At 40.8% G+C, this 70,068-nt stretch overlaps 8 protein-coding genes across 12 annotated transcripts in view; all 8 read left to right on the top strand.

Annotated features, from left to right (window-relative positions):
- hoxc11a (homeobox C11a) overlaps positions 1 to 131 on the top strand; it is a 2,399-nt gene extending 2,268 nt beyond the window's left edge. Inside the window, 1 exon segment of the mRNA XM_072367155.1 lies at positions 1 to 131. This exon segment is cut by the window's left edge and continues 102 nt beyond it. Within this exon segment, the coding sequence (XP_072223256.1) occupies positions 1 to 131 (131 nt within the window).
- A 7,874-nt stretch (positions 132 to 8,005) lies between these two features.
- Positions 8,006 to 10,955, top strand: hoxc10a (homeobox C10a). 2 transcript variants are annotated; one of them, XM_072367302.1, is made up of 2 exons: positions 8,006 to 8,690; positions 10,678 to 10,955. In XM_072367302.1, the coding sequence occupies exons 1-2, from the start codon at positions 8,006 to 8,008 to the stop codon at positions 10,953 to 10,955; spliced, it is 963 nt and encodes a 320-aa protein (XP_072223403.1). The 2 variants fall into 2 exon arrangements, with proteins under 2 accessions (XP_072223403.1, XP_072223402.1); XM_072367301.1 differs by having other exon boundaries at positions 8,006 to 8,720.
- An 8,074-nt stretch (positions 10,956 to 19,029) lies between these two features.
- Positions 19,030 to 20,942, top strand: hoxc9a (homeobox C9a). The gene is made up of 2 exons (XM_072367014.1): positions 19,030 to 19,582; positions 20,615 to 20,942. The coding sequence occupies exons 1-2, from the start codon at positions 19,039 to 19,041 to the stop codon at positions 20,857 to 20,859; spliced, it is 789 nt and encodes a 262-aa protein (XP_072223115.1). The 5' UTR covers positions 19,030 to 19,038; the 3' UTR covers positions 20,860 to 20,942.
- A 3,743-nt stretch (positions 20,943 to 24,685) lies between these two features.
- hoxc8a (homeobox C8a) lies at positions 24,686 to 28,380 on the top strand. Its single transcript, XM_072366937.1, has 2 exons — positions 24,686 to 25,451; positions 26,800 to 28,380. The coding sequence occupies exons 1-2, from the start codon at positions 25,016 to 25,018 to the stop codon at positions 27,114 to 27,116; spliced, it is 753 nt and encodes a 250-aa protein (XP_072223038.1). The 5' UTR covers positions 24,686 to 25,015; the 3' UTR covers positions 27,117 to 28,380.
- An 8,212-nt stretch (positions 28,381 to 36,592) lies between these two features.
- Positions 36,593 to 39,085, top strand: hoxc6a (homeobox C6a). 2 transcript variants are annotated; one of them, XM_072366862.1, is made up of 2 exons: positions 36,593 to 37,533; positions 38,000 to 39,085. In XM_072366862.1, the coding sequence occupies exons 1-2, from the start codon at positions 37,137 to 37,139 to the stop codon at positions 38,305 to 38,307; spliced, it is 705 nt and encodes a 234-aa protein (XP_072222963.1). In that variant the 5' UTR covers positions 36,593 to 37,136; the 3' UTR covers positions 38,308 to 39,085. The 2 variants fall into 2 exon arrangements, with proteins under 2 accessions (XP_072222963.1, XP_072222962.1); XM_072366861.1 differs by having other exon boundaries at positions 37,997 to 39,085.
- Positions 39,086 to 39,897: 812 nt separating this feature from the next.
- Positions 39,898 to 42,742, top strand: hoxc5a (homeobox C5a). The gene is made up of 2 exons (XM_072366958.1): positions 39,898 to 40,564; positions 41,734 to 42,742. Exons 1-2 carry the CDS (start codon positions 40,087 to 40,089, stop codon positions 41,940 to 41,942), a joined length of 687 nt encoding a protein of 228 aa, XP_072223059.1. The 5' UTR covers positions 39,898 to 40,086; the 3' UTR covers positions 41,943 to 42,742.
- Positions 42,743 to 48,384: 5,642 nt separating this feature from the next.
- LOC140272184 (homeobox protein Hox-C4a) lies at positions 48,385 to 60,858 on the top strand. 2 transcript variants are annotated; one of them, XM_072367545.1, is made up of 3 exons: positions 48,385 to 51,476; positions 51,986 to 52,337; positions 60,773 to 60,858. In XM_072367545.1, exons 1-3 carry the CDS (start codon positions 51,041 to 51,043, stop codon positions 60,774 to 60,776), a joined length of 792 nt encoding a protein of 263 aa, XP_072223646.1. In that variant the 5' UTR covers positions 48,385 to 51,040; the 3' UTR covers positions 60,777 to 60,858. The 2 variants fall into 2 exon arrangements, with proteins under 2 accessions (XP_072223646.1, XP_072223645.1); XM_072367544.1 differs by lacking the exon at positions 60,773 to 60,858 and having other exon boundaries at positions 51,986 to 52,956.
- Positions 60,834 to 63,758, top strand: LOC140272183 (homeobox protein Hox-D4-like). 2 transcript variants are annotated; one of them, XM_072367542.1, is made up of 3 exons: positions 60,834 to 60,917; positions 61,066 to 61,423; positions 62,579 to 63,758. In XM_072367542.1, exons 2-3 carry the CDS (start codon positions 61,087 to 61,089, stop codon positions 63,100 to 63,102), a joined length of 861 nt encoding a protein of 286 aa, XP_072223643.1. In that variant the 5' UTR covers positions 60,834 to 60,917; positions 61,066 to 61,086; the 3' UTR covers positions 63,103 to 63,758. The 2 variants fall into 2 exon arrangements, with proteins under 2 accessions (XP_072223643.1, XP_072223644.1); XM_072367543.1 differs by lacking the exon at positions 60,834 to 60,917 and having other exon boundaries at positions 61,025 to 61,423.
- Positions 63,759 to 70,068: the final 6,310 nt, after the last annotated feature.

The raw sequence follows: 70,068 nt of genomic DNA, 5'->3' as shown, positions 1-70,068 counted from the left end.
GGCTTCAGCTTTCCCGAATGTTAAACCTCACCGATCGTCAGGTTAAAATTTGGTTTCAGAATAGAAGAATGAAAGAGAAGAAGCTGAGCAGAGATCGCCTCCAGTACTTCTCTGGAAATCCTCTTTTGTGAGCAGGAGCAGAGGGTGTCACAGTCCTGGACAGTGGCATCAAGGTCTCCTCTTATCTTAATGAGTTGTTACCGTGGGCATAACCATTTTCTAAAGGAGCCCATTTTATCAACAGTGCAATGTTTAAAGTGGACAGTGGAAGAAATAGGCCTGCATGGGATAAAGTCGCCATTTTCTTATTGCCCTAAGGGCGGCGATCAGTTTCTAGCTGATCCACAGAAAGGCCAACATGGTTAGAATAATCATTTATATGCTGTTCTTGAACATGTCCTTCTATTTATCACAATTCTCCGTTGTGTTTATTCTACTGTTCATATAGACATCTTTGTTGAAATATCAAATGTAACAAACAAAGTTTGAATCCTTATTGCGCAGACAACTTTTAGCTCTTAATCCCCCATCCATTCCCTCTGGTCTGTGTACATAGCATATCATTATCTAATTATTTCTCGACCAGAGTATGGACATGATTTAGAAAATTTCCGAGGTGCATTTTTCGCCCTTGAGAACTGTGACGTCCAATCTGTGAAAGTGTAGCCCCTGTACAGAGTAGCCTATGCAATGTGCATTCGTGACTGTAAATAGGCGTATGTTGAACCTCTTTTTCCCTATATCCCTGCTGCTATTTTTCAGTACACTTGCCGTACAAATTTAATAGCTTTAACGCCAATTCTCGTTAAATTATTTGCTTAAAACCTTGGTGCTTTGGATTCCAGAGAGGATGAACAGATTGTCAGCCTGTGTATCATTAAACATAATACCTAAATAAACAGAAACGTATAGGCAAAACTCAACGAATTTTGTGATTTTTGTGCTTTCATTATCACAAGTGTTATTACGGATTTACTCCTGACAGGCGCAACGCTTCTTTGTCTTGATCGTGAGTCACAACCTTTTGCAAATAGCAACTGCTCATAAATGCGTGTATAACCTAAACTGTTGGCCTACATAGGCTACATAACCTGCACACTTTTAACTTGTGTTTATGACCAGAGCACGAGGATACACACATTAGCTTTGATATGGTGGCGATAGTGAAACTATAGGGACTAATGTCTGTGGGGCCCCACTTGCCAGATTTTTAACTATTTTAAGGTCACACCAGTCTAAAAGATCATGTTTAAATGTTAGCAAGCGTGTTAATGGAAGATAGAGCTCAGATCTTAGAAAAGTAGAGAAAGAGAGTGGAATGATAACCTCTTTTAGTGCCCACTAAATGGAATCGCCACTCTTGTAGTCTAGACACTGCCATAAAGACAGAGGCACTAAATGGCTATTTTTTTTCTCTTAATTGCACCGTCTGTTCGGGGGAAATGGTGTTCACTTCCGCAGTAAATAGTAAACAAGCAAGAGTAGATGTCCAGGGGGGGGGACAACGCCAAGGGTTTTCGACATGAACTCGGTCTGTGTCTGAAACATCAAAACTTGCCATATTCTGCGTCTATGATTCTAAGCAAAAAATGTTTAATATATGTGTATAATATAATATAGGTTACGTATAAACCTATATTATACTATACACCTATATTCCACATTTTTGCGTACAATATATGTATGTATATATATATGTATATATATATTTATGGTATATATACATACATACATATATATACATATATATGTATGGTATATATACATACATATATATGTATATATATGTATATATATATATGTATGTATGTATGTATGTATGTATCTATACCATAAATATATATATACATATACATATATATGTATGTATGTATATATATATATATATATATATAATATATATATTGTATATATATTACACGCATGTGTAATTCATATGTGTTGCCGTACACCCAACATATGTGCATGGTGATTGCACGTGTGCATTAAGTACAATATATAATTAAATGTAGTCTTTGAACTTCAATAATGTCAAGGCCTTCACCTTTAACCCCCCGCAATAAAGTGGAATCAAGGAGCCCGGAAATGTGCGCACCAGCGGAATGGGCCAATGAGAGTGAGTGGGAACACAAAATGGAATGTGTGCAGAGAACAACTTTGACCTCACGCATTAAACTACAGCAGGTAACTTTGCCAGCTTTAGCACGCCCAGTAAATACACTTTATTGTCCTTGTAAAATGTATACGTTTTCACGCATGAGGCGTTTTAAAACATGTTGGTATAAACAGTAGACCTAGATTTGAATTCTCTAAGAAAAGAAAACATGTTGGAGTGGATCTGTCACTGCGTGGAATTGTTATGATGTGTGGTTACGTGAGAACAAACACATTTTGTGAGAGTCTGTTAACTGTGATTCTTGATTTGACTCAGCGCAGATTGTGTGTCACAGAAGGATTTTACTTTGCATTATTTTGCATTTTTACGCATTTTCCTGAGCATTTAGTGAGGGCTGGTGGTTTAGTGGGAGTAAACATCAAGCTTTTGTTCATGTTTTTTGTTTAATGTGTTTTTTGTTTCATGTGAAGAAAAGAAGAAGAAAACTTGTTGCATCCACGTGACTTGAGTTCTTTGCATTTTCTTCGGAAAAACTGCACGCATAGAAGTCGGTCTTAATTTTCCACATCTCACAGCCTTATCAGAAAGGACACGGCCTGGTCTTACAAAAGACGATGCAAACAAACAGAGATCAAGGCTATAGCCACCCCTCTCTTGCCACACCCACCAACCTTGGCCCTGGGACGCTGACGTGGGTAATTTGTAGGTTTGCCTAACACCCAACGTCACAAACAGAGAGCACTGCAAAAGCTCCAGCAAGTGTTGTTCATCAGCCACATGGGGGCCAAGACTCTCCCGGTCTCTGTACTATTCTGTTTCTTCAACCAGATCTTGAAAACGTTTCTTGACATGGATGCCTCGGTGACATCAGATTAGTAGTAGTATTGTTCACAGAAACATCCTCTTGGGAGATTTGTTGAGTGACAGAAGGACAGCCTGCTCTGTTGGAATGCAGCTCCTGCCATGACTGCCATGGAGGAAAATGGCGGCGTGTTTTATGTAAACGCAGATGATAGGCGGGAACCAGGAAGGAGAGGATACAATTCGAAAGGAAAATTAATTGGTTAAGCTGCGAAAAAAAAAAGATTTTAAAAATGGACAATTATTTTTTTTAAAAATGCCAATTCTTTCAGGCTGAAACTGTAACTTCTGTGTGGGATGAGGGAAAATCCAAGTAATGAACAAGTGGCCAAACATCTTCTAAGTTACAGGATAGAGTTTGTATTACTTTTAGTTGTTCCAAGATTGTTTTCGTCAGCTAATAAAATAGATTATAATAAAACTAAATGAAATATAATGAGAGGTAATTATGAGGCATATAAACAAACTTAATTTCACAGAAGCTACTATCCCTGAAATCAGCTTAAGATCTAAACATACAAGTTGAATAGTTGAACTGACATACGAATAAATCTATATGTATAATCTTTAATTTCATTATTCTCATCATTTTTCCTTTCTGTTTTGTATATTTCCTGCTGTTTGTTCAGGATTAAAAGCAACTCTCTGCCACTAACTCAATATAAATTGTTATTGTGTTAACTTTTATTTGGAGGTAAATATGGGAGTATTCCCGTTTCTTCTTCCTCCGCAGATACTAATCAAAGGATTATAGGCTATTGAATGGTTTTACACTACAGTGTCTCAGCTCCTAACCTGTTCTATTGGGCAATAAAACAGCTCGTCGCTGTAAAACGAGCTCTTGCTCCTTTCGGCAACCGACTCACTCTCAAATGCATTCGCAGGGTGCTATTTATTTATTTATTTATTTATCTATTTATTGTTGCTACCAAAATTAGTCTTTCCAAAATTAATAGAGGGTTTTTTGGTTCGCCGCAGCAGCGGCGTGTGAATTTAGTGTGGTAGTCAGTGTTGATAATGTAACACTATACTGTACTTTGGTGGTAGTTATCACTATGGATTTTAATTAAGCACTTACACGAATCTGGCACCATAAATTTGCAGTTGCGTATGGAGTAGACAGCAGCATGAAAGAGGACACAAAGTACAACCTCCTCACAAACTGGAAAAGCTGCCAGGAGCAAATTAGTTGTGTCACCCCAGTGACTCCTGGTTAGTACAATAAGGAGTCCCATGCCGTGCCTCACAGCGTTCACCCTTACCTGTTTGCATCATGATAACTGCCTCCAGGTTTGCAATCAAATGGACGATAATTTAGTGGTAGGTGCCTGCTGTAGTTTGGACAAGTGTAAAGACCACGGTAACATATAGTCGTATTCAACTTTGTGTGGGTTTGTGCCAAGCATATTCGCGTGTGTTGGAGAATTTACGAAGGATTACAGCAGCATCTGCACACGTTTAAGATACTTAACTGTAATCTTTTTGAAGAGAGCATTTAAAAAAATAAAAAAAGTTTGGCTAAAGGTCAAAGTCGGAGATGCACATCTGCAAAAATAAAATCAACTGCAAGAAAAAAAAAGGTCTTATTGTGAAACAACGAGAAGCGTCTCCATGAGAGAAATGGACCTGGATAAAGAATCAGAATCTTGTTATGGAAGCAGAGGTAGGCGTGCCCAGCGAATCCTCAATTTCTTTGTATAGACTTCTTTCCTTTATTGGGTAGCCCTTTGGTCTGTACAGCAACGGAGTGTTTAACACATAATCTAACAACACCAACAACACGCGTTTGGAAAATGGGAAATGAGAAAAGTAAAATAGGTAACTCACATCGGGACTGTCACATTTATAATGTAGAACCATAAAAGCAAATGGCAATTTCAAGTCAATGTGTCATCATAGTCCACTTCCTGCACGTTGTTTGGCCCGTCCTGTGACATCACGATGACATCATCGTACGCTTATCCACCTATCTATGACATCCAGTGCACATATGCCTTCACGTTATTGCTAACCTGTCAGGTGCGTGACATTCTAACAGCTTAGCTGTTGCCCCCATTATTTCAGGTACACACTTAGAATGCCCGGTGAGATCAGTATGGTATTTAATAAAATATATATATATAAAGTATTCTTCTCGTCTCTATAAACTATTGAGTTATTAATATTTTGTGTGCATACATGTATGTATATACGTATGTATGTGTGTTTTGTGTATTTCTTTATTTGATGTGAGTTTGTGAAATGGGCTAACTGCCTCATGTGTTCACTAATCTGTCACTATGAAACAAATGCGTGAGTATTAAAGTTGAGGGTGTGAAAGTATTTTATAGAATATTAATCAATTATTGCACATTTTCTTTTCTGTTCAGCTTTATTCCAAAATTATTTATTCAGAGGTCAAAAATAACCTTTAACTTACACCCTGTCTACACCCAAGTGTCCACACAGCCACGCTTTTCGTCCTGCAACAATGATCCGTTGATAGTCCACATTTTCTTCATAATGGTGCGGAATGGTAGGAATTGTGGATAACCATAAATACACCACTCGGTTATTTTGAATATTTTTTAACGTCACAGACAAGTGGATTCTCTGTATTTTTAATCATATTTAATTAGGCTAAGCACATTCTCGAGGGCTTGCCCTTGTCTTTGAAAATGAATCTGAGCTGCACATGCAGACAGAGGGACAAACCCGCGTGCACAGCTTGCAGAAACTAAACAAGAGGACACGAACATGGCCACAGACCTGTGGTGAGGGTTCTAAATAGTCACTTTAAACCAGGTGCCTTTTAATCTCTGAGGAATTCGGAATTTGTTGGAAAGCAGCTGAGGTTACTTTTAACTAAATTTCTGCTTTAGGACAATACAATAATTAAAGACCAAAAATGTTGATTCCACTCAGCTTTGCAACCTTGTTGCATGTAGTGAAAATTACTTGGATATTCAAAGCAAACAAATCAAGACTCAATACGACCACAGACGCTGAAATCAAAGATTAGCCTTTCATCTGGGAAGCAATGTGGCACTTCATGTGACTTATTCTGAACTGAATGAGAACCAAAAATAGTCTCAGAATTGTGCAGTCTCACTGAGAATCTCGTGAAGCTTCAGCAGTAGTGTTATTGTTTGTTCCCTCAGCTGCGGGTTAATTCGGAGTGAATGAATGTCTTAAAGCGTATTGACTGCATCACCCACACCACAGGTCTTACACAACAACCCACACGAAATAAGGCTGTATCTCTTGCAGTAACTGCACACAGAACAGTAAATAAGTAGTTATTATACACTCACGTAATCCACGTATGAACATTAAATCTATCTGCTGTTGTGTGTTTCTATTGTTTTTCTTTATCTTTATATTTCTCCTGGGCTAAGGATCTTTCTTGCTGCTGTAACAATGTGAATTTCCCCATTGAGGGACAGTAAAGGGAAATCTAATCGTATCTAATGTAAACATTAACAAACAAAAGCAAGAAAAAAGAAAGAAAAGAAAGAAGGCTTTCTCTCCATGAAGTGTAAAATGTTATGAAGTTAGCATTGTTGTGCTTTTTTAAAATCAGACCTTAAATTGCATATAAATGCAGCGCATTTTGGCTGCATTTACCGTGTTCACACTACCTTTTAAAAATGTGTTTACGTTTTAGCTTCTGACACACTTTTGAAATTTAACTTTCCACCAGAGTGAGAGAAACTCTTATCCTTATGTTTACACGATTTTGTAAAAGAAAATAAAAGGTGCAAAACCCGCATTGATGATTGCTGACTTCATGGCGCTATCTTACACACCGTCTCTCCTGGCCCACCTGAGTCTGCAATCATTACAGAGACAGAAAAACGCCAGCAACACCGCGAATTTACCGATAGCACAACGCAACAAGACTTTCCGAAAAATAATCAACTATTCATCAGGCTGTTAGATACTAGCGTTCAACATGAAAATAAGAAAAAAGTTAAGCATTTAGTTTGATGTAATTTTGAATCTAATTTCCTTTTTAAATCGAGATTACAGATTGTTTTAGACTTGTAGATACATTTGTTCCTCATTTTCCTGAAGAACAAAGAATTTGGCATAAAGACGTAACATTTGACATTATTACATGGGTTAGTACAGGGTGGTTTAGAAAGAAAGATTTATGTATCCTTTTTAATTTTTCTTTTCTTTTTCTTTTTTAAGGAATTCTGGTGCATGTCTTACAGTTTAATTCGTTGATATAAAGAGAAAAGCAAATGTTTAATTAGTCGGTTAAAAAATTCAACGTCACGTTGAAGTGGCTTTGATTCTACAAAGACAAAATGCAGCTTGGAACATATAGGAAGCTTCTGTGTGGCAGTTTGATTTTGCACGTATTTGCATTCTAGGCTGTAGCCACAAGACAAGTGAGACTTTAAAAAATATTTATACAATCTCCACACTGTGATTTTCAGTTAGAAGTTACGCAACTATCTACAACTTACCTTGATAAATCTGTGGTAACGACAAAGCAAACTGATAAAAAACAGACCAAAACAACTGACACAAAATGCACTCTGTTTTGGGACGAGCCAAACATGGCTTCACCTCCACAGCAAACGTTGTCTGGGCGAAAAGAAAATCACTCGACAGGAAGCCTAAGTTTTCTGTCAAACACCTTAAGTCCGACAAACTGACATTTTTCAAAAGCCAGGCAGTAACTGTCTTTAAAAAATCCCAGGCAACAGTAGCCGTCCTTTGTTCTTCCTGTTGTGGGCCTGCTGCTCTATGCAGCAGACGGCCGCTAAGTGGCGCTCTTGCTCCACCAAAAACATCTCGGTTTTTCCAACTTGACCGCGCTGACGTCACGTTAGTCTGGAGCATCAAGGCCACTTCCACGCCGCTATTGGTCTGAAACTCACATGACATGTCTCCGAGCATCCATAATTATGTTACTGATATTTTTGCACCCCCCTCCAAAAGATGTCAGCATCCTACTGTCCTTATTCTCCTGGAGAAATCCCGTAGTTAAGCAGTGGAACGCACCAAGCGATTACTGTGTTGCCAAATGCAAATATGTCATGTCCGAATAACATAGCACCCGGTAACTTCCTGATGGATTCCTTAATGGGAGGATCATCTTCCTTCAGGGGTGAGGGTTATTCCAGCAACCCCGGAATGTACATCCACTCAGCTGCCGAATACGGATATTCAGTGATGAGAAACATTGGGAAGGTTGGACCATCCTCAATCTCCAAAAGAGACGAGGTAACTCCGGGCGGTCTCTCGCTCGGCGGCTTCCAGGATGCGCCGTACCTGTCAACACAGCTGGCTCCGTGGACCCCCGGTTCCAAAAGCGGCAGGGACGAACAACCTGTTGCCCAGTGTTTACAACCCTGCTCGTTTTCATCGGGCAGCGTCAAAGAGGAGGCGTTTTGTTGCCTCTATCAGGATGACAGCAATAAGGGGAAGCAGACAACAGAGTCAGCTACTTACATCCGGCTGGGAGACAATAGCTGCCGGCCTGGGCAAACTGCCGCCCAGTCAGGCGGTTGCTTCCAGGTGTACAACGGAGAGAGGCCGCAGCAGGACGAGCAGCAGTTCCCCCTCGGCTTCTCTCTGACCCACTTGGCGACATCTGTTGAATCAGCCGCAGAATCGACAATAAGCTGCAGCAAATCTGCGCAAGAGACAGCGAGAGAGGTTTCAAAAACAGATGAGAGTCAGAGCAGGAAGGAGGAGAAGGCCAGGAGTGACAGCTGCTCAGATCACTCGGACGGGGAATTAAAAGGTAGATTACTCCCGCGCGCCCCCTCACACACTTCCCTAGCACATGTGCACACATATACACCTAATCTACCTGCGTGAAAACACCACCCAGACGTTCACGTTCACATATAAATGCTTTGCAGATTGTCTCAATGAAAGTATTTCACGCTTGCATGAATAAGTTTTGTGTGTGTTGTGTCGGTTGTATCGCAGACTTGTGTTTGGTAACAGCCAGCATATGGACGTTTGACAGCCTGGCGTGGCAGGGGTTACGGTGCCTGGGGCATTTAACACCTTTCTATTAATGTTAGAATGTGAGATGGGCAGTTATCATTGAAATAAACACGCTCTCTCTCTCACTCTCTCTTTCTCTCTCTCTCTCTCTCGCTCTCTCACACACACACACGCACACACACACACATACATGCAAACTCACGCACGTACACAAACAAACACACGCACGTACACCATTCCAAGCACAGAAACAGACACATCCAAACACACTCACCCCTCCTCCTGTCCGTCTTTTCACGAGTCCTCTACATTGAGAAAAGAAAGCGTTTTTTTAAAAACAGCAGTATTTACGCCTGTAAATTAAGTAATTGTTTAGAAACGTTTTACTTTTACGTTTTATGTTTATTACTAGATGTTTTTCTGTGTGACGTTTGTAAAACGTCTACAGCTACGCCAGGCTAAATAGGCCACATTCTGCGTCGAGGCTACGGCTATTTATAGCAACCAACTCTTGCTTTGGCAACTCTACTTTCTTAAAAATGGAAGGAATGCCTTCATATTTGTTTCATGGTGTTCGCGTTCGTTTTTGCAAAGCTTCGTGAACTGCTTTGATTAAATGCAAAGCCACGAAAATGTGCTACTATGTCAACTGCTAAGGGAGATCTTTGATGAAAAGACGGCGAATTAAATACATTGTGTCATATTCTCGATGTTATTATTTGGAAAACCTTGATGGTATCCTCGCAATCGGTAATACTACTGGATATTTTTGTATTTATCCCTTATTCTAAATAAGTTTAAACTTTTTTTTCTGGATTTAGCTGAATGAGCCAGGGTCCATGACGACTATCTGGCCCTTTTTATTTGATCTTGTTTAATTTTATTTCACTTTATCTTTTCATTTTATTTGATTATACTCCAATTAATCCAGTCATTATTATGATATCATTCATTTAATTTATTTATATATATTCTTTTTCAGATTTAATGAGAGGATAGCCTACAGCTTAGGAGTTAAATTGCGCGCGTGTGTGTGTGCGTGTGCTTATGTTTCTGCTTGCGTATATATGTCCTGCCACTCCCATACCGAATTAAATGTTGTTGTTTTTTTAATTATTAAATGTGAGCCACATGCTGAGAGTTCACTCAAGGTTAATCAGTTCTGTAACTTGTGTGTGTGTGTGTGTGTGTGTGTTTGGTTGGTAATACAGGTGATACTCCTTGGAATATTAATAAATTAAGAAATTAATAGCACGTGCAGTAGTGCTTGTTTGATGGTGTGTTTTGAGATCTTTCTTTTTTTTTCTTATGTTATGACGCAACTGAGGCCTCTTTCTGTTTTGAGACTTAACCTCCCAAAAATTAATTTGGCCCTGCGCGCAACGGCGATAAAATTTTATGGGAGTCCGAGGAGCAACATGGACAAAAGAAGTGTTTCACACCCTAGTTTAATTTGATCTAATTATAGTTGTACATCACACCAAAGCTATTTGTAATCAGTGGAGGCTGAAGCAAAACACGCGACGCTGTTCATTTGCTAAAGTGAGAAGGAAGAGTCCGCACCTAGGTAAAGCTGCTCTTATGAAGTGCCCATTCAAATCCATTTGAAGACTACTGAATGAGATATGAGACATGGTCGTTTGCTGTCATAGGAAATGCCGCATATGATCTCTGCTAATAAATATTACTGGACGCCTGGATTTGGCCGGAGTTGCTCATTGTTGTGTTTTCTCTCGCTCCGGTAGATGATTTATCCGCGGAAAAGACAACGGGAAGCTGGTTAAAAGCTAAAAGTGGGAGGAAGAAGCGGTGTCCCTACACAAAGTACCAGACGCTGGAGCTGGAGAAGGAGTTCTTGTTCAACATGTATCTGTCTCGGGAGCGCCGCCTGGAGATCAGCCGGAGTATCAACCTGACCGACAGACAGGTCAAGATCTGGTTCCAAAACAGACGCATGAAGCTCAAGAAGCTCAACAGGGAGAGCCGAGAAAGGGAGCATGGTGCAGTTTACAACTACTCCTGAAGACATTTTTAGTCACACACACACACGCACACACACACACGCACCCCCCCCTCTCCACACACACACACATTCACACACACATTCTCACACGCATATAAATAGACGTGACAGATGCAGATACAAACAGGCATGCATGTGTGATTTTGTAATGTATCCAATATTTATCAGTTCTTCTTTTTATGCGCACACCAACGGACAAACACACACATGCACACAGCGTGCCTTCCCATTTGAGCAAAATGCTGCAACTTGCAGACAAGACTTGAGTTCTACCTGAAGCAGCATCGGAACAGTGAGGTGCTATTACCTGGTCATGGTTATAATTAATTATGAAAAGGGGAAGAAGGAGGCAATCTCAACCAGTCTATAAATTATTAGTGGCATGTGAGCAGGTTCATTTTGCTGAGCTGTTATGAATGTTTTGCCACTTGTGTGCTGCTTCTTCGTTGGTGTCTGTGGCATTCTCGTGCAGTGTAATGTGCATGCACAAGATTACATTAAACTATGTCATGGGAGATGATTCCAAAACAATAAAAAAGGAGGAGAAAATGGAGAGGTACCACCAACTTTGTCCTTCCCCTGGCATAGTGTTTAAAATGAAAGGGAGGGAGAGACACTGCGGATGGGAGAAGGAGATCATGGCAGTTTTAATAGAAGTGAGAGACCATAACGTTGATTTAAATATTATCCAGGTGACCACAGTAAGTCAAGGTCATAAAATTCTAATGTCAGGTTCGCCCTGGAAAGCGTTGGGGGTGGATTTTATGATCTGCAAATATAATGTGCTGCAGCAGTAAAGATGCGTTTAAAGGTGTGTGTGGAGGAGGGCTAATCCACACAGCAGAGACTGCAATGTGCAGGACCCAGCCGTAGCGCTGCATGCCGGGCTGGAAGGAGCAGCTGCCAGCACCCCGGGATAATGGAGCTTCATAGGGAGCAGGAAGATAAGAAAGATGGTGGATGAGAGGACTATGAGCGCTGTGGCTGAAGGAACAATAATAACAAACGTCACGACAAACACGTGGATAACAAAGAGCACCTGGAAGACGTCTGCAGAAGCCAAGTGAAGGTAGGACCATGCTTTTATTTCCTGTTTGGGGGCTATGCCACAGCTGTCAGGGGAGCCTGCTTGACAGCTCGTGTAGCAAACACTGTGCATGTCTACTCATGTCGGTATTAAATTGCTTTGCATTAAAAAGCCAATTACACTGCTAGCTGCTGTCATCTCTCTATCTCTGGAATTATAATTTTGGTTGGTTATTATCATGGCATCATGTCTCTGTAAACTCAGTGTGACTAAATATGAAGCTAAATTTGCTCATAACTGGTGAATAATTTGTGCTGTGCTGCCACAGGGTTGGAATTCAGCAGTAGCTAAATTAGACTGGTACGGTTTTTTATGCGTAAACAACATGACATTCGGCGTGTCCAACATGCCTACAAGCTTTGGATGAAAAGTATCTGGATTGCAGCTTAGTGGTGTTTCTCCTGTGTTGTTATACTCGCCTTTTCCCCTTTGTGCTGGTTAATGTTCATCCTCATGTGGCTTTTGCATGCTTTCTCTGTTCCCTGGATTTTATCTCCATTTGCGCGAAGCTGAAGCGTGGTTTAGGTAGTTTCATGTTGTTGGGGTTGTCTCCTGGCTCGGCAACAAGAAACTGCCTTGATTACGTCAGTTCGTCTTCATCAAGGGCACAATTTCCGCTGTATTACCCCCTATAGTCACCCAGGTCCCCGCAAATGGCATTGTAAATGAACTGAGCTGCAATACCTTGGACAGAGACGTTTTCTCTCTTTGCTGTTATTTTGTGGTGGGCTGTAAAAACTTCACAGGCTCTCACAAGGAGAATAGGTTGTAAACAACATGGGGTAAAGTTTTAGACTGTGTTGTATTGCATCCGCCATCAGTGGCTGTCGGCTTAGGTTTCGTGGTTACAGCTGCTTTATGATGAGACATATACATTGAGGGATTAACAGATACATAATTGGTTGATATCAACTTGTCACTTTTTGTCGTTAAATTATCTGACAGATACATCTGAGCATTCAGTGGAGAGGAGGGGGAAAAACATGTGTACAGCTGTATGTGGTCTTAACTATGTTGTTTTCGTTCTTCCGGCTTCTAACGCACAACTGTTTTAAAGGTCTTATTCCAAGATTCCATTGCATTGTTGTTGCCATCACTCTGAGGAGAAGCCGAAATGAAATGTGCCACAATATTATTATCAAGAATAATGCTGAGTGATGACGAATGTTTTACAGAAACCCCCGAACACCGACAACATTCATTCATTTAGAGTCTCAATTCTGCTTGAAAACAGTCAGATTTTTTAAAACGAAACGTCTGAACACACTATTTTCATTCATTGAAAGAAGTTAATCATACATAATACTCCTGGCTCCTGCACTTTTTTTTGTCCAACGTAATCTTATTACAAAGCTTTAGAGTTAAACTTGAATAATTTTTTTTTTTTTTAGTTTTCCCCCACCCATCTATAATTTGACTTCATTTGATCATTTAAGACGAGGTTTGCAGATAAAGTTAATCTTTTCTTTTAAACCGCAACACTCATAATTGTGTTTTAGTCTAATATGACATACATTGACACAACTAGCTTGAATTTCTTGAGTCTATAAGAAAACTAATTTGTATTTGAAACTATCATTGTCCTTCAAACTGTCATAATTTTCATAGGCAGAGACCTGAATTAAGTCGTAACTGTATACTTGTTTTGGTTAAAATAGTTAACAATACGAAAGGCCTAGCTGACGTCATTGTGAAAAGTATTACTTGATTGTGGCCAAATGAACCAAAGGTGATCAGGTAAAATAGGAATTGCACTATAAGTAGACTTATTCAAGGAAGAGTCAGATCTTGTGGTACAGTCGGCATCGTTTCTGGACGGGAGTCCAGTGTTAGTTCTGATCTCCATCTCGCCCCTCTTCTCAGACCCCTCCTTTTTGGCATCAGTACCACTAGAGGAGACAGTCTGGAATCCAAAGTCACTTTCATTCAGCTAAGTGAATGAGTGTCTCCCTTGGAATGTATCACTGACAAAGACTTTTTACTGCACTGAAACAGCCCGGAGAGCAGCACAGATTCACCCTAAAACCATATACACATAAAGTCATTTATTCCACTTTGTTGTGGCGCACAGGAACTGAAACCGTTAGACCGCCACTTCCTCGGGACAGTTCAAGATGTAGTGACCTACTGGCATGATCGGACATGAGGCAAAAATGCCCCCCACCTCCACCTCCCCGGTCTTGAGGTCTCTTGAGATATAGTTTGAATGAGAACCGCGGACTTTATTAAAAAAAAATTAAAATAAGAGGATTAAATTTAGAAGAAAACGGAGCGTGACTTCCGTCATATGGGGAGCATAATTCCGGCAGGTATCACGGAAAATCATGTAGCGTGTCATCACATTACAGGGTTTTCTCCCTCTTGTCTATTAGTTCTTATATTTTTTCTTTTAGTAGTCTTGTAAATTGACCACCCTAACCATTTTGTTTGTCGTGTCACGCCGACAATGACGGGAGAAAGGGCTTCAAATGCATAAATGACATCAAAGTGTTCATAAAGTGGGTTGTTGTTTATACACAGATTCTTTTAGAAACCTTAGATTTATTTATTTTATTTTTTATTTTTTCACGTTGCTTGCTCAATGAATCCTAGGGTGTGGCTCTTATTTCATTGGATGGGGATAATTTGCCATCTGCAAAACATAACGCTTTGAATCAAAACTTCAGCTCGGATATATAAACAGTCACCACAGAGGGCTTATTATGAATTTAGGAGAGCGTGCTCAGAAACAAAATGTCCCATTAACCAACATGATATCTCGCAGCAGCTTATTTACTGACAGTGCGTCGTAGTAGTTACAATGGAAAGCTAAGAGTATTTGATAAACTGTTGTGACTAAGAATGTTTCCAAACACGTTGCGGTGATATTTGGAATAAGAATGAATAGGATGGGTTTTCTGAAATTGTTAAGCAGCGTTTCATCTCGGATAGAAATCTCCTTAATAGCAAAAGTTAGTGCAGTGATAATTTTGGTCTTTGGGATGATCACACTCAGCTGTGCTATCTGTTCAACACATGCAGTTCATAAATAACTCGTGAGATACCCTTTTGAATTGTTCATATGCAGAGTTTTAGCACGGACAAATATGGCCCAACTCTCACATTAATAAAAGCACTTATTCGTGGAAGCTGAACTATATGCGTATGTTTATGTGTGACGAATTGATTTGGAATTTCAGCATCAAATCTGCTGAGGTGATTCGGCCTTTTATCATTCCTCGACGTATGCATTGCACGCCAAAGCAGGCACTTTTCACGTGCCTTCTTTATTGTGACGTGTTTCTCAGATACTATAGTAACATATAATAAACAGAACAGATTACGTGCCTTCACTTCGCCTTTACGCATGAGTCAGCGCACTTCTAATAATAGGAAACTGTGTCAAAATGCATAACTGAAATATTTTCTTTACAATTAATCTTCTCAGCAACACCTTATGCTGGTGGAGGATAGGAAAAACTTCAAAATCACTTAATCACTTAACACGCAGCATATAATTCGAGTTTAATCAGCCATTCAAGCTCAGTCTGCTTTATGATATATTTGTCAAACTCCAACAGATTTTTCGTGCGTTCATACTTTGCAAGTATCTGCGGATGAATTTCTGATCTTAAGTGAGTCTCTTAAGATAATTAAGATAAAAGATTATCTTAATTTGCTTTTTAAAAAGAAACTATTAAGGTGAGACGTCTTAAAAGAGAGAAATGTTGCCACGGTATTTGAAGCGTATGTGCTGAGTGTGGAAGTCATGGAAAATAAAGTCAAGCATGGTAATGATTTCATCCAAACGTGATTGTGTCTGTGCATTGCGGCAGTGCCAGTACCCATATGTATTGTGGCTCACCGTCGGTTATTTATCTTTCAGCACCCATCTAACTGCTCAGTGCTTTTCCTGGATTAGTTTTATCTAAAAACAAAGGCAACGTTGTCCACCCCAGCATACACAGACAAACCACAAGCGTAAAGGCCTATTTTCTGCACCATGCTGCAAAAGTAGCATCAGTCTCAGGCATTATCTTTTAGCCCACCATAACAGATTCCTTTAAAAAAATTAAAGCAAGCTGTATTTGTCTCTTTTTTTCATTTGAAAAGCTGAAATGCATTAAAACGGTAACACGACATTGTCACAGTGTAACCTGAAAAAGGTTTAGGAAAAGGGTGGGTCGTATGTTCCGTAGCCTGTGGGTCTTTTTATATTTAAAAATACTTTTGGAGTACAAATTAATCTATCCAAAGTGAGCTAAACCAAGTCTAAAGTCGTAAACGCTTATTGTTTAGATTTTCAATATTTAGCCCTGATTATCTTAAAGCGCCAGACCTGACATTGGCTTACGTTTGCACGAACACTTGTTGCTGTTGTTTTTAACAGCAACACACCCTTTTTTATTTTTTAGATGAAACATTACAGAAGGAATGTGTGATATGAAACTAGTCTGAGGTGTACACAACGAAGGATTTTCTTCCGCAACTTAATCTGAGATGGTCTCACTGTAAATGACAGAAACCGAAAAAAATATAAATAAATACCCCCCCCCCCCCCCCCCCCCCCAAAATAACAACACAGATTATTCATCTAACAATTTATTATTTCATTTCAATACATTTAGGTTGATGAACAGGGATGGAAATGAGCTTACCTCTCACTGACGGCACAAACACTTAGAAACACACATTCACTCCCTCACGTACACACGCACACGTATATTATGCTGACACACACGCGTAAAACTAAAACAATATAATTAATCCCTCGTGATTATTGAAGACATACACATAAGACATATGATCTATTCATATGAGATAATGTTGCGCTAATAAATGGCCAATGAGCGCCCTTTGATGACATTTTACTGCAGTGGAATAAACACACGTCAACCTTCAACCTTCAGAAAGCAACAACTTTAGAATGAGCTGAAGAAGTAAACCTGTGGGGAAACAAGTGGCGGAAAATGTAACTTGGCTCACATCTGCGCATTCACCAGCACACACACCATTTGGTGTTATCCGGGTTAAGGTCTGGCGTCTGGCCTTTTAAATTTCATGGTTGAATCTGAACTCAGCAGCCACACAAACATGACACTTCCGAGTGATTACACTCTGTTTGACTCATGAAGATATTGAAGGTTGGTTAGTTTCCAAGATTACAATTCATATCTAGTGATGTGGAATTTGATTTGAGATAAATGGTAATACCATCTAATCCTTGAATTTTGGCGATGACAAAGGCTCGCTTTTAAACCACAATGTTTGTGTTTCCCTGCAGATTCAGAGGTGCATTCGCGTTTTTTCTTATCAGTTGCAAGCTGGGATTTATGTTGGCAATTGATATTTTGGTGTCTCGTGCTTCCGAGTTTATGGAACTCAATTTGAGCCTAGTTTGAGATAATTTTAGCCCGGTGACGTGTGATTTGTTTAGGTGCACAACTGTAATTTCACTGTTGCACGCAACAACTGTCAGGCCTGCACGCTCTTATTTAGATTTCTGGTCTGAGGCATTGCAGAGATTCGAGATTAAAAAAGAAATATTGTCCTCATTTTCAAGCTACTGCTTCACAATAAAGATAAGAAAAAATAAGGTGGCATTTGGAAGGCTCAGACAAGATTTAGGCACTGGAATTACGAATGTGACCTAAAACTGCCTGATATCCACCACACAACAAAAATAAAACATCCATGCATGAACAAATTAACATTAAGCACGTGCAGCGCTTACATTTAATAATTTATCAGATGTATTATCCTCCTCATCAAGTCTATACAGATGCATTATACTTTAAGTAGCTTCATGTCTAATTGTGTTCTTAATGACGCTGGTGGCGCCTTTGGTTTCTCCTCTCTCGCCGGACATTAGCATTGTGTGATATGCAGTGCTGCTGCATCGCTGCTGCAGAGTTCAGAGTTGTTTTCACTGTATACTTTGGCGACTCTATCAAATTGCGCTGCAAAACTGCAAACTCACGCTATTGAATGCAACAGTAACCGTATCCCTTATATTTAAGCTTTCATCGGGTAAGTTATTTTACCTCGTCCTCTTGCATTCTCCCCTTTCCTGTCCTTGGCCTTTCTGATTTAAAAAGAATTACTCCGCGTTCCCACAATGCTGGTGTTTTTTTTTACATCAAGCGGGGATCTCGGATGCAGTCTTATTAACGACAAGTTTATGAACAATCAAATGGTCCTCGTTAAAATTTATTGGTGGGCATAAAAACATGAACGGTCACTAGCCGAATATAGCTCGCTTTAGTGGGCTGCTTGTCAGGGTTTGGAATCCCCTCCTCGACTATCTCACACAAATCCCATTTAGGGGAATGTTTGGTCTTCTGGCCCTCTTAAAAGAGTGGAAACTTTATTATTGCTGTATCCTGGATTTTGATCCTCATTTTCTCCACTGTCCAGCCAGCATGCAGCTAGTGTAGCATTTTTCTCTATTAGCAATAAATAGCATTACACAGGAAGTTTTAAAGTCCACTTTATAAAATGCGCTGCTGGTTTGAGAATGATCAAATGAGCTAGCGATTCAGTAAACGTTTTAATGTTGTAATAGTATCTGTTGCAATGGCATGGAGCCTCGGTAGAATTTGCTCGACAGAGATTGATTACACCATCAAATAGTTCCTTCCTTCGAGACGTAATGTGCGCAGGTCTGTGCTGCGTCCTGAGAAAGATCCACCACGAGCACAGCAGATTCGTATTATTGTTCTAAAAAGAAACACTGTTGTTGAAGTTACCTCTTTACGTCCAGCAAAATGGCCAAAAGAGCCCATTCTTTAATTCCATTTACGTGCATTGGTATCCCAGAATAAGTGGCGCATTGATCCACTGTACAATTTTTGTGGGGGTAAATATAATCACGTGTCACTGACGCAGCCAATAGCAGCAAGGGAAGCGTTGAGAAATAATTACCTGCCTTGATTGTTCTATGGCTAGATAAAAAAAAGTACACATACACTCCATATAATAAACGGATGCATGTAAAAGAGTCAGGGAAGCTTCGACATGTCGACCACGGGTCCCATAAGTAATTATTATGTGGACTCCTTGATCAACCATGAAAACGAGGATGTCCTTGCTGCAACTCGGTTTTCGGCGCCCGGTTCGCACCCAGCCGGCCCACGTCCGACGTCCCTAGTACCGGAGTGTGCTGACTATCCTTCCTGCAGCTTTGCACCAAAGCCTCCTGTCTTCTCCACCTCCTGGGCCCCTGTACACTCCCAGTCATCAGTGGTTTACCATCCATACAGTCACCAGCCTCACTTAGGCACAGACTCGAGGTATGTGCGGTCATGGCTGGAGCCGATATCGGGCGCTGTGCCTTTCCATGGCTATCCGGGGAACGGCAGGCACTATGGGCTGAAACCCGACGCCTTTCAGGAGCACAGAACCGGCGAGTGTCTCGGCTCCAGTGGACGGACCTACTCGGATTATCTGTACTGCTCATCCACTGAAATGCGAGACAAGGCGCAGCAGAATATCCCTTCTCCCGAGTCGGAGCTCCTGGCTTCAGGGAAACATAAAGAGGAGAAGCCGGAGCTAGATCCGAGTAAGTTCAAGCTCCTTCGGTCTTTTACATCCGGGAGACAGTCTTGTTTTGAAATGTGCAAAACTACTTTTGCTAAGAGGCATTTTATCGTCCAGCATAAATGAAATGATAAGCTGTTTCTTCCTCCCTTTCAACTCAGCTCTGATTCGCTTGTGCTTTGGGGGAAAGCTTTAGGAACTATAAAAGACAAATGCTGCCAGGCTAATATTGGGGCTATAAAACCAAGACGGGGTTGTAAACATGGACTCAAACCTATAGGAAGACGTTGAATTTGGAAGGATATTGCATACTGTTAAAAACATGCAAGGTGCTCGTTTAAAGTGAGCACCCTAAACCAACGTATGAATCTGTTCATCAGTAAATGCCATATGGCTCGTTTTTACGATTTATATTCTGACCTCGTGCCATTAAAGACGGCACATCAAACCTCATAAGCCGACTTTCGGTCCTATTTATATTTTCTATGTAGGCCCATCCTGTTAACGAAAGCCACATTTTAGTTCTGTTTGATCCCCTCTGGGAAAATGCACATTTCACTCACATAACAGGAAGAAGACTATGCATACAGGCACAAATGATAATTTGCTCTCCTCTCTGAATCCAAAACAAATTCACATGACTCTTTCAGCCAGCGTGAAGAATGTAGGGACATACTCGAGGACTTTCACCACGGACCTGTAAAGGCTTGAACCACGGGCCATTTTATGGGCCAATAAAGTGAATAAGCGCATTGAGTATTTTACGATGGTGTTACTCACAAGTTAAAGGGACAAGGAAGCAAATCAGCGGAGCCTTGGTCAGTTTAAGGTTGCAAATCGTCTTTTTGGTTTGTTTTACTTTTAATGTCACCTTCATGTGAACACCAAACTTGGACAAAAATGAGAATTTGTCAAGTTGTGCACCTTCTGATGCTCCTGACTCACGTCTCCGAAGGCTCAACACTTAACGTTGTCGTCAGTTGTTTTGAAAAATGTTCCTTTTTCCCTATTGCCATTCTCTCTTTGTTATTATTATTATGGTTTTTATTTGCAGATAATCCCGTGGCAAATTGGATACATGCCCGCTCCACAAGGAAGAAGCGATGCCCTTACACAAAGTACCAGACTCTCGAACTGGAAAAGGAGTTTTTGTTCAATATGTACCTTACAAGAGACCGCCGATACGAGGTCGCTAGGGTACTGAATCTGACCGAGAGGCAGGTCAAAATCTGGTTTCAGAACCGGCGAATGAAGATGAAGAAAATGAACAAAGAAAAGACCGACAGCAAAGAACAATAATGTGGACATCAGTGAGAAAACGACCATAATAACCACTAGCCACATGGACAGCACAGATGTACCAAAACACACGATGACACCCCCCCCCCCCCCCCCCTCGCCATATCACTTTGTTGGATTTTGTATTAACCTTAACTTCCAGACTGTTTGATGCTGATTATTATCTTCTAATGCACAGTTAAAGTGTCCAACATTCGAGGAAAAATAACAAAAAAGACGAAGAAGAAAACAGTTCTGGAGAGAAAAGCATTCTGTTTCCACTTTTATGTTTTTTTTTGTAAGAGAAATTAAAGAAGCGCAGTTTGGATAGTATGGCATATCCGAAAAAAGAGAATACTTGAATTCTTTTGAATTTCATAAAACCATAATTTATGATGTGAATTTCTTTTCTGTCATGATTTTATTCCTTTGTACGCTCTCGCGCAGGTGGAGTATTTTGTACAGAAACAGAGCATCTGCGAACGACTTGTCTGTCTTGTATTTTGTGATAGTTGTTGCTGTATTTGTGCATCTTTTTATTTTATTTTATCTTATTTTATTTTATTTTTTTGCTCTTTTTGACTGTAGCCTACGAGTTTAATAATAGAGTGTAGCTATAGAACTCTGCAAATATAACCATGATCACAAGTGCTTGTTTTCTGTGTTCATTTTGGGATGTCAGCTTTGCGGATTTCGCTGCACATGCGGGTTCTGAAACGACACAGTTCAAAGTGAGGAAATTTACTTACGTGATTTATCAACTGCAGGGATATTGAGTCACCGAATCAGCACGAGCTACACTGCGTGTTTAAAGAAGCACAGACCAAAGTGAGAAAACGACGACCTCTACCACTGCAAATTGGCGAAATTGAAAGTTTGAGGCTGAAAGCTCGCGAAACAATGATGTTATTATACCTATTTGTTTTGCTTTAAGATTTGATTTTTTTGCTCACCCTCCACACCTCACCTTTACAATATATATATATATATTTAAAAAACGCACAGGCAATCGTGTCTAGTTTATTTAGTTAAATGCTAGATTTGATTCAAAACGTATATTTCATTGTACAACTACAATCGCATAGTTTCCCTAAAACTCTTCCCATAAATATCCTAGAAGAGCAGTATATATGCCAGAGGTATGTGCGATATTCATTTTAAACTCCATTGCCTATATGACACGCAACACTTTAGTCTAAAGGTCTGAATGGATTTGATAGAGTGCAGTCTAGTCATTCTAGTACAGTCCGAGGCGGGCAGAAGATCTGCTGACAAAATCTGACCAGCTAACTTTTAAGTCAGAGACAGTTTCCCATGTCTCGCGTTTGTTTCCTGGGATAGGTCTAAATTGCCTTTTTGTGGTGGCAAACAATACAGACAGGATGCTGTAATTTCAAAGCCCAATCCAGCGCATTTCCGCTCAGCTTGGACAAAAATGCCAGTTTTACAACCCCTGTTGGAGTTCGGCTGTTTGTCTCAAATGCAGACGAACAAAGCAAACTCGACTAACTGGCTAGACGTCTGGGCTAAATTACTTTATGGTTTTAATGGACGGTGGTGGTGGACTCGTTCAAAGGAGAGTCGTGCACACTGTTCTGGGGACTTTTACTTGATAGGCCAGCTTCAGCCCCAGTACATCATCATCAAAGTGGTCGATTAGCCTTCAATTAGATGGGGGAAGTCGATAATAATTGTGCATAAATATGAGTGCTGCAGAACAGTTTTCTCTTTTATAAAGACAGTTACCACAACAGGAAACGACACAGCGCAGCAACAATTTCAAGTCTAAAGTAAAACAAATTAGACTGATGGCACGCGGTTATACATTTGATACTCCATAGCAGCTTCAATCCTGTTTTATTCAAAGAAAATGAATGCATGCAAGTTTTGGACAAACAGAGAGACCATCTCTGGTCACGTCGCAGATGTTTCTGATTGGTGGAATCATGCCGGTTAAGGGACAGATGCCAACACTAGATGACGCTGTTGGTCCACGTTTTGTGTGTCCGTGACTCGAAGGGCTTTTTTTTCACTGCTCTGTGGCTTGGATGAAGAATGAAGAGTAACCTATCGATGACAACGTGACAGATACGGTCATGCACCGCATTTTGTGTAATAGGCCGCAGAACAACAGTCCGGAATGCAGCGAGCTGCTTGCTGCATGGGGCACAGAACGTGTGCAAAGACACTTATTTCTTCACGTTTTATTTTTCTTCCCAATTTAGATTTTTTTTCAAAACTTTTATCTAAATTGAAAAAAATAAATAAAAACCCAAAATGAAAAATAAAAACGTTTATATTGTTTGTGATTATAAAAACTTTTTTCCTGCCCATATTTACCAAATCAAAAATGCATCATATGTCTCAAACAGATGTTTATTCAAACAAAAAGGCTGGATATTTGCATTTACATTAGAAACATGCATGCTGAATTGTGCATTAATCCATCTAAATCCGGATGAAATCTGCTGTTTCTAATTTCTTTCTTCAGTTTATCTTTTTGTGTGCGTGTGTGTGTGTGTGTGTGTGTGTGTGTCAAACAAGCAAAGAAACTCACCAAAAGAATGCTGTATTAAAGACTGTGGTCGAAAATAAAGAAATACAACACTGAAGAAACAGAATCACATTTCAACAAAACCTAAGTTTATTAACAGTTCACCAACAGTTGTAGCAGTATCACAAAATCAGAGCAATAAATAACGAAAATACATAATGAAAAAACTGGGACCACAAAATTAACGAGGACAAAATACAGCAAATAATATAATAACAACAACAACAATAATAACAATAATCATGATAATCATTAATAACGATGGCAATGATGACGATAGAGTTCATTTTTAGAATAATATATTTTCCCTGCTCATTTGAATCCTTTGTGGGCCTACTCGGTCTGTACCAGTTCAAAGTCCCCAAGAAGTGATTGGCAATCTGCATATTTATTGAGTGTGAAAGGTCTATAAATTCGCCCAGTGCTCCTTTAATATTTTACGATGATGTGTATAAAACGTCAGTAACCCCACAAAACCTCACTGGTATATTGGGAGTGAGGGAACGTACAACTATTGAGCAGGAGGGATCGTGCGCGTGTTGATTGCAGCTAAACATCCAATGTTACAGTTTATGAACCCCACCATGTGGGAGATTTACTGCTTATCCCCGTCGGTTTTACGGGGTCAGTAAGTGGCACATAGTATTCATAGGTCGTGTTTATATTTGCGTGTGACGGTGTTTTACAGCGCCTGGCACAAGTGTGTCGCCTTGGCCTTTACTGGCTTACATCGAGGAGGATGTTTTGTCTTAAACGCATTGTTTTCCCCGTAGGCCTGAGATTGGCTTCAGTTGGTGTTGATTTTGTATTTCTAATGTTGTTTCACAAAACTGTAGTGCTCACAAATGCTATGCTGACCTGCTGGAGCTCTTTAAAGGTCAACGGTGTACTAGAAACCAGTAGGCAATGAGCTTTAGAGCCGAACAGGCAAATACCAACTCATAACAGCTTTATCTGGTTATAAAAGTGGGGCTCTTTCCTACTTCAAACACGTCTTAAGGCAACCAGCTAAACTATAAATTCAGACAACTGTGGAAATGCATCACGCTACTCTTTATATTTGAACCATTTCACAGCTTCATTGGTCAGCTTGTAACAAAGCTTTTTGTGATAAACACAACATTGATCATATTTACAACCTCTTAGATTGTTGGGTTATGATTAGTGAAGCTCTCCTCAAGGTGGATATACGTAGGGCCCACGTCTGACCGGTCATGGAAAGATGAAGGGGTGGAGGGGGGTGGGGGCGCTCGTGGTGGGGGCGGTTGGGTGGGAAGCTGAAAAAAGGAAAAAGAAAGAAAAGAGCAGCGTCTGTGACTGTGCCGGTGGAGCAAGGGAGCTTTACCCTTAGCCAACGCACATCCATAGCACATGCCATGAGCCGGGTTTGAGGCTGCAAAATCTGGAAAAAAACACACTCACGACTGCGAGAGAAATCCGATGAGAGGAACGGCTCAGAGAGAGTGAGCTGCCGTAGATTGTCCAAAGGGGCAGCGTTTCTCCCAGTTCCGGTTTGTCTGCCTGTGTGCGCTGTGCGAGTTGGGACCCTAAACAAAAGGCTGCCATCATCCTAAAGGAGATATTCAACTGCGAGAGAGCCCGTCTGCTTGATGCTAACTAAACATGAGCTCCTATTTTGTTAACCCTCTTTTTTCTAAATACAAAGGCAGCGAGTCACTGGAGCCAACTTACTACGACTGCAGGTTTCCACAAAGCGTTGCCCGCAGCCACACGTTGGTTTACGGACCCGGAGCAGCCGCACCGGGCTTTCAGCACCCGTCCCATCATGTGCAGGACTTTTTCCACCACGGGACCACCGGGATCTCCAACCCCGGATACCAACAAAACCCTTGCGCTTTGGCTTGCCACGGAGACGCAACGAAATTTTATGGATACGAAGCCCTTCCGAGGCAAACGCTTTATGGTACCCAGCAAGACGCAAGCTTAGCGCAATACCCAGACTGTAAATCGTCGAGCAGCTCTAACCCCGGAGAAGGACAAGGCCACTTAAATCAAAACTCCTCTCCCAGTCTTATGTTTCCTTGGATGAGACCCCACGGTCAGAAAAATATCATTATTTCATTTTCTTTCTGTGTTCCTCTGTGGCGCGCTCATGTGTGCGCGTCAGTGTGTATCTGCCTTGAGTGTATGTGTCTGTGCATGTGTGTTAAATATCCCTGGGTATACAGGAGTATGTTTCTAAACTAAACAACAATATAAGTCAGAGAACGTGACGGGGCACATACAAAATGAGATGAAAGCTGCTGTTATCCAGCAGCACATGTCCATACAGGACTGATTTCAAAGGTGCCTTCAAACGCTGAATTGCAGATTCAACAGCTCATAACAACAGCTCCTTTAAGTCAATTGTCGTTCAGTAATGATATTTCACAAACTCTGAGCGCACTATGAGGAGGGATGAATCGGTCATAGCTCAAAATATGATGATACCATGCACACCAGCAGCATGCAAAGTGACAGGAGGGTTAGCTGAAACACAGCACACCCCGATTATCCACAATCTGGGTTTTAGGGGTAATATGACCCACAGGCCCAATGTGGCTCAGACTCAAACAGCCATAATCGTAGGGGCTTTGTGGATATTGTTATTCCATTCCTGGACCATTCTGTCCAGGCTATCAGGCTACATTAAGTCCACACAGGTGTAAGCTTCATCTTTATCTGCTCAGAGAGATATACATCATTAGCCTGTCCCCATCTGCTGGTTATCTCATCTTTCTGTTTTCATACTTTCCCTCCTTATTTTCCTCCTACGTGTGTGTGTTTGTATGACTGAAATTCTCAACCAAGCTTTTTCAGGCCCTGTCTTTAAAAAGAAATATAGTAGTAATTTCTGACAAGTTACTTAAATAGAATATTGCATGGCTTTTGTCGGTAGGGAATGGGCATCATTAAACGAGCGGAATTTAAGTATAGTTTTTTTTTCGAAATTGATGAATGTGTGTATATATATACGTGTGTGTGTGTGTGTGTGTGTATATATTTTTTCAAAATTTCAAGTAGCCTATAGTCTAACCGTTTGCAGAGGTGTGTGTAAAAGTTGCAGTGCACAGTTGATAACCTCTGTAAATGCAACAGATATAAGTGTCACTTATTTCCAGTTGGAAGACTATTTACAGTTTACGAACATAATGGGGACTCTGTTGTTTTGTGGTGAGGATATGTATAGACGGAGAAATGCCACCGTAAATAGACCTTCTATTCTAACTCAACTAACAGTCGGAACAAAATGATTTCCCCCGTTCTTTATCAGCGAATGGCGGTTTAGTTTGATTATTATTCAGACTGAGGTACAAAGGAAATGCAGAATAATTTATCAGTCATCTAAATGTTCTTATTGGAGACCGTGGTCAGACCACCTAACCTCTCGCTTTATTTCATTCAAGCCCCAGGCAGACGGAATGGGAGACAAACCTACAGTCGCTACCAAACTCTTGAACTGGAGAAGGAGTTTCTCTTCAACCCTTACCTGACCCGCAAGAGAAGGATCGAGGTGTCCCACGCCCTGAGCCTGACCGAGCGGCAGGTGAAGATCTGGTTTCAGAACAGAAGGATGAAGTGGAAAAAAGAGAATAACAAAGACAAGTTTCCGGGTCAGAGAGGAGAGGCTGAAGCCGAGGCCGAGGAAGAGGGCAACGAGGACGGTGAAGGGGAAGAGGCAGAGGAGAAAGAAGCGGAAGAGAAAGAAGAGAGCAAGGAGTGATTTTTATGGTCCTTTTTATGGTTATATGGCTGAAAAAAGGAGAAAAAAGAGAGGTCCCATAAACAGACGGAGAGACAAGGAGGCAGAGAGCGTCAACTTTATGACCATCCTTCCATTTTGTCAAGAGGGAACAGGAATCCCACCAATATTGCTGTCATAAATAGACAAAATTCTCCCTTCCCTCGATTGTCCTAACATGATGCCTATTGCCATTTGGAGAAGCTACACACGCTTGTAGACAGTTTTCTTTGATAGAACTCTCACCCTTGCACAAAAAGGGTAAATTAAACCGCATGTTATGGAAAATGGCTTAGCTGTTTTTTTTTTATTATTATTTTGTTTTGTTGTTGGTCTTTTTTTTAAGTAATATACTTTCTCTATAAAAAAGCATAGACGAATACGATCAAAAGATGACCAACTCCGACCTGTGTTGTAAATAGATTCAAGCCTATATTTGAGGAACATCCTCTCAGAGAAGCCTCTCGGAAACTGCTAAACAAATGTAGGCCTGTAACTTGGTGTTCAAACATCTTCACAGCAGTTACATTGGCTAACAGTCCGTGTATAAACCACACGTTTAAGTATTAGGATTGTTACTGTTACTGTTTTTCTTGTTTTCATGTGAATGGCCCAGACAGAGATCCTTTAGCTCCTCAGACATCTTTTTTCTAGGATTACCAGGGAAATGCAACCGTTTGAAATCCTTTGATGCTACCTAAACCTGGGGAAATTGCAATAGAGATTTCTGAATATAGAGATTTCACATGGTTTTAATTTTTAAAGTGTTCTATATCAACCTTCTATTATTAAGTTATGTGTGTAGCATTTACCCAGTATTCAATAAACACTTGTAGAAGACAATTTGTGAGTCTTGGGAAGACGATAAGCTCAAAGCCAAGCAAGCAATTTTGAGATTGTACCACGGCACTACCTAAACTCAGAGCTTTGTCCCTGCGGAGTTTCTACCCCACACAAGTGTGGCATCGCTCTGATTTGATTGCAAGCTATTTCCCCAACAACTAAAACTGCCTATAACGCACATTTACTGCGTATGATAATACCTGCTACAATTACAACCAATTTAAAGTAAGGGAACTTTTATTTTAATGTGCTGGTGATATAGCGTAGTTGTTTTGCACTGAATATAATCTTTATGTACGTCTTGTTATATATTGATGTTAACAATATGCTCGTTTCCTGTTGTTTCTCCTGTGAAAGACGGAATTTGTGTGTCCCCGCCATTGTTGATGTAAAATCACAAATAAACAAGATGGCTCACATTCATTTCGGTTTTTTATTGATACAAACGCCCATTGAACACATTGTCTTCAGCCTTCCTTGCCATACTTACAAACAGGGTGCATATTTAAGTGAAGGAAAACATCTAGTCTTGCACATGGAGTTAAATTATTGTATTTTCAGATATTGGCGAAACGTTCATAACTCAAAATTACCAACGGTTCCAACACCGGAGCACCTCCAGTGGCGATTTGCTCAAATGAGTAAAACAAGTTACTTAGAAAATGGCTAAACAAGCAAAAATTGCTGATGCTTCGATCATTTTTTTTTTATTTTCGACCCTTTCGCGTCCTCTACAGTCGCTGACGGCGGCAGGAGACCAGAGACTGCTGCACACTCGGCCTCATTCAAACTTTCCAACTCATAACACGCAAAAAGGGAAAGAAAGGAAAACGTCAGACGTGCATTTGCAAATGATTTCTTTACCTTTTAAGGAAAAGCTGCGAATACTTTTCACAGCAGGCCTACCCTCCACAGCACAAGTCATATTTGATTCATCCTCTTAATAAGAAACTTCCTCTCTTCTGGGAGGACGCGAGGCTTTTCTTAATGAATCTTGGGATGAGTAATGGCTCTTTGAGATGAGACGAACAAACATCTGACGCGTCGTGTTCATAATCAGACTAAGTAATTGCAAAGCAGGAGGGAGAGGTGGGAGCCAGGGTAGGTATACAAAAGTGTAGTTTGAAATTTGGTGTCCAGACAAACCTCCGGAACACATCAGAACGTTGAAAGCGAATGGGAGGCCAAGTGCAGGTAACTGTCGACGTTTCCTCCTCCTCAGTCCAGCCACTGCTGCTGCTGCTGCTTTTCGTGGGGACGGTGTGGGTGAAACAGAGCAGGGTACACTCCGGGCAGCAATGATGTGGAGCAAACACTGCAACTTGTCTCAAACAGCACAGCGGTGTAGGTCGCTTGAGGTGTTATTACTCTGCGTAAAGCTGCAGTACCTGTTCGACCATATTAGCCAAAAAGACATCTGCTCCCTGTTTTTCAAAACATATTCATCTTCATTCTGTTGACTTATAAATTCACTGAAATGGGATTTGTTTTTAAATTCTTTTTCCTTCTGGTCCTGCCGCCGAGAGCAATCAAGTCACACGACATCAGTAGTTCGTAATGGCAGGCATCTAAATTATTTACACTCAAAGCCCTGATGTGGAGAGTGCTTGTCCGCTTCTTACTCAGTTCTAAACTATTTGAATAAACTGAAGTTATCCGTTACATAAGAGAAACGGTGGATGCAAATGCTTCAGCGTGGAGACTCCAGTGAACATTAGAATTTCTCACAAGATGTTTGTGTGTGTTTGCTTGTCTTTTTCAATGGGATGCTTGGTTTTGGTGATTATGAAAAATCTTTAGTAATTTTCACATAATGATTTGTATTTTATTCTTTTATTTCTTCATTGAAAAAGAACTTAAACATTGGACCATAAGATTAAACAGGGACACGTGCATGCTTTATCAGTATACCAGCATAGACCAGTTGAATACGAATACGGAACAACTACAAAAAAGCTCTTAGATATCGTTTTTTGTGTGTCAAAGCCCCGACTGATTTGCACTATCTGCAGCCTGATTTCTAGATTAAGATTTTTTTCTTTAATCTCAGTTCATTTTTAGATAAAACAAACAAACAAACAAAAAAACCAAATAGGTGAAGTCTTACATATCTCTAGTTTGTTTATTCCCACGTGGTGTCTTATTTTCTCTCTTGGATTCTTTCTTTGCAGGCTTGTAGTCTTTAGAAAATCCCGGATGCGTCCTTAAGTCACGTCTATACTGCACCCAGGATTGCCTCTTTGTACATGTGTGTATTTTTTACCAGAAGGTTGACATTGCCAATAAAGTTTAGTGTAGCTGCAGTAAACTTTATTGGGGTGTAAAGACACGGCTCTCATGGGCCTGCATCCTTTGGCTCCTTGTGCCGCCGCTCACTGTGGAGATCTCGGCCTGCGAGGATGCACCGCTCATCCAAGTATGTAACACAATTTTCCTTTTGTTATGAGTGGAAACATGCGATCATATTCGTCAACCTGACTTCATGATTTGAGATTGTTCAGAAGAGATGTTTTTCTGGTTGAATTTGCGTGCTTCGTAATGGGGCTCATATTAAAGTATTAGTATGGTCCAAATCTTGAATCCTATTGTTCCACGCACTCGCACGTACATCAATTTTTGGTCAAATGCAGCAAATTATTTCATAAACCCTGCTGTTGCTGCATATCCTCCCGTTTCCATGATGTAAAACTTATTGTCCTTATTTTCCAAAGGCGTATTTTTCTGTGTGTGGCTCGCTGCTCTGATTGGAAGTTTGCTTGAGGTTTACAGTGCATGTAGCTGCTTTTCATAAAATGTTACAACTCTGATATTTTGTGTTCTATCTCCAAGCTTACTTGTTTTGAAGTAAAAAAAAAGAACAGACAAAAAAGATGGAGACTGTCATAATTGTACTTTACTTTCCTCGCATATGGAGCATCTCGTTGATGCTGAATGTGAGGAGGGGCTGAACCTGACATCTTACTGTCATGCGAAGCAGAGGAGAAGCAATAATTTGGCTTTGATTGAGTGTAGTATAAGATTTTTTTTGTATCCTTAAGTGTAGTATCAGATATCTTTTGTATCCTTTCCTAGCAGATCTCCCTTTGTTGCGCACATACTTTTATTTCCCCTTTCCTCTTTGGCTTGGGTAGATAATGGCATACAGCTCGTCTGCCCGGGGAATTGTCATATTTGGACGCAAGCCTGATTTGTGACATACTGGAAATTTCAGCATTGCGCTTCATGTTGTGTGTGGCCGTTTTTTATTTTTGTCCCATCGAAAAAAAAGGAAGTATACGATGGGTGCAAACATTCCTGGTTGTTAAAGGGAGAAATTTACAGCTGAGTAATAAAAGTTTACGACTGAATCCTTTCTGCGATTGGCTGCAGCCGGCCACGTGGCACACGCTCTATGAACATGAACTTTATGCTGTTGTCTATTCTCTCTGCCGTCCCTTGTATCGGCAGCAGACTAAGCCGGGGCGAAGAAACGTCTTTTCTTCTTAACTCTAATGTATAGAAAATACAGCACAGCCACTTCGGTGCATGGCTGGGTGTGATATTCACCCGATCTTCGACTTCCTGACAGAGGGATCTTCTGGACAGTCGCCGCCTCTACCAGCCGCTGCCTGCGTTTATCGCCCCCCCTCCTCCGGAGGCAATAAAACCTCGACTGGGAAAGCAAAAAGAGCAAGCAAGCCAACAAGAAAAGACTTTTCTCGGCAGACAGACACTGTGCCTCCACGGGCTCCTTATCGACGGAGTGTGACTACAAGCAGCTGTAAGCGGGAGATGCGCGCTGTGTTGATACCCCCCCCCCTCTCGGCGTCGTGACCCCTCAGCGGCTGTTTTGGACTGCAGTTTGTTGTGACGCTCAGGTAAGATTACACACTTTCAGTATTGCTGTGTTCTTTTGGTCCTATTGCTGAGCCGTAATGATGAATGATGTCAGCGCGTGAGATCACACAAGCTGAAGGTGTCTGTTGTGTGTAGTTGACCTGACCTGTAGCCTGGGAGGGTGCTGATGCTCGGAGCAGTTGTCATTAATTCCTCACTGTTTGGAGCACCTGCGTATTCACTGTCCGGCTTGGCCTGAATTAAGGGAGCTTTCTAGATGTGTTGTGCCAATCTGCTGTAATAAATTGCATTCTGATAGTAAACTTTCTCATCACTCAAGGCCCTTGTGACCAGGCACTGAAGAATTGCATTCAGAGCAGGCTGGTGTGCTCTAATTATGTGTCACGTGAGCCATGAGTCTGAGTAGCATCTTGGAACAATATCACGCTTTTTAATGTCACATAAACATGCACACATATCCTCAAAGTATTTAGGACACACTGGTGACTCCCGGCAGTGCCCCCTAGCGACCTGAGGTGTCGCATGTGGAAGTGGGCGGGTGTTGAGTCTTGTTGTTTATGGCTGCTGGTTTTCGGCGGCGGTTCACTGCGGATGTCAGCTGACTCCTGCCAGCGTGTAACTGCTCGAGCTGACACCGAGGAGTGTATCCGAGTGTCTTATTTGTTGTCCTCCTTTTGTAACTGAAAATTCAGGCCCTTTTTCTTGTTCTGCTTAGATGTAGTAATGAATGACATGCAGTATTTTGTATGAGATGACCATCCGCGACATAACCACTGACGACGTCATAAGAAGTTAACACGAAATTTTATTTGTACCATTAATAATTATAATAATTATAATGATAATAAACATGATAATAATACAAAAACCATGACAAATAGTCCCCATGATCATTAAAAACAGCAGCAATAACATCAAACATTTAAAATGAATGGGAATGGCGTTATAAACTGGGGCATCACAACTACGTCATAAATGAAAGGTGCATCAAACACAACTCAGTTTCTTGGACTGTTTTTTTTCAGATTTGATCAGAGGGGGAGAAAGAAAAAGAAAATATTTTCAACATAACAATTTACACAATAGTCAGAACCAGACCTACAAGTGTGTGCTTGTGAGAGACATAATGTGCAAGAAAAACTGGAGAATATATCAAATACAGAAATAGCCCAGCACTGCTAGGTAATATTCAAACAACGTGTAACTACTACAGAAGAGTCTAAAAGCATCTTAAATACACTGTGTGTGTGTGTGTGTGTGTGTGTGTGTGTGGTGGGGGTGGAGGGGTGAGCGAGTGAGTTGGGGGGGAGCAGACTGCAGTAATATCTGATCATTTAAAGTTCAGCTTGAAGAAAAGTCCCCTCTGAGTTTTCTTGTCTGTTCACAGACAAAATATTGTTCTGTGTGATAAATTGCTTTCATGTGTTTCTGTCTGCTGCTGCAGTTCCGCGTTTCAATCTTCTAAAATACAATAACTGGCAAAGTATCCTTGCGGAAGCCTATAAAGTCGTATAACCTACTGTTACACACGTTGTTTGCTTTTCCCTTATGAAACATTGCTGCTGCAATGGATCGTGTCCGCTTTTGCCTGCAGAGAGAAAGAGACAGACATACAGACAGTCCATTTAATAGATGCCATTTAGGTTGTTAGGTAAATCTTAGTTTGCAATAAGAGGGGAAAACCGCAGCCTATTGTTTAGCCTTGTAGAGTTTTTAAAACCAGAGATAGGCTCACATAAAACTTCATGAAGTCATGAATATGTCCGCATCACCACATTTAGAACCTCACTTACAAACCTCGACAGGACAAAAAATTTTGCCTTCTAATGGTCATAATTTATGAAGTGTGGATCAACATGCGCTCATTGGGCAACAGCTTCCTGAGTGCTTAACGAGCATAAAGCCGAACACTTCCGGACATTAATTGGGCCAGCCAGCGATGGCAAAGTGCTTATAGAGGGGCTTTACATTGTTAGTATGTGAATTACTCCTTATTAGGAGTGGGGGAGAGGAAAAAGCATCAGGGGCTGACCAGACTTTGCTTCTTTCGCTGTGTTTTTAATCATGGCTGATAATGTAGAAATTTTAAAAGTCCCGTATAACTAATACTGAGTTATGTCGTGACGTTGGATGGCAGCTGCTCTCTGTAAGCGAGTAGAAAATAAGCTGTGGGTTCAAAGACGTGGATGGGCCTTGTTGTGCTGCAAGGGAGCACGCTGTTCAAGTTAGGCCTGGGCAGCGAATGAACTCATTTTAGCGTAATTTTAAAACCAACACTACTAATACTACTACTTATAATAATAGTAATAATAACAGTAATAATAATAGTAATGTTATTTAATGATAATCGTCTACAATTTACGCATTAATGTACATCACTTGCTAACTACAAATTAAGCCACATGAATTGGTCACTAATGCTAAGTGTTGTTTCCCTCTGTTTATACAGACCGTCATTTCAAATACAACACTTTCGTCCGGGATTTTCTCTCTTACACTCATTCATCATCGGTCAAAATGTCCTTTTCTTAAAATCGTGGAAACGTGAACCAAACGGCTTCCTCTCTTCGTGCATCAAAAGCCGTGCATGTGATTTGCCTCACGGGCCGCAATAAAACACTAAAACTCTGGGGAAAGAATGACCTTTCTGATTCTGCACACTGACACAACCTCTGCTGCATTCCAATCCACACATTGGCTTCACTGTTCAGCCTTTATTTACAGCCTCAACTTTATGGACGAGCGTGTTTTTCCTGTTTGTAAGAGAGTGTGTGTGTGTGTGTGAGAGAGAGAGAGAGAGCAACAAAACAAAAGGAGGGAAGAAAAAAAGCTGTGTTTGGAAAGCAAAAATAATTCCTATCTCTTTTATTTGTACAGTGGCCATTAAAAGTTGTGTTGATATCAAACGCTTTTACAGAGATTTTATAAATTGCGCGAAAGGCAACGGAAATGGTCAAACTACCCGATGGCGTTCACAAGTCCAATACGCATCCTGTTTCTGACACAGTAAGCATGACAAATTAAGAAAGTCACACTGCTGAGAGCCGTTTTTTCCCACATTTTGCCTTTTATAGTGTTTAAATGCAAATCAGGCAGCAGGCGGAGGTCACATTTTGTGTCCAACATGGGATGTTTAGTTGCCACGCGTTATTTTCTCCGACGTTGAAAGATGAAACATTGTGTAAATCCCCCCAAAAAATGTCTTTTTGTGTATGTTTTTTTGCCCCCATCATCAACTGATTCACAACTTCATATCGAAAAGAAAAATAAAATACCCCCCCCCCCCTCCCCACTAGGACAACTACGTTTGTCCATTACAGTCTCCAACTTTTTCGCTTTTTTGTTGCCTGATGCGGATGTCACATATGGCCACAAACAGGCGACGAAAAACTTTTATTGCACCAGCTACTTCCTTCTCTTTGTTCTTGTCTCTTTTTATGGGCTTTCCAAGATCCCAAACAACAGACCAAACAGTGTTGCACCGTTAGGATTCTGTTAAAGAAATCACTGAGCTGAACCAATAGGCTGCTGTAGCCAGAGCGACTGCGTTTGAGCAGACATTTTCAATAGCATTATTGATTATTTTATTGGTATCTATTATGGTTGGTTGCAAAACGGACAGATAATGCGAAATTGCCCTTTGAAGTGCATGTATAGAGTTTTATTTTTCATTCCGTTTAAAAGCCTCTAAATTGGGGAAATGGGATATTTGTAAGATAAAATGCAGTGTCCTAAACTTTTTTTCCCCCATGAAGTAATTCAGAAAAGCGGACAGGCTGCGGTCCATGATATAATATTTTACGATTTAGGAAGCAGCCCATGTTGCCTTGTTAGAAGTTTAAGGTGTGCCAGATTTATACAGAACACCTCCAAAGTGATTTTCAAACCCACAATTTGCTGCAGAGGTAATTATCGGTTCCTGTTTCCTCTGGGAATGTCGAGGTATCAGATCAGAGCAAAACAGAAACGAAGCGAACATCCCGCTGTGTTTGACTCTTCGGTGTGAAAAATTTATCTGAAAGCGTGCACTTTATTACTGGGAGTTTAAGAGACTGTACCTGACAAGTAGCCGCTCATTGTGAACACCGGACACAGCTGGCCTGTGGATGAATTTGTCTGACGTCTTGCTGGACAATAAAATCGCAAAAGTGATTCTTTTTTTTCTTTTCTTTTTAAGATGATGTGAGAAGTCATTCTCCCAGTCGCAGTTCAGTTCTTAAGGCTGTACCTGCACGCGGTTTCCCTCCCTTCTTTAGCTTTGCCTCCTCATGCTGTGCAGCGCTTTCATTTCTGAACCTGGGAGATTTCTGCCTGAGTTGCAAAGCTTTGCTGCAGAGATAGTTGTTTGTGAGCTGGGGAACGTCACTTGTTTTATTGCCCTCACAGAAGAGAGACCATAAACGCATTCGTACCACCTACACCCTCCCCCAGTTCACTGCTAAAGCGTGGAAAGTACTCACTTGCCAGATAATTCATACACAAAGGACACATTAAGAGTTAGTTGGGAACTCTCATTTGGCTGAGATAAACATTCAATGCCTCATATTCGTTTGAATCCTAATAGAAATGCAACTACTAAGAGCAGCTGCTGTAGCCTCTATCTCTGCTGTGGTGTTGTGAAATAAAATCTGACTTAACAACACGCGCGCACACACACACACACACACACACACACACTCATACACATCTAGTTAGTATTTCAGTTGAGAGCTCTGTATTGTATCTCAAAATAGCCTTTAATTTTGTTCCTGAATTACACTCTGTAAGACACACATGAACATGTTTTCGTGTACTTTCATCTAGATTTCCTGCTTCCCTTCTATGTAATCACTGCACTGAACGCCGTTGGCCACATTCTACGCTGTGGTTTCCTTTTAAAAACGACATACTCTTAAACTTCAAGCCAAAAACTTCTTATCCAGCCAAGCTGGATAGTGTGCCTCTCCAAGTCTACGTTGTGTTTATCGGCATTTAGCACTAATGTTCAAGCTCTGAGCTAAAAGCTACAGATTCGTCTCAACTCCTGCGTCTCAATTGGTTGAGAATGGTCAGCTGACATTGTCATATTGTCTCTCACCGAGCCAAGCCTCAGCTATAACACTCGGGTTTGTGCGTCTTAACCGGAGATTGGAAATTAATAATATTCAATCCTCAAAGTAGCCCACTTCCAGTTAGAGAGGCAAAAAGTCAAGGAAAAAACTGAAGATCTTGGAGAAACGTGTGGTTGGTTGACACAGACGGGAAGAAGATTTACTGAGAAGGAGATTGAAAAGAGACCGATAAAGAAGTGGGGAGAGTTGGAGAGAGGGTTACAAGCAAGGTATGAATTCTTATTTCGCAAACCCGTCGCTCTCCTGCCATTTATCCGGTGGTCAAGATGTTTTGCCTAACGTCCCCCTGAACTCCACTACCTATGACACAGTCAGACATTTTTCGTCCTACGGCGCTGCTGTGACCCAGAATCGGATATATGCACCTTTCTACTCCCCTCAAGATAATGTCGTTTTTGGCTCTGGCAGAACACAGTATGAGTACGGATCAAATGTGTTTCTTCAAGACAAGGACGTGTTGCCCAGCTGCAGACAAACAAACATGGGACTCAACACACAAAGCCACATTGCTCAAGAGTACAGTCTGGATCAAGGAAGAGCAGGAGCCCAGGAGCAGAAAAGTAACATCCCGATCTACCCGTGGATGCAGCGAATGAACTCACACAGCGGTGAGTTTTACTACGACAAATAAATTAAGGAAATGGGCCAGTTTTACGATTTGTCTTACCAAGAGAGTAAGTTACTTTTTATGGCCTCATAAAACATTACTGTATCCTCTCGACTTGTAGATGGGCTCTAACATGTGCAAACAAACACCTTTCATTTTAAGAATGATATAGTGGTCATGATCGGTAACATGAGACAGAAAGGATGTGTTAGGATGTTTTCATATTTTGCATATTAAGGCAAAGATGCTCTTGGAGATAAGATTGTGTATATTAATTGCATTTCCCCTTGTCCTTTCGCTGTAGATTTAGATTCTCGCTCTTAAAATGTGGCACAATTTGTGATCAGCTATCTTATTAAGTACCGCCTCAAGTATAACCAGACCACAGGCAGAGGCATGTTTGCATGTAAAGCGTGACTTGGCTTTGTAAGTGATTAAATTAGTGCCTTTACTTTATATTCCAGCAGGAGTGGGCTACGGGACGGACAGACGCAGAGGACGTCAAATATACTCTCGTTACCAAACACTAGAGCTGGAGAAGGAATTTCACTTCAACCGCTACCTGACCAGGCGCAGACGCATCGAAATCGCAAACGCGCTTTGTTTAACAGAGCGGCAGATCAAAATTTGGTTTCAGAACCGACGCATGAAATGGAAGAAAGAGAGCAACCTGACCTCCACGGTGTCTGGAAGTGAACAGACAGGAGCCACACAAGAAGAGGAACGCGGTGGAGCAATTGAAGAAGGGAAGGATGAGGACAAGAAGAAAGAATAGTTTGAAGAGGGAGGGGGAAATCACCTGATTACCATTCAAATCCAACGTAACTACCTAAAAATCTATATGGACTTGAGAGCGACTTCACTGCATGATGGCTGCCCTGCTGCTCTTTATCTCATATTGACCACGGGAGTATGTGGAGCCTTAGAAAATCCGAATTATTTCAGCCACAGTTTGGTCTCTGTGTCAGTTGGAGCATTGAGGTTTTTTTTTATTATTATTAATGTTATTATTATCATTATTATTATTATTGCTATGTCTCACCCTGTATTGTGAAAATAAAAAGAAGTATTATTTTCTGCGTTATTTCCCATGCCAGGAAATCTGTGTATTTACCACCCACACCCCATCCATCACTGTGAACTCTTTGATCACCACACGTAATACAGTGTTGGTTTGACTTAGCTCATTATTGTACATGCACATTCCACGGCATTACGCAAGAAAAAAACGGACCGGGCGGACACTCACTTGACCACAGTGTAAACTAGTACTTGAATTGTCCGCGGAAAAGGGCCCTGAAAGTTGCACGGAGAGTGTCCAATCCACGCGCAAACACAACTGAAATACCTGTATATAATAAAAGCAACAGTATACTATGGCAATCCCGTGAATACCTGTGCATTTGCGCTTTGTTAGGAGCTGCAGTATGTAAAAATTGCGCCTAACGCCTTGTTTCGACCATTTCACACAATAGGCCTTTCATGTGAGATATTTGTACACTAGTAATTCTCCACTTTTGTTTGAGAGTTAAAAAAGTTCATGTTTTGTCATAACTGTGTATCATGAAATAAAATCTTTGTAAAACTTTTGCCCTGGTTATGTCTGTCTTGTTGGGGGCGTTTGCATTTGGCGACATGATTCAGACGTCTTTGAAAAGGCAGGGTTTTCACTGGAGCACCAAAGAGTGTATGACCGTGAAAGTCTGCCGTTACTTTTTCACTTCATCACGAGTTATTTTCCTTTTTTGTGTAATATTGAGTAGGCTGCACGGGCAAGCGGAAACAGATCGGCTTGGAGAGGCATTTTAAGCAAAATTCTGCCTCTTTAGAATTATCTTTAGAACCCTTTCTTATTTTGGTTGGTATCACGGGAGAACGGGAATGAGCATTTGGACAGTATGAACACCATAACATTCCGATATTCCCTCCAGCTGCTTTACGGTAATACAAAGTCACGACAACCACAGCGACGTTCGTGTTTCAAGAAATGCATGCCTAAAATATTAACCTAGTATTATAATAATAATGATAATAATGATTATTATCGTTATTATTGTTAACATTATTATTATTAGGAGTACACTACTGGACCCGAAGTGGGTCAGTGGCAGAGAGCTCTGGCCGCTCCTGACCGTCCTTTCTCCATTCCAGACGCCAGATGACGCTCTTGTCTTACTGTCCTGCCCTTTTTGCGCTAAACACCCCTGCCTGGTCCCCAACAACCAACAGCTCAAAGTTTACCGGACACGTTTCTCCTATTCATCAATATCCCCATTGAGCATCAAGCCAATTTATGACTGGCCAACATGCGCACGTGATCGCATACAAATACCCCATATTTGGGCAGCGCGCGCCGGATCAAGAATTAAAAAAAAGATACCAAAGCCTTCTCCACCTATAAATCCTGGATTATTTTTTTAAGGCAGACAGCTCTGAATTTTCCAAAAGCGGCTACAAAGAAAAGCAATGATCAACAAAAACAAGGAAAACCCCGCAACTCCCATCCCGCTGTCCTGTGTAGTTTAAAAAAAGAAAGTGTCGGTGCTAATTTGAAATGAGCTCCTATGTTGACAGCTCCGATCTCAGGCAAACAAGCGAGACAACTTCTCCTAACACTATGTTTAGTTTCGATCTTTCTGGGCGCAGGTCCAGCCGCTATGAGGGTGCTAATGTGAACGGGATTTACTCTTGTCCCGTCCCCACGACCTCTGTCGACCGGGAGGAGATGAAAACTAGCCTGCGTGGCAACACGGATACTCCTCTCCCGTCAGGACCACAGATAACCATGATCTCCAGTAGCTCGTCCGTAGACGCAAGCGGGCTTAGCTACGGCAGCAGCACGCTGCTGGGACTCGGGGTTGACAGAGACCCGGACAGAAGCGCCAAATCCGGCGGCAACAAGAGCCAGGAAATCGGCAAAAACGCGGACAACACGCAATCAGTGAAACGAAACACAAATGTGAACCAGCGTCAGGACAGTGAGCAGCGGCCACAGATTTATCCATGGATGACAAAACTGCACATGAGCCACGGTAAAGTTTGCCTCTTTTCTAAAGTGCGGCTAAGATGCTTTCCCTTATACACTCTTAACGTAGCAACTCTTCTTTTCGCTCGTTCCACTGTCCCTCTTGAGTTTTATAGGCCAAACGCAGGAAATAATAAAAACTCGTGGTCATAAATTTTATGACAAAGGCATCCATTGCTCGTAAACCTGCTCTGTTACGGTGAAGAGGTGATCTGTGGTGTGATTTATGGTCGTATGATTGGATAAGAGACCAAAACTATGATAAAACTACGAAATAATATCACAAATCCAAATGAGAGTATTAGTTGCTGCCCTTTTTTTTGTTCATGTTTCACACAAGGAGGAAGAGAAAGAAAAAGCTTTAGCCCTAAATTGAACTCTGGGAAACACCAATGCCCTGACCCAATCATGAACTTTTCACCTCGAAAAGATTTGAATAGGCATACTCTTTCCCCGTGCCCTTAAACCACTGTCTCACTATTTGGACTACAAGGCAAACACTTTTGCTGGAAAAAAAATAATAAAGCCACTAAACCTGTTTTTAGTTCCTACATCATGTAAATATCCAGGAGCACACTGGGATGTTACATATATGAAAGTCCAGCAGCGCAGGCCTATGGCTTTACTTGGCCCTGTGTCAGTCTATAAATAGATAAATATCTGGAAAACATCACTTTCCGTTTATTAATTCCGCTTATTTGGACTGTACATATCCGTTTCTGCTCCCACGACATTGTACTGCTCTACACTGTTGTGGCGCGGTATCAGACTGAGGCAGTGTCTAAAAGGAGGCCCACATTTTACAATTATCTGATTTTACGTATTGAAATTAAAGAAGATTTATTAACCAATAATATTGTTCTTTATGTCTGAAGCGATGAAGAGGGCCCTCTTAGTTTACGCTTAGTATATTTATAGTATCTGGCCAATCATCCTTATCAGCACATCATAATTTTTTTATTGCAGAAATCCACAGTATTATCAGGCTAGATTAAGTAGTGTGAAAATATTTGATCTTTAAACGCTGGGCTGGGAGGGGGGCTAAGTGGGTAGATCTTTGCTTGCAGTTTATGAATAACCGAGATTTATCTAATGCAATAATATCTTAATCTATTATTAATATTTATTGACAATTACATTGCTATTGAAAACTAACTTATTTTAATACCACTTTAGAATCGGAGGGTAAGCGGTCCAGGACCAGTTACACCCGCTACCAGACTCTGGAGCTGGAGAAAGAGTTTCACTTCAACCGGTACCTGAGCCGCCGCAGGCGCATAGAGATCGCCCACAATCTGTGTCTAAACGAGAGGCAGATCAAAATCTGGTTCCAGAACAGACGAATGAAGTGGAAGAAGGACTCAAAGATCAAAGTGAAGGAGTAAAAGGGCACCCATGCAGCACGTTTTCAGCCCCTCGCTGACTGCACAGTGTTGGAGTGCCGCCTGACCTTCGGATGAACCGCTAGGAGCAATGACATCATGACACCGCTCTGCGTGCTTCATCACCAATTATGTGTCACTTGCTGCAGTTTGGGACCTAATGTATTGAATATCACTCACTTTGATCAATCGGTTTACATTTCTAAATTAATTTGCCGCCCATGCGATGATAACCTCACTTTACTGCGCGAAGGGAACAGGAGGTTGAGGGGAGCCCTCACGCTGCCAGGCTTTGGTCTGCATTGCACTTAAAAGCTGCACAATATTAATAATCTGTGCTCATGGTTGGGGTAAGTGTAGTGGTGGCTGGACGGTGACCTGCATCCTTCCTATGTCATAATGTTGTTCAAATATAAGGTCAGTAACTCAAGAAAAAACTAAATAAATCTCAACTTGTCATATAAGCAAAGTGTTCAAAACGACATTCCCTCTCGTTTTTTTTCTTTTAAAAGCAGTGTGTTGCAGTCAGGGTGTTGTTGAACGTGTGATGTGTTCAGTGAGCACTGTCTTTGGATTCCTGTGAAGGCATCATCCCTGTCTTCTGTCATATTCCTATGAATCTGAAACATGTGTACTTCAGTGTTTATCTGTGATAATAATGTAATGTGCAATGAAGCGATCTCTTTCCCCCTTTGTCAACTAAAGGTGCCTGGAAAAGTCAAGGCCTGGACTAACTAATAGATGGCCTGTTTGTGGATTGTAACCAATAAAATCATTAAAATTGAGGAAATATCCCACTGCCAGTGTGCCCACTTCTATAATACCCCCTCACATCAAGGTTATAAGGTATTAGAGAAAATAATACAGTTGACTTAAAATGACTGCTTCTCATTTTTAAGCTGTGTATCCTCTGAATAAATTGCACGTCCTTTAAGTGTAGAATTCTTTTGTTTGACGACGTCTCTTTAGTCTTCCCCAGAATTTTTCAGGCTGACAAACGCGCTCTGAAGTTTAAAGCCCTCATAAAACTTTATTGCCCCTCTTGCACCACACCACAGGCACACTCCGTTTCCTGTTTTGTCAGGGAAGGAAGGGACACACTAGCCTGTGATAACAACACAACATGAACGCTAAACTTTGCTTTCCTGTCGCCGCAGACTGACGCGTCATCAGTGAAAAGGCCATATGGCCACTTTATGATATCAGCTTGCTCTTTAATACCAATGTAGTTAAAGCAGCACTACTGAGTATTATAGAGGACATAAAATCAAGCCACTTGCTGGGTGCCTGAATTCAACTGTAGCGTTAGTGGAAGTATATGACGCAGAATAGCCCGAGGTTACGAGGCAATTCTTCTCTCTACCACTACTTAAAGAAAATTAAAAAAAAAAAATCAACTCACCTCTCAAACTAAAAGCTTCCTACTGAGCTTCCTGGATTTAAGACAACCGGCCAGCTAAGCGTCCACTTTCTCTGCGCTCTGTTGGGCCTAACCTATATGTGGACGATGTATTCAGTCCCTTTTTGTATGTCTTTCTTTTAGGATATTTTAAAGTTTACAAGGTTACATATGCCAATTGCCCCAAGCAGGGCCTGTGAATGGTGCATGGGGAGCACGTGGTGTCATTTAAGTGGGTTTTATGGCCTGGAAGAGCTGACAAACCTTCGATATATACACATCATATATAATCTTAACTGTCCGGAATCGCAGCTGCTGGCTTCCCCTTATCGGAGGAAGAAAGGGCTTTGTGGCAGTGAGGATGCAGTACCTTTCTCCGGACTGTGGAGTGGAGCGGTGCGGAGGTCTACGAGCTGCGGCTGTAAGTTGCTTTTAACTTTGACTAAGAGGCCCGCGTCTGTGGCGTTATTTCAGCCTGAAAAATGTCGCTTTTGTTTAATGTTAGTTTGACTTTGAATGCATGGACGTTCAGCCGTCTAACTCCGAAATAAACGGTGTTAACTGACCATGAATATAAATGCAGTTGTCATGTTATTGAAATAGATGGCAAATGTTCGTTTTAATATGTTTTAAAGGATATCTACATGTTCACTTCACCACCAACAACAAAAAAAAGGATCACATAGAAATGTGGATCATAGCCATTTTATTGACATGACGCTTTAAACCAGCATCGCTCCGGAGTTATTTAGTTGATCTCTTGCATTTTCGTCTTTAAAGAACAAAATAATGATAATATTATTAACAATAGCAAATTATTTTTAAATTCTGCAGCAAATTCGACCCACTTGGTCAGACGGCTTGATTCAACAGTTTGCTCTGCATGTCAGTAGTGTCAGTGCACCAAAACCCCTTTTTTTAAAAAAACAAAACAAAAAGTGACTGAGGAAAATTAAAAGTGAGATAGAACTATCAAAAATCATCTGGAGTCCTTCCTCACCACCCAACTCACCCTTTCCCTCCCCCTCTTTCACACACTCTCTGCGACTCTCTTGCTTGCATGCGATTTGTGAAAGGAAATATTTTTGGTTATTTTGGAGTCTCTGTGGCAAATAAATTAGTTATTGTCCCTACTTTGATGTTGCTATGTTGTGTAACACATTGCACGTATTTACTGTGAGAGCTGGACAAAAGAAAAGATTAAATTATATGGCTTTATTGTTTCACCTTGAAGCCGCTGTGCTGTTTCTGCTGGTGAGCTGGCATCGTGTTGTTGGAAGGTCATGTCTCCAACAATAAGTTTTGCAGTGTAATTTTGTAACGATCCAAAGTCAAACCCAAACAGTCTGGGTGTGAACTTTAGATCAAAACGTACTTTTAACGTTCCCATATAGTACACAAATATCTCTTATTTTTTGGCTTGTTAACTCATCCCATAGAGAGCTATTACGGAAGTGATCAGTTTGGAGACTGGTGGGACAATGTACACTTTCCTTGCCTCTGTTGAACACATTATTTAATTACCCGTATGTATTTAATTACCACAGCATGGAATAGCACTCTGTTCTTATTCAATGTGTGGAATTTCACATTTTGTTATCAAGTTTCGTGAGTTTTATGGCAGCTAACAGGCGCCTGGTGCAGCAGGGATGCACCTGCAAACAGTAATGCAGAATTGGGAACCAATAAAGGGGATATTTGCCGTTAACAGAAATAAAAAGACTTATCTTGATTTTAAACTCTCATCCAAATTAGATTGTTTCCTGTGACACGAACAAGTCGCCTGTCACTTGCTGGGTTTCGTCTTATTGAGTTGCCCTCTGTGCGCAGCATGTTTTTGTCAGGATAGAGTTGCAGGTTTGCTTTCAGGTGTTCAGGATCAATCGTGCACTTTCAATAGGGGGCACTGTGTAACACGCTCCTGTGTGAGTGATGCACTGTGGGGGTATCATGTCCAAGCCATGGTATCTTGCAGAGGTCATTTCTTCCAGAGATTTGATTCTGTTTTAACCCCCCTCCCTACTCAAAATTTCCTTTTTAATTCTAAATTATTCTACTTCCAGTGCCAAGAAATAATCAGTCATTCCCAGAATAAAAAGTTTTTTTTCTTTTTATTTGGTCAAAAACAAATTGATGGTTTCTAATAGAAATACATTTTGAAATCAGTCACTGCATCGAAATAATTTCATTCTTGTGGCTTCCAGCCAATGCAAAGATTGACTGAAATATATAGTTTAATCCTAAAACAGCTCCTGCTCAAGGTAATCCAATAACTCCATCGTAAAAGTGAAACGGCGTAAACATCCGTTTTCACTGTGCTCTTGTATTCCTTTCTTTGACCTGTGGAGCTGACATCGTCATCATTCAATCCGCAGAGGTCATTTCCGGGTGAGCACAGACCTCTCTTTGTCCAAATAAGAACCATAAAGCTCCATTACTTAGTTTCGGAACATGGCAAAAATGTATTTGCAATGCGAAGACAAAGTCGTGATTTTTTTTTTTTTTATTGACCGAGCGCCATAATTCATCGGCGCTGAAGTCCAGGGATATCTATTCATAGCACATTTGCCCAAGGAAATGCCAAAAAAAAAACTTGTAAATTTAGTTTCGCTGTCTGAAAACGACCCGTCCTAAATGTCTGTCCCCGGTCACTGTTCTGCAGGAGCTCGTACATGTCAGAGATTTTTCTAGCACAGCCTCCCTTCAGGAGATGAGAGAGGACGTTGGAAACAGAAGTATCATTAGGATAAGACTTACAACAAAACAAAAAAAAATGATATGGCATCATTGCAACATGATTTCTTTCTGCTCATTTCTCGTGTTTGTTTCTTTTCTTAACAATTTTGACTTTAAAAGTAGACAAAAATAAGCTGTGTTTTCAAAATTGCCTAAATTTTTTAGCCATAGATACTTTATTTTTTACATTTATTTTCAAGACTATCTATTTCAAGACTTTTTTGTGACATTTTAAATTGAGCAAATAACTCAATATTGTACACAAAGTCCAAGCTGATTTATTTGTATATTTCGCCTCCAAACGCGACTTTGCAAATGGGACCCTCACTAAATTAATTGAATTAATCTAATATATGTGTTCAGGAACATCGTCCCACTCATATCCACCTGACTTCAGTCAGGAGTGAACCTTGTGGTGGAGCCTGTAATTTGGCTGAAGGCAAACAGCTGTCTCTTCTGACATCTGGCCTTTGTTTATTCATTTTGTTAGCGCTTTACTTGTTTCGGTATCAAGTATTAGATTGATTAAGAGCTTCTTAGACTGGATCTAATTGATATTCAGAAAAGAAGAACCGAGGTTTCGGAAATTAGCTGCATTTGACTGTGCAGTATAATGAACCACAACACTGCAGCAAAGCCAGGCAGCGGTTTATGTGGGGAGAATACAGTTTCTAAAACCACCTTTGCTCCCCTGGCTTTTAAAGACTATTCATATAAGATTAGCGTACAGTCTGTCTGCACTTCATTAAAACTTTTTTATTCTAACTGGACCATCCACCCTAACGTTATTACGCATGTGGAGAGTAAGTGCACAAAGGCTGTTAGGTTATGGGTTTAATTAAATGCGCATCGTAACCATTTTCATCAGGGAGCACTATCACTGCCCTGCCTACATCCAGTTCAGGTACTCGGCCACCAAATTAAAAACAGCCCCAAACGGACAGAGCGACCTCTACATATTTTAGCACAGATTTATTTTGTTTACACATGTAACCTACATGTGCGAACACGCTTGTACAGCTGTTTTGCAGTGTGTGTGTAGGGGGGGTGGGGAACTTCACAATCTCTCAAATGAACAAATGAAACATCAAATTAGTCCGCCTGAGGGTCTCATTTTTTCTACTTCAACATTATAACTAGTTATTGAACTAGGTGCACGATCTGAAAGCCATTTGTGGGAAGAAAGAATTCATTGCTGTCTCTCCATCAATAATCCTTGGCAGTGAACTATTGGAACCAGTCAAACACGAGGGGTGAAACGCGGGTCAGGCTGTCTAACTAATATTAAAATGCGTTCGCCAGAGCGCACGGGGCGAGAGGGAGTATGTGTGCGTGCAGCTCTTTCACACCGGCTGGGTGCACAGCAAACAGTACGTAAATAGATGAGTATATGGCCAAAGAAATTAATACAACAGTATTCACTTTTTGTGATCATTTCTAGGACAGCTCGATGCTCGTTGGCCGGAAGAGCTATCTTACAATAAAAACTGAAAAGATTGATAAAATATGAAAACACAAATGTTAGAAAAATACATCAAAGTGATGCGAGCGCAGACATATTCAGATTTAGACGTTTTTGGCCGTGTTTGAAGTCCCATGCGCCCCTCCACTGTGATCAATTCCATTGATTCACAATCTGAGCATGTTTTCTGTTTTTAATATCCTCGAAACAGGTCACACGTCCGATATTGCATTTTTCATTCAAGGCTTTTCTCATTAGCTTCGAGAGTGGCAGGAAGAAAGGTTACCGAGCGGTCAGTATGGTAATAGCAAGCAGAAGAAATGGTTAGGAACAATAGAAACTTATTTTTCATCTGCGCTGTCACGCCGTCCCTTTGTGTCCTGCGTGTTTGTGACTGAATATTCATACAGGAGCCACCTCAAAGACAGAGTCTGAATGTTGAGAAAAGAGACCCTCTCTGTCCTCTGTTTCTGTCTGTGTGTGCGTGTGTGTGTGTGTGTGTGTGTGTGTGTGTGTGTGCGTACGGATGTTTTTTGGGGGAAGAAGATATTTCCAATAGCAGAGAACTGGTTTATGTGTGTGGCTTCAGTAATAAAGAACACCCGCTTTGGCACACGCTTTCTTAGATATTTCTCCTCTATGCAGCAATGGACTATGTTTTAGCACCTCCCTGTAATGCATGCTACTTCGATGTCAGACATGATAACCTGCTTGTTTACCCGACAGATCCCCTTTGCAGCGTCAAACTTAAAACACATTAGTTGTCTATATGTACCCTGTAGAACCGAATTTGTGTGGAGTAAAAACAATCGCAAATACGTCTCTACAGGAATACATGGGCAACTGAAATACCACGCGCCGGCCAGTGGATTGCCCTGCATCTGCTTCTCCTCACGTCTCTCTGGCTTTTATTCTCCTCCTGCTTTTGCAAGCACAGTACAAGCACCAGCAATGATACGTGCAGCCTGCACCCGGACACAAACGATGCAATAACACTGTCACATAATGTATTCATAGTCCAAAACAGCCACGGACTGTGTAGGTAGGCCACAGAGAGTGAAGCCATGTGTGCAGCGGGCGACTACTACTGTGTCAGACCCTGTAAAACACGTTAGAAACCAGGGGTCGTTTAAAAGTGACTGATTTACGGCTTTTATTGCTCTATAAAACGCCTCTAACATCCTCGCAAGGGGTAATAGAAATGTCGTGCGCATTCTTTACAAACACTACAGCCAGAAATATGATATGCAGTTTCACGTCGTTTTTAACCTTATTATGCCATTTTTGCTGTGACAATAGATTCTTTGATATCCAATGTGCTGCTTTTCCCCAAAATATTGACGTACACATCTGAGCAGGCCCAATCTTTTTCAAGTGGCACCCTAGTATTTATTGATAAATATTCTTCTTTTTCTGATTGTTATATCATTATAATTATTATTGTCATTACTATATTTGTAAGTCACATTGGAAGTATTGACTGCTCAGATATCAGGGAGTTAACCATAGACAGAGTGACAAGCTAGCTCCCTACCAAGAGCAAGTGACAAGCATAAACTGTTCTAGGCAGGATCCGTTTACAATATAAAAGGAGATCACCAGTAATGTAACCCATGGTCAGGACTTCAGCCAGGATTAGCATGTAACATGTAGAGGCTGGATTTCCTAATGGCAGCTGGGATGAAATATATCTTTGAATCTAAAATATTTGGATAAAATTTGGATAGTTCAAATAGGTGAGGAGATGTTTAAAATACATATAAAAGATAGTGTAACCATTTTTGTATGTATATCAGTTATTTATATGGATATTAAGGAATGCTGCTCTCTTCGAAGTCTTCTTCTGTATGTTTTTTTAATGGAATATGGCTTGCAGCTCTTATGTGTTGTGTCATACTAACATGCAGTTTATTCATTTATTATTTTTTTAAGCTTACAACATGTGCAGAAAAGTTGCAGACAAGGGTTTCTCAGAATCATTCACAGCCATGAGGATAGGGGAAACAATGCAGTCAAGTGCAGTGATTTTGTCAGAGGGAGCCAAGTGCTGAAGCTTTTGATCTCTATTTACAAGTATCTCTAAGAGCTTCCCTATATGTGGGAGGACTTGCTAAATGTGTCACTAAGATGTGGCATTGCTCCAGAAGTTGGCTTTCTGGATTTTGCTTAGCCACAAAATTACATAACACTAGTACTCTGCTGTTAAGTAAACAGATCATAGCTTTCTGAGACTCCCTGGTTTGTGACGTCACGCTAATCTGATTTCAATCCTGACAGATTGTGCTGCAAAATTGTCAGATTTGTGGCATCACTGCAGCCCTGCTCTGTGATTTGTTGTAATATGTATCATTGATCTGTTTTTGCAACACTTTGCAGCTCTATAGCATTTTGCTGGTGTCATCAAAATACTCACAATGAAATCAAACTTTACATATATAAGGTTTTCACCTAGGTCTTAAGAGGCAGAAGTTATTGTCTGAGTTTTGTTTGGCTTGTCTACTTTTTTCTTTGTGTACCATAGAGTAGGGCCAACATGACACCACTGTTAACAGTTTATCACTTTCTTTAAATAACATCCAACACCTTTGGTTCACACATATTTTGACTACCCTGACAGCTTTTTGGTGACGTATGCTGAATTCAGTCAGACACATTTTCATTGTTTTTCTCGCCAAAACTTAAAATAAAAACAGATGCAAATTCTTTTGTTGTAGAACCTTATGTTATTTGCAGATTTGGAGCATATTTAATGTGGGAGGAAAAGCCTTTTTTTTCCCAGACAGCTGTCTCTTCATGTCCAGTCTTGTCCAGCTTTGTGAATGATCAAGCATGTTTTCTAAATTCAGCCACACCCCCAGAGCATCTCACCTTCCCAGTGCTCCCTGACACTTAGAGTCACAACCTATCAACCATTAGTACTCAAATGGTTTTAGGAGTACCTCTTTACAGACAAGGGAGCTCTAATTCGTAACTGTATTAATGGACGTAATCTGTTTCACAGCTGAAGTACTGTTGGTAAAGACTGTGGCTCCATTAATTAGCAGATAACCTTTATATAAGGCATGCAAACTAACAAAATGATTGGTTCGCTATTGTGGTGCCTTATCCTTGGCGAACCATTGTCCCTTTGAATAATTGAGACCAGTGGATTTTGCCTGTTTTATTTTTTCCTTGGTCAGCAGCTACTAGTTTTGTCCCCAAGATCAATTGCCTTGGTAACACAACCAGAGAGAGGGAGGGGGAGAGAGGGGGGTGGCGAAGGAGAAGGAGAGGGAGAGAGACAGAAACACAGAAAAAGAGAGAGAGAGAGCTTTGTGCCCACAATGGCGACTGTAGGTATGCTAAATACCTCTGGTTCCTTATCCGGGAACTACCTCTTACTCTGCTATTGGGCCATTGGGTCACGTGGTTAAAGTAACTTTACAGGGCTGCTCGCAAGTAGGAGGGCTTTATGGAGCAGAAAAACGACAAAGCTAGAAAAATTATTTTCCACTCCAGAAATTAATGATCATGAGCTCGTATTTGATGGAGTCTAACTACATTGATCCGAAATTTCCTCCATGCGAGGAATATTCGCAAAATAACTACATCCCTGAGCATAGTCCAGAATATTACAGCCGCGCAAGGGACACTGGCTACCAGCATCACCACCAGGAGTTATATCCTCCGCGGGCGAGCTACCAAGAGCGCCAGTATAACTGTGCAAGCATCCCTGAGCCCGACACGCCAAGGGGACATGGAGTACCCCATTCTGCGCACCTGCTGACAGGAAAAGGGCAACCTGCCTCATGTGAAACCCCACAATTGTCCATGTCCCCTGCCACCCCACCGGCCGCAACCTCCGCCTGCAACCAAGCTACCCCGGAGCATCCAAACAGCACAGCCTCCTCCAAACAGCCTGTGGTGTACCCATGGATGAAGAAAATTCACGTCAGCACTGGTAGGAAACTTGTGTGTTTATGTTCCCTGCTCTCCTCATGCTGCTCTCTCCCTTTCCCTCCCTTTATCTGTCCCTCTGACTCCCATCTCGTTGCCAGCCCCTGCTCCGATAGCAGGGAAGCCTTTGAAATGGCACAATTGAGGCGGATTTACGACTCGGCATTGGTAATTACACCCACCATAAATTTTATAGCCGAGGTATACTCAGGGCAGCCGTATCACCATGTGGCTTCTGCTGTTATGTATTGCGCGATGGAGAGAGGGGGAGAAATGAATAAGAAAAAAAGAACTGAGCTTTGTAATCTTGCATTAATAATTTAGATCATGGTTGGATGTGAGTGTCCTCTCATTACGCTGAGAAGTTCTTAACTTCCCATTTAAATTTCTCAAACAGCTAAACATTTATGTCCAATAAATCTTTGGAGCCATATCTCAGTTGAGGCCATTCTTGTTTACCCCTCCTTTCCTCCCTTCTGTGTCTCTCTTTCTCTCCACTTCTCCTTTTTCCAGTGAACTCTGCTTACAATGGGACGGAGCCAAAGCGGTCTCGGACAGCATACACCCGGCAGCAAGTCTTAGAATTGGAGAAGGAATTCCACTATAACCGATATTTAACACGGCGGAGGCGCATCGAGATCGCACACACCCTGGTTCTCTCCGAGCGACAGATTAAAATCTGGTTTCAAAACCGCAGGATGAAATGGAAAAAGGATCACAGGCTCCCGAACACCAAAGTGAGATCTTCCTCCTCCTCCGGGTCCAATACAAGCTCAGCAGCCGGCGGAGTGGCCGCTGCTTCGGCCACTAACACTGGGGCCCCCGATGAACTCACCGGAGCACAGCATGGCGAGGATATTACCAGGTTATAAAAACCACGAACCAAGAGTGGGGGTAGACAAAGAACTGGTTATTTATAGAACAATTATATATTTTGTTTTCGTAGCTATCATGTGCGGTTTCCTTTAAGTCCAAAGTTATATAAAATGCATGTTATATGGCATGGATTACTGCGAACACCGATGAATTATTTTTACGTGACACAGGGTTTAATTTATTTGAAGTTCAATTATTATGATGTTTTTTATTGAAAAATGTTTTGAATGAAGGAGGAAAAAGTAGAAAAAAATATACATTTTATCAAAATGTTATTGTGGGCCATTCTTTTGCCCTGCTGCCCAAGGTAAAATGCACAATCTATTTATTTCAAACAACACTGGAAGGATATCGCTATAATAATAATTATTTTTGGTATAAAAAAGCTGGAACACACCATTGATCTTGAACTTGTGTGTTTAGGACTACAACCATGTGTGAATTACCTCGTGTATTTCAGAAACAGGATTTTTGATCTGCAGTTTAGTTTGTGTGGTGTTGTTGTTGTGTTTAGACCGTTCAAAAGCAGATTATTGTGAAATGCAATAAACGGAGTTTAGTGTACTTGTGCTAATCATATTGGTCAATAAAACAGTGAGTGTCTACTAGTTTTACATAACGTTTGCTTGAGGTTCATTTAAGGTATGATGAGGTCTACTACTGTAGAGTGGAGGTTCTTCTTAACACTGTACATATGTGTGAATATAGAACATTTTATGAGGGAACTAAGAATCACTGTGTTTTCAGGCTGAGGTTTTCAACCCTTCAACTTCTTCTTTTTTTGCGCCCTTAAATTAGTAATGTGAACAAACATGGCGTGTGTGTGGGTGTGGAAATGAGTGTGTGTGCATGTTTGTGGTAAAGACTCATGTCTAATGGACTGAAGTTGTTTCTGAAATATGTAAAAGAAGTAGTTTACGCTGCGCATTATACGTGCAACCTCATCAGTCTGAAGGGCATTAAATTAACGCTACAGACAAGCCTCTGAGGCCCTCCAGTCCACATTGCACTGCCTGTGCTGGTGCCACAAATGAAGCCCTTTGCTTCCGTCGCCCTGACTTCAACACAAATATGCATGCGGTTCATTTAGAGTACATTTGTAATGTGTTGTGGTTTATAGTTTGTTGTAATAATATTCTTATTCATTTTGTAACACAACTAGTGGCCCTGCTTTTTCTATTCTCCACTGCACCATGCGACTGGGTTTTCATATGTGAAAAATAAAAATTGAAAAAAAAAAATAAAGTGGTGAACTGCCGATAGATCCAATGTAATGCCTCGTGTGGTGTTGGTTAAATCTCACAGTGAGGAAGGTGCTGTGGTTAACTGCCTGACCTTTGTTATCAGGTTCTGGCCGTAGGGATGTTTTCTTGTGTGCTCACTCTATGAGTTCTGCTTGTAGAAACATCCTTTTGTTCTGACTCCCCAGTGCACTTTACCTCCATGGTTTGCAGCAACTCGCGAGAATACAAAACCCCACTATTTCAAAAACCGGCGCTTAAGAAGACTGTGCAACGTCATCCTGCGCCTTTCATCGGACTGTAGGACTGTTTACAGCTGCAGACCTGCTGGACTGAGAAAGTTATCATTCAAACAGCACCTTCAACTGACAAGTCTTAAGATTTTTCTTGTTTCTCCTTTTTTCATCCCACTTTTTCTTTTTTCTTTTTTTTGAACAGATGGAGTTTAAACATGAGTTAAACCCAAAGACGCTCAAGAATTTGATAGATTATTGAAACTGTGACATGAATAGGTCTTATAAAATGCCTTGCGTAGTGGGAGGCAAAGGAACACAAAGGGAATAGATATTCTCCATCATCAATCTTTCACCGCAGAGCTTTGTATTATGTTCTGGAAAACAGCCCTGAAGATAGCCAGTTTTGATCCCATCAAATATTATCTACCATGCTGAAATGTTTACCACTCTCCACAAATGTGAAATTGCAATTCTGAAGTGCAGTTACATGTAAATGCACTTCAGAAAAGAGCAGTTTAACGGGAACAGATGTTGAAATGTGCTTTTGGGACGTGGTTTTGGAAAGGCACAAGAATAGTGGTGAGACGGCGCTGAAAAATGAATCCAGGAGCCTTTATGTTGCTGGACAGATTAGAGAAATTAATGTGCTCGCCACAGTCGCAGCATCCCTCCAGCCCTTTTCTCGGCCCTGTCGCCTCCATGTCGCGAGGCTGAAAAGGTACTTCATTGAAGTTTGGGAGCGAAATAGGAGAAGGCCGAGTTCACCTCGAGGACACATTTTCTGTCCCATTAGGCTCATTTCAGTCTGGATGGCCGACCTCTCCAACCCTGTGACCTGCCTCACTCACTATACGTGTACCTTCTGTGTGCGCGCTCACTGGTCCCCCTTGGACTAGGCTTTCTTTGTGGATTTTTCTACGTCGAGTCTAAAGGGGCCTGCAGCGGGGCATCACTGAATGTGCTGCTTCCTTTGTTAAAAGGGTGACATCAGACAGCGTTGAACCCATTGGACAGTTCTTCTCTCTGCATCCAGCAGATCTTCAGGATACCCAAATACGCGCCTTCTGAGCATCATTCGATCTTGTCCAAAATAGTTTTTAAAATACTAAAAAAAAACAAACTTATATTTAATGTTTTTAGTGCAGCAGATTTGTTGGTGCAAGCTGGCTGCTCGCAGTTGCACATTAAATTTAGAAACAGGATTAAAAAAACCAAACATTTTTTTCCCAGCGATTAGTGACAGTCCCGCAGGGCCCCTAAAAAAAGATGCAGAATAAATAGTTCAACTCTGTGCACTCACGTGACTTCTACTTAAGCGACTAACTGGTCCCATGTTGGCTCCTGTGTTCAGAAGTGAGCTGCCAATTATAGGTGTTTGTGACAGTATTGGGACACTTGGTTCATTGTGATTAGTTTATGCACCGGGACCTTGAAGATTCTGTTCAGAAAATCTTTGCAAACTTTCCAATGAGACTCCACATTTCCCTCAAACGTTTAGTTTTACGCACTTGCAAACTTCTCCCAGAGTATTTGGCTTTAGAAGGCTGACCCGTGTGCTATGACTGGTGAGGACAAATGAAAGCCAATATTTTTTCATTTAAAGTTTTACTTTTGTTTCAGCCTCAACACTCCACTTCTGTAATATGGGTCACATATTTCTTCTGTGGAAAGGACCAAAAATTCAGCGTTGATGGAAAAATATTCCACAGCTTGTCTTCCAAGATAAACAGCTGACAACGAAAGCCAAACTCGTGTCACTGTGTCATTTGATCCTTCATCTTCCCCGTCATGTCTTCGAAGCTGCAGGTGAAGCTCAGATTGCACACATCTGACAGTGACCACATGGATCGTTTGTTTGAGCTCTTGTAAATGAGGGTTTGTGTTCAGTAGAAACAAAGTTCACGGGGCGTAATTTGAATGTGACTTTCCTTTATAGCTTCGCTGGACTTTCTTTGAGTTACTGTAAAACTAAATCTGAGATTTGCATTGTAATCTCAACAAAAACCCGTCGTTTGTCGTCATAAATCAGCATTGGTTGCACATTTCTGTTTTTTTACGTCAAACCAGTGTGCAGCCATCGACGGTCACCTTTCTTGATATCTACACGGATAGTTATCCTCGTTAGATATGAGAGTTAAAAAAACGTATATAGTTTACCTTTTTCACATGATCTGAGCAAACATGTTGTTCATTTAACCGGTACAGTACAAAGCCGTGCTCTGTTTTTAGTCTTGCTTATGAATGAGGATATGATTCTTAAAGTTTGAAATTAGTATGTTGATCTGAAGCCATTTGCTTGAAGCCGAATCTGTGGGTTAACTTTGAGAGGTGGTGTCTTCTTTGAAGCTCGCCAGCTTGCATAGGATGGGGCATTTTTGTTTGTTTGAGTTTCACTGTTTAAATTCCTAAACACTCACTCAGCTCTAGCTGGTTTGTTCTCAGACTTGAATCTGTTGAAACACACATGATTTCCAGCCCACACTGCACCGCTGCAGGCTCCGTGTGATTTATGGAGCACCTCGGGCGAGGCCCCTCTCTCTCTCGCGGAAGATATAAAAACTTTACACAAGCACCCATCGAAATATTTGAACAAGTGCAAAACAGAAATGAGCAGCTGCTCTGGCGCTCACGTGAGTTATGACCTGCATTTATTGTCTACGCCAAGCTGAGCAGCGACACATGTTTGTCTACTCCTCTCAGGTGAGTATCTCATTCTTCCACTTTGGTTTGTGTGGAAAGGTGCGGAGCCGGAGCATTGTTTATGTGTGTAGTGTGTTTAAACGGCGGCCATAGCAGCTGCATAAAGGCCGAGGGTTGAAACAGGGGTCACGCTGCTATTTTCCAGGGACGGAGAGGCTGCTTCTCATTGACCAGCAGTGGGTGTGTCATAAATCCGTAAATCTCTCTCCCATCCGTTCCCTCAAGGGAGCAAATGCACCAGCTTGCAGCAGCGCGAGTACGTACGCGCGCCTATGTTGGAGGTGGAGTGGTATTCATTTCCATAAAAGTTAGATTTCAAAAACCTATCAGAAATGTAGAAAAGATTTATACTGTCAGCGCTTGGTGAACGTTTGAAGCAGGGGACGAGTAAGCCGCCTGGATAAACACTCCCAGTGTGGACTTTACATCACATAGAAATTATGGTGTGGCTGAACTCATCGGTGTATTTTATGTCATCATAACGCCTCGCTGAGAAATATTTAATTTGGCTATTTGCTGCATCGTTGAGGACCCTAAAAATGACAGTCATTTTCCTCCCTTGAATGTGTCACCAGGGGCCCAGATACTCACTAGACTGAGTTATGGTTATGTTATCAACGTTTCATCAGCAGAGGTGATGTGAATATGCAATCCTGACTCTACAGATCTACAACTCTGTAGGATGAGTAATTTGATTTTTATTTTCATTTTTTTCATTTTACAATGATTCGTTGGTGTGGCCACCAGTTGCATCTAAGCCGCAGTGATGTGTACCTGGAGCAGTCTGAGGACTACCCCTGTAGTTTTACATAGATGCTATAATAACAGATTACTTAATGTACAATAGACTATGTGGAAAATATGTGAAACCAAAAACTAAAAAAAGACAACCCCTCCCTACACTTTCAAATTGCAAAAATGTCCAAGATTGATAAACAAGTTTTGATATAAAACAACAAGAATTTTTTTTTTAAAATGGATAATCTAAGTAATGCAAAACAAGCTTAAACACACTCGATCGCAAAATCACATTTGGGCAATGTTTGTTAACTTACAATACCACCAAAGTACTTTTGACTGAGCATATGAGCTCCACAGCCAGGTCTCATTTAACACATCAAGCGCGTGCTTCTGCATTTTTTTGGCGTGTCATTTTACTCAAGGTACTTTCTAGGAATGACTTCCTGCCCCGAACAACCTTTACCACTTCACCCGTTAAGTTACACTGTAAAAATGACTCCAAAAGCTTAAAATGAGCCCAATTCACGCGCGAAATGTGCTTTAAGTGTTGTGCTGTTTAGATACACACCAGATTTATCAAAGAAAAAAAAAAAGAAATAATGAAAGAGAAGAGAAGAGAAAAAATATCACGTATGTCAAATTGCCTCAGTGCATGAATGTATGTACACCTAAACAAATATTCTAAGGGGAAAAAGATGTAGCCACGTGTCACCTTCAAGCTGCACTTTTCCAAGCTGCAGGAATTATGTTTGCCTCCACTCTCCAGCGGACAGGCCAGACTTTACGGGGGGCTGGTGCGGTACGCAGGCCTACATTAATGCTACACGTTAATGCACATGATTATACAAAAGTCGGGATTTGTTCGGGAAATTGACAACGTGTGTCTTCTCCTCCCTTATGAAGAACAGTCTGCAAACTCTGGTCCTTTCATTTCACTCTGCATTGTTTACAGCAATATAGGGCACCGGGCCCATAAATCTTCTCCTTGCTCTGCCAAGACAGCGCCATTTGTATGCACCGTTTTAACCGACAGCATCCTCTGCCCATTAACGTCTTCTCCTCAGCTCTCTCTCAGTCTCCCCTTATCTGTGCAGCTCTGTCCCCTGGACATGCATTAACTGATCCGTGCCTCCCCTGAAAAAACAACCATACTTATTTTGGTGTAAGGAATATATATGTTACATTAATGTTTACTTTATGGCAAAGGAAAATAAAAGCATAGCTGTGCTGCATTCGCCCGATTTCGATTCCTGTGTGCAGCTCTGTGGGTTATTGGTATGAAAAATAAAAGTTTATCGACAATTTCCTTGGTTGTTTGTGTCAGCAGGCGAGAGAGCGCAGAAGGTAAGGAGGAATTGTAAAAGGGTTGACACCCCGAGCGACCGGCGCGCTTTTGTGTGTGAGAGAAAAATGATTTATTGCCAGTGAGGCGGTTCAAACAGAGTTCACGGAGAATTGTGGTGGAGGCACGGAGGAGCTAAATTATGGTCTTGCTGAGCTAGTATATCATGGATTCTATCTCCAATTCAGAGAGTGTGTTCAGAGGTGTGAGGCGAGAAAAACTAAACGAATTTAATTACTTTTCACTCTATCGTGGGTTGCACCTCCCTATCTAATAATAATAATCATAATAATAATAATAATAATAATAATAATAATAATAATAATAATAATAATAATAATAATAATAATAATAATAGTAATCATAGTAATCATTGTGTATTATATTCAAACTAGACAGAGGCAGATGTCACATTTTTTGTAACTTTCACCTGATCCTGACAATGACTGCAGTGATTTTACAATTTAGCCTAAAGAGCACTGGGAGGACAACACGAGGCCACTGCTTTAGTCATATCGCCCATAATTAAAAGCTAAAATAACCAAAATATTCGAGTGTCTTAAATGGTCCAAAGTTGGGCCCCAACAACAGTCAAACTAAAATGTTCAGTAGGGACATTCGTGTGGCTTTGAAGTGGCTCAGTTATGTCATCAATTGGAACTTAAATTAAAGTAAAATTCTAAAAGACGTCACACCTTTGCTCTCTGGAGCTGCAGGTAAAACGCCGGCGACAGTGCAGCAAGGTTGAAACAGAGAAGGAGGACGGCTCCTCTCCTTCCAAGCTATGCAACCCTGAGTGCATAATCCATCACCTCTGAGACATCTAAAGAGGGCTTTCTAGACAGCTTTGTTGCAGTGAAACACCAGAAGGAACTTCGGCTATATCCGAAGCTTGCTTCAACTAAGATTGATACTGGCCCAGACTTCTCTCAACCCTCTGGAAGAGGGTGCACTTTTAAAAATGTTTGTGTTAGATTCATTATTCTACTTATTTATCCATTTTGCATATATTTGTGCATTGCTGAAATTAAGCAAACGCATTTTATGAGTTTCCCCCCATACATAATAACTCAGTTATACCACAATCAAAGTAGCTATTAGTATAAAAAAATGAATAAATAAATAAATAATAAAAAATCTCCCTGAAAATATCTATCATGGGGTTTTTAAATTAAGTTGCAAATTCCATATTTCATTTAAATGTATTGCTCATTCATAGCCAGTCCGTATTTCCACATCCCTGTGGTGTATTGTGTGCTGAGCACTGTGGTTGAAAACAGGCGCACATTGGAGCTCTGTGCTGAACATGTCCTCCTTTTGTCCATTCAGGCGTGCAGCAAGCGGGATTGAGCATCAAAACATGTCCACAATGTTGCTTCATAGAGCTAGCGACCGATACTGTACAGTGATGTCTGATTAATGCAAATGAGTGGAGTCGTCCTATAGAGAAAAAAATCTTTAATGATTGCCTCCTTTGTCTTTGTGCAGCAATGACTGTCATGCCTTTGTTTGACCACTCCCAGTGAATCCTATTAAGCTACACTTCCACTCCGAGAATTATAAGCATATGCTGTTATTTAAAGCAAAAACTCGCCGATTCATAATGCGCCCCTAAATTAGTTGAAAATTAAGTTATCAAAGATAATTCCTGTAATGTAGTTTTAAAGGCTTAAAACACCTTTACTGCAGACTGAGCATCCAGCAGCATGGAAACACAAGGACAGTCTCAATATTTGTTATTATGTTTGTCTGTGGAAAGTGGAGCAAAGCTAAAGCTATTCAAGTGATTTTCAAAAGCTCCAGCAAAATAGAAAAGTGTTCTGTAAGCAGCTCGTAACCGTATATTATACCATTGCATAGACACATGGCTTCTGTAACTCTTATTCTGCCGTCATTTTGTGATGAAAACCTACCACCAAACAGTTCAGGGTGTGCAGCTGCAAGCGTCGGCTCCTTCAATACTTGTCGAAGGATTTACAATATTATAAGAAATCCTTGCTCACTTTCTAATAAGACGCTCCTCACCACACGTGCAATCTTTGTCTGTCTGCCATTTCCCTCTCTCCGTTTAAACGCATCTCCCTCTTTCTCTAGCCCACTGATCACACATTTCTTCGCATCTTTTCATATTCCGTGCAATGATTTTTTTTTTCTAAATCCCTAGATAAAGAAAGGCAGGCTGATCATAGAAATGTCTGAAGAAATATGGCAGAAGCTTCTTCGGGCTCCCCAAGTTGCCAACGGATTACTTTGCAACTCCAGAGCTCAGTCATTGGCGGACGGCAACACGTGACCACGGCACCCTTCTGGTAAATATTATTCAAATGTTCCACATGGTTTACTTCAAGTGCTCTGTTCCGCATGCCTTTATTCATTCAGGTTAATGGTGATCTGTTATTAGACCGATAGAGGTCCTTTTCTTTACTGCTGTTGAGGGACTCTTGGTTTTTATTTTAGACAGTTTGATGAGCCGGTTCCATGGACCCCCAACAGTCTGATGCCCTCCCACTGCAGCTGCATGGCAACAGTTTTGCAATGAGATCTGGACATGTGCCAATACCAAACTTCGGATGTAGTGAAGGAGGAGGAGATGGAGGAGGCCAAGAGGCAGAACTTAAACAGCAAAACATGACCTCTTCTACTTCTCTTAGTTCCAGGTTGAACCCGCATGAGTGCCCACTGGAGCCTGCATTTCACTGTAATGCCAAGGGCAAGGTGGATATGAAAAGCAGGGGCTGCAGTCTACTCACCATCTGCCACTCAGGGGGAATTTTTCCATGGATGAAGCCACGAACAACTGCCTCTGAACAATCTGGTAACAAAACTTTTCTTCATAATCTTTTAAAGGTAAAAAAATGAGTACACGGAGAATGGTTGTGACACTGGTTTGGTGGTTGTTGCTACTTTTAGAGAAGAATTAGGACCCTGAATGCCAAACAGCTTGCTAAAGTCCCCTACGGATGTGACATCTCTTTCTTTTTAGTCTATGGCGAAATGTTGCAGCACAGTTAAACAAATGTAGCGTCACGCACTGTTTGTTCTACCACTCCTGTAGGCAAATGTTCAAATAAGAAGAGCTGCAGCACATGGGTTATAAATTTGCAACTGAGGATCCTGCTTTTTAAATGGCAAATATCATCACTTTACATTCTGTTGTTTCTTAGCACAAATACAAAATAGAGTCCTATCATACTATGCCCCAAAGGGTGGGTATGTAAGTTTATTTTTAGTGCACAATCAAATTTTTGAACAATTTGTAAAAAGATAACAGAAGACAACCTCAAAGAGAGATTATCTATGTGATGAAAGAAAGGCACCAACAGCAATTTAATTTATGATTGCTTGAATGTAATACTAATGATGCTGTTATTTCCCACATAAACAGATAGCTATCACAGTCATAGTTCTACAAACAAGCCAGCATATAACAAGAAAACAGTCTGCCATGTTACAGAGTGCAGCTTTCTCTCTAAGGCACTCACTATAGGTCTTATTAAACATCCATTAACCCCTCTATGTCATGTTGTTATCAACAGGGCCCTGGTATTGCTCATATACATGTCAAGCTGAATCCCTAATGGTGGTTATTTTCAGTGTCGCTCCCAAGGTACCTTTTAAGTGACTGAGATGGGGATTTGACAGGTCTGCTTCCATGTGTCGCACTGATTAATGTGGCCTGTCAGGCAGCCGTAGTGGCGTCAGATGTTTCCCCCAGACTGCCTCTTTGGGAGGGAACTTTCCCTCAAAACATGAAACAGTAGACAACCAGTCTTCTATGGTGTCTCAAGCACGACTGAATAAGAAATGAGGGCTCCACATTGTCTTAGGTTGATTAGCTGGGAATTAACACGGGCCTGGCTGGCACCTGAGGTTTCCTTTCAGAGGCTGCACATTTCTGGACAGAGCTGTTAGATGCATGGCACTTCCTTTTAACATTTCATTTTCTTTATGTGCTTTCCTCCACCATCAGTCAGCAGTGGTGTGGCCACTGTGCCAGGCAGAGGAGTGAGGAGGGAGAGAACAGCCTTCACCAGCAACCAGCTGCTTGAGCTGGAGAAGGAGTTCCACTTCAGCCCTTACCTGCATCGTCGCCGGAGGCTGGAGATGGCTGCCGGGCTGCAGCTCACCGATCGGCAGGTTAAGATCTGGTTTCAGAACCGCAGGATGAGGCACAAGAAACAACACATGCATGGAAAAGCGACAGGTTTTTCACAGAGTCCTCCTTACAGCCTAAGCTCTTGTGCAGACCACCTGAGGCTCCCATCGGCATGTGCTTTCAGAGCTTCCTCCTCTTCATACTCAGACCTGCACTCCATGGATTGTGCTATGTCTTCCCTGTTTAGTTCTTTTAGTAACTGCAGCACTGCTCAGTGTTCTCAGCCTTCAGATCTGCCCCATCTCGACTGCATGTTTCCATCTGTTGCAAATGGTCCACCACCCTACCGCAAGGGTGTAGATGGTCATCATCATGCTGATATTTCAAACTGGCCCTGAGGCCTCATAATGGCCATCCCCTCTGTGCTCATCAAAATCTCAATCATACATCCACTTTTACTTACTTATGAAAGACTGGTGGGTGTCTGATCATCATCCCAGGAATGCAATCCCCTTAACCAATCTTTCATTGTTCACAAAACATTTTAATTAAACTATATGAAGATATCTTAATTAAAGGAGAGATAAAGCAATATCATTTATGTTTCTCAGTCAGAGCAACTGAAGACTGCTGGTCTTTAAATTTGCTGCTCATATCATGTTTCACAGCATGCAGGAGACATTGGAACAATGATTACATACTTGTCTCTTGTTGTACTTTTATGAGTGTAACATTTGTGTAGTTGCATGTTTAACACATGTGGGAATCACAAAGGCGAGAGGTTATTTTTTTTTAATCTATTTTCCTCTCTTAGACAGTAACTGAGTGGTTGTCATGTTTTGCATTAGAAGTCTTTTCATGGTGAACTGTAAAAGCAGGTTGTTTGTGTAAAATGTTTGAACTGTGAAATGAGCATAATACTGTTCATATTGAATTATGTTATATTTTTTGTTAAAGCCATTAAAACATCCAACAAATCTTTCATACCGCTGTTGATTAATTGAGATGCCATATACTGTACATGCGTAACAAATGCATTGGGGAAAACTGTAGCCCTTGTGTAGTGTTTACCCAATTCATAGCTGATTAGAAAGAATTTTTTTTTCCAGCAGTATTTTATGATTGAAGATTCCTGGTTTCGATCCCAAATGGAAAAAAATGAGAAGGATTCTGTAACAAAATTAAAGCATGCTTTAGATTCATTGAAAACTCTACAGTATTCAAGTTGCACAATCCTACCTCTCCCTCTCCTCTGCCTTAGAGTTCCCCGTCATTAATCACTGAGACAAGGCAGCCTTTCCAGTGCTCCAACCACAAACTCTAAACCCACTGGGCACCATGACAAGATCTCTTGCCTCCTCCTTCCCAGCCTTTGCCTTTTCAATAGCCAAATTGTAGTGCTGCAAGTTGGGGCTGGCCTCCCTCTCAGGGGGCATGTTAGTTGTGTAGTGTGGAAGCCCTTCCAGCATGCCACACGGCCACAAGAGACCAATACCGCTCAATCACAGATGACAATATATTATGTTAAAGAACAACTTGGAGTTGTTTACTGGCATCCGCTGTGCTTTTATGGAGAGTGGATTCTCAAACGCAAACTGTGTCATAGAAATATTATTTCCCTTTCAAAATGTTGGAGTCTAACCGAGTAAAAAGGGCACTTTTGACAGAAGTGGGTCACTTGTGCTTCAGGGCTTCAACACTTTTACTTGTCAAATATTATAACTTCACATGATAAAGGAGCATTTTTTTCCTTTACACTTGATAATGTGAGCCTAAGTATCAGTTTTACAAACAAAGCTGGACGCAAATTTTGGGCATGCTGACAGTTTTATATCAGTGGTCTTAGTGAATGAGCTGTCATAGAGATCTACTGACAGCTATGAAATGGGAAGCAGTGAAACTGATCCTGGGTAGAATGACTTCTTGCTCCCAATTCATAATCATCCCATGGATCAGTTGTCATTTGGTAAATATTTGACACCATTTGCAGCAGATCTCTGTAGTTGTCAGGGGAGCCATACGGCATCCAGACATGAACATTTTGAATCAAATACAGAGAGGTGTTCACCGCGCCTGTATCAGAGATGTGGTGATATGAGAAAACTAATAAAGGCCAAGAGAGATAGAAGGAAGCAAAGAAAAGAAAAGCTCCTCCCTGAAAATCTGCTCACTTTCGGGAGAGGGGGGGGGGGGGGTTGTGAGAAAGAAGGAACAGATAGTGCTGGATTCCTGAGATTCTTGCGGGTGATTTATGGTTCTAATGGTGCTGAGGCTCAAAAGGACCTTTACCTCTGGTTCCTCAACATGCTCTCCCTGTAGACACTAAAAGCCAGGAGGATCCACTACTGGAGTGCAGTTATTCTGTGCCGGGGGTCAAGGGGGATCCCCAGAGGTCAAGGAAAGCCCCCTTTAAGGGCCCCACTGCAAGGGGGAACACTCAACATCCATCTCAACATTAGGTTAGCCAGTTGTTCTCACATTAGGCTGCTCCTAGTTAGCAGCTAAAGCCATTATTTCCTTCTTACTCACTTGACTCCTCTGACAGCTTGACATGTGTCTTTAGAAGGAAAGAGCTGCAAATCCAGAGATCCTTACATGTATTTTTAAAAGCAGATTCACAATTTTAGCATTGCATTAAGTAGCTCTTCGAAGTGATAAATGATGCTGGTAGTAGTTTGCCATGAAACCAGCTTTGGTTACGGTCCATCATTAATTCTAAAAAATGTTGTCCTTTACTATGACTGATGCTTGACTGTCCCATTTGCAGCTGTTGTGAAACAGATTTGTTGCTGGACTTGAAAAATGCTCTGTGCGCGAAGACTTCTCTTAAGCTGGTGTGAAAACAAAACTGCTCTGAGCTTAACAAAGATGTGGGGCCTTAAGTTTCTTGGAAAGCATTTGACCCTGCAAAATACACTCGTAAAGCCAGCCGCTTGTCAATCAGTAGTCACAGTATCCTCCTGCTGTCAGTTGGACCCTTAGGAAGTTGTGATTCCATTCATTATACGGGTATCACTATCTGACATAACATGAATAATGATAATATCAATAAACTGTGTCTTATGTGTGAGTCCATTCACCAGTAAGATATCAGTTCTCTAATTGAAAGGTGGCCTAAAAATCGGAGGCTCCTAAAATATGACAGGAGGCTTTCCTCTCACAGGACCCTATAGGCACCCATCTATATCATTATTTCATCATCAGTGTGTTTCAATATTGCAGCCACAGTTTGCGCTTCTTTTTTTAACTGTTATTTGCTCATGTTTTGGTAAGCAAGTTTTATTGGAAACACATGAAGAGGAATGTTTCTCATACATTATGAATAAAAAAAACTCTGGAGGTGTGCAAGAGCAGTAACAATAGACCTGCTAAACATTAAAGACAAAAACTTAAGTCCCTCTCTGTAATGAAACACAACATCTTATGGAAAAGCTTCTGACAAACGTTAAAAATGAGGATATAGACAGGACATAAAGCCACTTTATGGCTCTTCTCAATCACTGATTTACTCAAATCACAGGGTGAACCTGAACGACCGCTTCCAAATGAAGAAACAGCAATGTATCAGAGTGGGACAGACACATTATAGCACTGTCACTGTGATTGCCTGCTTTCATGAGTCAGTACGTTAGGGTAGTATTCACAAACTCAAAAAGAAAACGAAAAGACAGTTCTGGCAGATTTAGTTAATGTTCAGTACAGGCAAAAAGTACAAAAGCAATTTCGGAGTTTGTGAAAAATTTGGATTTCTTTGGGGATGTGCTGCTGTCGTTAAAGTCAAAATTAGCCTCTAGTTTCCAAAACTTTTTAACTTTTTAAATGCAGTATATTCAACCAAACATGGGTTTTAAATTAAAATAACTCCACTCTGTTTGATTACGCTTCAAACAGTGCTCCAACTTTTTTGCCATCATGGACAGATTCAAATTGCATAAAACTCTTGAAATTGAACCAAAGCAACCTTTGACTTGGAGGGCTGGTTACGCATCTTTTGTACTTGTGGTCATTTATATCTATCTTTTACATTTTTTTTAAAGTTTTTTTTTCTTCTATAGACTAGATAATGCTTATGTTTTATGTGTGCTGTAATTGTAAATCTTACAAACTATATGCAAGGAGAATGGGAAAAATATCACAGGCTATCAGAAAATGTTTGATGAATAAACTATAAAGCATTTTGTGAAAACTTAGACACGCCATACTGTGGGAGAAAACAATCACACAGCACAGAGAGCTGTTTTTTTAAAGTTTGCTTAGGTGCTATTTTACCAAGTGAGTCATCAAAATGTCTTGTTGTTTTATAAGACTGTTATAAAAAAAAAAGTTTACCTTTTACATTGTCTGAATTTTCTTACCAGAGGAAATGTTCACTAGCAAAACTTTTGCCTGTCACGGAGTAAAATCTTAAACTTTTATGCTTGGCCTTAAGGAGTCTTTCCCTTTTATGACCTGTTAACCTTCTCAGCCTTTTTCCCTCCACAGCAGTAACTGCTGCCCACCACTCTCTCCAGGTGCTTGTTGCTCAAGATGATTGTTAAGTATCAATTTCCTGTGTCACCTTTATGGCTTTTATTTATTTGTCTGCTCCTTCATGCAGAAAAGAGCCGGAGCATCACTCAGGTAGATGGATTATAACTCAACTGCTACGACTCATCAGTCTTGGAAATTTGACTTCCTGGATCTCATACAACTGTTACTGTCATATTATAGCACAGCATTATCAAGATCAATGACATTTTAAATGCTTCCCAGTTAAGGATGATCGGTGACAATAAAAAGGTAAGTTAGTGATGAAACTGTCTCAGCAGTGGTGAGCGGCGCTGTGCACAGGGAGTTTGTCACCTGCTGGAACTGACTTCTCCCTCCGAAGAGCTCTGACTGAACTTGTAGGCACAACCGTCAGCTAAATGTCATATGTTGAGTGATATCGAACGCTCCAGAATTATTCAGACACCAATGGCTTCATCACATTGAATCTAATCAATGCACACTCTTTTGGCTACTCTTACAGACTTGTATGTAGAAGAAAGAAAATCAGTCAACACTAAAGGATAAAAAGATGATGTCACCGGTAAACATAATGCAAACATGTTGGCATACAGATTTTTGGACATTTGACTTATTGTTCAAACTGATGTTTGCTAGAATGTTTTCCAGAGATGCTGATTTGTCTGTAACAGCACTTTCTCATATATAGTGTTTTTCATGGAATTTCTTGCAAACATGATTTCAAGCTGAAGAAGTGTTTTTGATGTTTCTGACATATATCTGACATAGGTTTCAGATTGTCTGATCTATGACTGTGATTGATGTTGGTAGTGTTTCTTCAAACTGCATAATCTGCCCAAATTTAAAACTACAATAACAAAATTGTTGATGTTTCTGTAAATATCCTATTGGAATTTGTTCTTGGTGCAACTTAGTCTTTTGTTTTTGTTTGCTACAACTTCCCTGAAAACATATATATATATATATATATATGCACTCAGATGCAAGTAAACGGGAACATCATACACGCGGTAGGTTGAGATTACATTAACACGGTTTAATAAAACAGCCCTGCACTGAATTCTTTATCATGATGCTCCAGATTTTATTTATTTTTTATTTTTTTAAGCTTTAAGTGTTCATTTATCGACCACTTATACAGATGAGGATACACTCAATATTAGAAAAACATTTCAGTATAATATTATTAACAGCTTTACTCATGACAGCCTCCAAAGTAAAACAGAAAGTAGAGTAAACACATGCTGGCAACAGTTTCCACATAAGCGAATATATTATCTTTACAAACATAGGATTTATTGTACTTTTACGTTAGACTGCATTATTTTTCCACTAACATGCCTAATAAACTGGCAGCGGATTTCACATTTCTTCATATATACAGATTACATAGTATGTAAAATATTGAATATTTATCTTTTTAGGTGCAATAATTCTACTTCATAGTCCCATAAATGTTTTCTCACCTTCATCATCAGCAAAAGCTCAGCTTGTAGCACCTTTAGCGTTACTTCTTAAATACGTTTCTGCATATTGGATTTAAATACAGAACACAATCCCTTCAAGATAAAAAAAAGTTTGGTGAGCTTTACAAATAATATTAGCATTTTCCAAGAACAACATGGTGGCCTGTGTGACAGAAAAAAATGTTGAACATGTGACCTTACACAAAACAATGACTTCTTTCTCACACGACTACATTCATTATCATCACTTAACCTCTGGCATTAAAACTGAAGATTTCTGAAACTTCGATGTTAACTAATTTTACCAAACATTTAAATCTAAATAACTAATAAAAAATTATGTTTTTTTCTACCACAAAAAGGACAAGATACTGCAGACACACATTTGGATTAAATGATGCTCAAATATTCTGCTGATGGAACAAAGGAGTTCATGAGCATTGAGATCAAATATTTAACTTCAACACAGAGCAGGAACAATCTGAAAGGTTATTTGTAATTGTCAAACAGGGAGAGATAAGAGTGTTTTGACTCCCTTAAAACCCCTTAATAGTATATAAAAGACATTAATCTAATATTCTTATATTCCAGATAAACAACTTTTTTTTTTATTCCAGGCATGATCCTTCTTACATTTTAACACAAGATTAGTGACACTGCATATTAATACAGTGTAATTTCTATATCATCCGTTTGTTAATAACCATGATTAGTATGCACAGTAGACTGCTGTTCTGCCTTGTGAACAAGCAGGGGGTGTTTAAGCAAGAAAAAAAAATATTAAAAAACAGCTCCTACTTTTTCCCTGCAGCTAAAACAATGCTGAGGGAGAATATTACAGAGTGAGCAGCAGTGATGAACATTTCCTCCTGTTTCATGTTTAACCCTGCTCATTTCCCACAGTAAGAACTCCGGAAGCACACAAGTGTGCGCAGCAGCTTGGGGGGAAGATGACTGATGGCTTGTTGTCATGATGTTTGGGATTCTGCCGACTCCAAGCCTCTTGGCTCACTGAAGCTGTGAAGAGCTGCAACACATACTACAGGCTATTGTTGAAAAGTCTGGTATTAGCAAGGTATTGCTTCATTGTCACACTGTTGAGTCTGAGCACAATGCAGTTATCTGTAATGTCCCTGGCCATTTGCACTGTACTTGTATTGGATTTATGAGGATGGCTCGTGAACTGTGATAGATTTCATATCATTTGACAACAAAGCAAAGACGATAATTAGAGTTTCATGCTGTGAGTGGATAATTTGTGTGTGTGTGTTTTCATGAGGTCTTTCTTGGAGTGTGTGTGGGCTGGATACACACTAGGCTAAACCTTACATCTGACATGGCAATTTTTCAAAAATGTCAATATTTGAAAAAAGCTGACATGCCCTATCA

This window comes from Leuresthes tenuis, unplaced genomic scaffold, assembly GCF_036924035.1.
Source record: "Leuresthes tenuis unplaced genomic scaffold, fLeuTen1.0.hap1 SCAF_16, whole genome shotgun sequence".
Lineage (NCBI taxonomy): Eukaryota > Metazoa > Chordata > Actinopteri > Atheriniformes > Atherinopsidae > Leuresthes > Leuresthes tenuis.
Note: the sequence above shows the minus strand (reverse complement) of the source record. Positions and strands in the feature narration are given on the sequence as shown.

What these genes read in the sequence shown, in the direction of transcription:
- hoxc10a (XM_072367301.1), top strand. Translation starts at nt 8,006, where the DNA reads ATGTCATGTCCGAATAACATAGCACCCGGTAACTTCCTGATGGATTCC. An exon ending in CTCGGACGGGGAATTAAAAG is followed by an intron (nt 8,721 to 10,677) that starts GTAGATTACTCC and finishes TCGCTCCGGTAG; the next exon opens with ATGATTTATCCGCGGAAAAG.
- hoxc9a (XM_072367014.1), top strand. Translation starts at nt 19,039, where the DNA reads ATGTCGACCACGGGTCCCATAAGTAATTATTATGTGGACTCCTTGATC. An exon ending in GAAGCCGGAGCTAGATCCGA is followed by an intron (nt 19,583 to 20,614) that starts GTAAGTTCAAGC and finishes TTTTATTTGCAG; the next exon opens with ATAATCCCGTGGCAAATTGG.
- hoxc8a (XM_072366937.1), top strand. Translation starts at nt 25,016, where the DNA reads ATGAGCTCCTATTTTGTTAACCCTCTTTTTTCTAAATACAAAGGCAGC. An exon ending in TCCTTGGATGAGACCCCACG is followed by an intron (nt 25,452 to 26,799) that starts GTCAGAAAAATA and finishes ATTTCATTCAAG; the next exon opens with CCCCAGGCAGACGGAATGGG.
- hoxc6a (XM_072366861.1), top strand. Translation starts at nt 37,137, where the DNA reads ATGAATTCTTATTTCGCAAACCCGTCGCTCTCCTGCCATTTATCCGGT. An exon ending in GCGAATGAACTCACACAGCG is followed by an intron (nt 37,534 to 37,996) that starts GTGAGTTTTACT and finishes TTTATATTCCAG; the next exon opens with CAGGAGTGGGCTACGGGACG.
- hoxc5a (XM_072366958.1), top strand. Translation starts at nt 40,087, where the DNA reads ATGAGCTCCTATGTTGACAGCTCCGATCTCAGGCAAACAAGCGAGACA. An exon ending in AAAACTGCACATGAGCCACG is followed by an intron (nt 40,565 to 41,733) that starts GTAAAGTTTGCC and finishes ATACCACTTTAG; the next exon opens with AATCGGAGGGTAAGCGGTCC.
- LOC140272184 (XM_072367544.1), top strand. Translation starts at nt 51,041, where the DNA reads ATGATCATGAGCTCGTATTTGATGGAGTCTAACTACATTGATCCGAAA. An exon ending in GAAAATTCACGTCAGCACTG is followed by an intron (nt 51,477 to 51,985) that starts GTAGGAAACTTG and finishes TCCTTTTTCCAG; the next exon opens with TGAACTCTGCTTACAATGGG.
- LOC140272183 (XM_072367542.1), top strand. Translation starts at nt 61,087, where the DNA reads ATGGACCCCCAACAGTCTGATGCCCTCCCACTGCAGCTGCATGGCAAC. An exon ending in AACTGCCTCTGAACAATCTG is followed by an intron (nt 61,424 to 62,578) that starts GTAACAAAACTT and finishes CTCCACCATCAG; the next exon opens with TCAGCAGTGGTGTGGCCACT.